Consider the following 72089-nt stretch of genomic DNA (forward strand, 5'->3'; position numbering starts at 1 on the left):
CTATGAAATATTGATGATTTAAAAAAGTGTCTGTCAATGCTGTCTTTACAAATACCTGTGTAAAGAACCAAGTTCATCTTTTATCTGACTACTAGGAAGAACTATATAATGGGAGTGTTATTAGCTATTTTTTGAAGAATGGATTCTTACAGAGCATGGCTGTCAAGAAACAGCTTCCTCCTGGGAGCCCACCCTGAAACTCTGAGTATGAGCTGGGTTTGTAGCCTTCCATTAGCTACTCCCTAAAATTTACCCACAGAAATTTTATTTTAAAGAGTTTGAGTTACAGCACCTCACATTCTAATGACATTTTAGTTTCTCTTCCCTGAATTTCTTCAATATATGATTGGTGTATTTTCACAAACAGACTTCCTTTTCAGATCGAGCTGGGAAGTGATGAATTGAAAACTGACAGGTCAGTCAAGATGGTTACATATGATATACATTGATGTGCCAGTCACTTGACAGGAAAGTCAGTCAATGAACAGAATATGTCAGAAAATTAATAAGGCCCATGCCATTGTATCTAGAGTTACATGATTAGGCAGAGCTCTTATAAAAAATTAAGTTCCTTTCTAAAATCATGAATGAAGATGGAATTCTAGAAAGAGAAAGAGGCATGAGAGATAGAAACAGAGACACAAAGACAGATAGATGGGGAGAGACAGAGAGATTTTAACAAATTTCCTGAAGAAGTTGACATTTAGGTTGCAACTTGTAGGAAGCCAGAAGATGGAAGTGAAAATGGGTAGTATTTCAAGCATGCAGGATGGACAGAGAAAAAGCTCAGAGACAAGAGGTAGAGTGTCTTGTTAATGAAACAACATTTGGAAATTGTTGAAACAGAAGAATTGAAGAAAATATGTAAATGAAAACTAAATACTTTAGCATTTGTTATCTAGCATCTAGTATTTAGTATTCAGGACTAAATGCTTTAGTTGTAAAGTCCTAAAGTAGGTCAAAGAACAGACGATAGAAATCATGACTAATTCAATGAAAATTAGAACGTGAAAATGAGAACAATGAGAAAATACATATAAATTTGGAGATATAGTCTCAAAAGCCCTTAGGGGAACTAACAGATCTTCTCACCTCAACTCATAATTTTAGGTGAGGAAACTGAGGCACAGAGAGTTTAAATGACTTGTCTATGGTCACTTAATGTCTGACCTAGGTCCTTCTAACTTCAAGTCTACCTATCTACTATATATATATATATATATATATATATATATATATATATCCTCTCTCATTTAACTTGGCCAGGTCTTCTCTATGTTCTAACTCTTTCAGTGTAGCTTTACTGCTTACTAAGTCAACTTCTAACTCTTTAGAGTGCTATTTAGGATGCTCCAAAAAGTAAAACAACTGTACCTTTACAATACCTTGTTACTCAATTCTGTGTAATCAAGGTTCTAGCATTGTTACTCATTAGCCTTCTTATATACTTCATTTTTTTTTCCTTCCCTTTGATTAAAGCTGTTCCTCTTGCCTACAATTTTATATTTCCTCTACTTTACCTATTGGATTTCTGCCAATATTTTAAAGTAAAATTCAAATGACATTTTTTTTTCAGGAAACACTCACATTTTCCCAGTTAATGATGTTTTTCCACTTTTACTAATCCTTCATATAGCACTTTGTTTATGCCTCTCATGTTTTCACCATGCATTATTTTCTACAACATTATTTTTTATCTATCATTAAAATATATGCCACCCACGATGGCAGGAGACCTCTTTATCGAAATTAAATATAAATCAATGTCTGGTTCAGATTTTTTCATGTCGATCAAATTCTAGTAAATGTTTGTTAAATTAAATGCAATAGGAAAATCAAATCTCTTTATCAAGAAAGATTTGATTTAAAAAACTATCTTGTCAGTTTTTCCAGATATTGTTATCTTGTTTCTTACACTAAATATAATTCTGAAACATATTTTTTCATATGAAAATACCCTTATATATACCCTTTTCTATCCTCTGGCATTGCCATCATTTTGGCATAGACACTAGTGCCCTAAATACCTGTAGTATTACAGTAGCCTGATGGTAAGTTTGCCTGCTACAAGTCTCTCACAATGCTAGTCTATTCAGTACTCAACTTGCAAAATAAACATACAAAAAAGCACAAGTGCGGTGGCAGAGTAAAATAGCAGACACAAGGCAAGACCTGGGTGAGTTCTCCCAAATTCCCTTCCAAACAACTTTGAATATTGCCTCAAAATGAATTTTGGAGAAACAGAATCAAGAAAATGATAGAGTTAAATAATTTTCCAGCCCAAGACAACCAGGAAGCCTGGCAGGAAAAATCTGTCACACAAATGTGAGAGTGCAGCAAAGTCCAGCACAGGTCGTGAGAGTGTAGGATGTGCTCAAACTATCAACCTCCTCATGTCATTGGACTTCTTTAAGAATGAATGACAACCTATAAAATATGCCAGCAAAATTGAGCATAAAATCTTCTAAGAAGCAATGGATATTCAAAATAGTAGGGAATTTGCAAGCTTTCCTGATGGAAATAAAAAACATAGCTGAATGGAAAATTTGATCTTCAAATACAAGACATAAAAAAAGCATAAAGGTGTAAACAGGAAAGGAATAAAATCAATATGATTAAATTATTTTCATTCCTATACAGGAAGATGATATTGGGAACTCCTGAGAACTGCCTTCTTCTTATGATATCTAGGAGGAATATACTTAGACAAAGGATGTCGTTATAAGTTGACTTTGGTATAATGATAAAAACATAACTAAAAGGTTTAAAAAATGATTGTACTGGGAGAAGACAAAAGGGGTAGTCAGAAAGTGCTAAACTACATTACATGAAGAAGTGTGAAGAAGTATTATAGTAGAGAGAAAAAAGGGAGGGAGAAAAGCACTGTTTAAACTATACTCTCATTAGATTTTGCCCAAATAGGGAATAACACACACATGCACACACACACACACACACACACACACACACACACACACACACACACACACACACACACACACACATAGAAATCTGTCTTACCAAATTGGAAGTATGAATGGAAAGGGGAAAATAAAGGAATGAGGCTGCATAGAAGAGAGAGCACATTGAGGGAGGAAATGGTCAGAAAGGAAACACTAGTGAGGAGGAAAAGGGAGAAAGGAGAGATAAAAGCATAAATGGTGTATAATGGAGAATAAAATGGAAAAATAAAGTTAGTGATAACAACTGTGAAAGCGAATAGGATGAACACTTCCATGAAACAGAAATAGATAGCATAGTAGATGACAAATCATAATCCTCCAATATATTGTTTACAAGAAACATATTTGAAGCAGAGAGCTACACACAAAGTAAAGGTATAAGGCTGGAGCAAAATATATTATGCATCAGCTAAATTGTAAAAAGGGAGGGTTAGCAATCCTAATGTCTCACAAAGCAAAAGCAAAATTAGATTTAATTAAAAGAGATAAGGAAGGAAATTACTTCTTTCTAAAACCTACCATAGAAGATAAAATAATGAAATATTACCCTAGCATCAATATTCTGAGAGAGAAGTTAAATGAGTTACAGAAAAAACAAATAGCCAACATAACTATACTAATGGGGTATCTAAACCTCCTCCTCTTGTAACTTCTCAAATCTAACCACAAAATGAATAAGAAAGAAATTAAGGAGGTGAATAAAATTTAGAAAAAATTAGATATGGTAGTCTTCTGGATAAAACTGAATGGATAAAGAAAGGAATATACTACTTTATGAATAATACATAGCACCTACAAAAAAATTAATCATGTACTAAAGCATAAAAACCTCACAATTCAATGCAGAAAGACAGAAATATTAAATACATCCTCTACAGATCATGATGCAATAAAAATTATATATAATAAATGGCCATGGAAAGATAGACTAAAAATTAATTGTGAACTGAATAATGTAATTCTAATGAATGAGTGGGTCAAACAACAAATTTTAGAAAAAAATTAATAGCTTCACCTAAGAGAATGATAATATGGGAAAATATAACAAATTCATGGAATGCAACCAAAGCAGAACTCAGGGGAAATTTTAGATGTCTAAATGCTTACAAAAATAAAATATAGAGGAGATAAATGAATTGAATGTGGACCTTAAAAAGCCAGGAAAAGAACAAATTAGGAATCTGCAATAATATACCAAATAAGAAATTCTGAAAATCAAAGGAGAGATTAATAAAACTGAAATTAAGAAACCTATTGAACTAATAGATGAAGTTAAGAGATGGCGTCATGAAAAATCCAATGAAATAGATATACTTTTGATTAATATGAAGAAAAAGTAGAAAGAAGAAAATCAAATTACCAGTATCAAAAATTAAAAGGGTGAATTTACCTCGAAGGAAGAGGAAATTAAAAGAAGAATTAGGAGCCATTTTGCTCAACTGTGTGCCAGTAACTTTGACAATCTAAGTAAGATTGTTGAACATTTTCAAAAGATACAAAGTACGCAGATTAAAAGAAGAAGAAATAAAATACCTAAATAACCCCACGTCACAAAAAAGAAATTGAACAATCCATCAATAAATTAGCTAAGAAAAAAAATCTCCAGGGCCAGATGGATTCACACATTAATACTACCAAACATTTAAGAACAATTAATTGCAGTACTATATAAAAAACTTGGGAAAAGAGGCAAAGAAGGGGTTCTACCAAATTCTATTAATAATACAAATAAGGTGCTGTTACCTAAACCAAGAAAAGCTAGAAGTGATAAAGAAAGTTACAGACCAAATTCTCTAACGAATATTGATGCAAAATTTTAAAATAAAATATTAGGAAATACATTAAATTAAATTATCATGAGAGCAATACACCATGATGATGTGGGATTTATACCAGGATCGCAGGTTTGGTTCAATATTAGAAAGAAACTATTCGCATTATCAATAACAAAATTAAGAGAAACACGATTATTTCAATTAATCGTGAAAAAACTTTTGAAAAAATGTGACACCCATTCCTATTAAAAACAATAGAGAGAATAGGAGAAAACAGTTTTCCTTAAATTGTAAGTAACATCTGTCTAAAACCATCAGCAAGCATTAAATGCAATGGAAGTAAGGTAGTAGGATTTCTAATAAGATCAGGGGTGAAGTAAGGATGTTCATTATCACCACTCTTATTCAATAATGCCATAGAAATATTAACTTCAGCAGTAAGAGAAGAAAACAAAATTGAAGGAATTAGAATAGGCAATGAATAAACAAAGCTCTCATGTTTGTAGATAATATGATGGTATACTAAGAGAATCCTAAAGAATACAGGAAAAACGGGGGGTATAGCCAAGATGGTGGAGTGGAAAGATGCACTTAATCTAGATCTTCTCCCATAGCCTTAAAATACCTGTAAAAAATGACTCTAAACAAATTCTGGAACAGCAGAAGCCAGAAAATGACAGAGCGAAATAAATTTCTAGCTCAAGGCAGCCTGCAAGGCCAACAAAAAATGTGTATCTCACAGGAAGTGGAGCTGAATGCAACCCAGCCTTGGCCACACAACACTGGGAAGAACAGAACTGAAACAGGCCTTGGGGGCATAATCCCCATCAGATACTATGGTTCTCAGATCCCTCAATTCACAAATGTCAAAGACAGCAGCAAAGGTCAATGAGAAAACTTTTTCTCCTGGGTGAGAAAGGAGCAGTGTTCTCCCCTAGACCTGTCCCAAATCAGCATTAGTGGCAGTTGCAGTGTCCATTTCTGGAGCTCTCATCCTAAACACCTTGGGGGAACTGAGTGGCCGATCGGGGTCTCAGCCCTGAGTGGTGGCCTTGGCTTGAGGAAGAGTCCTGGCTGGTGGGGTGAAGCTGGTGGAGGCTTGGGAAAGGAAATTCTACTTGCAGATCTTGGGCAGAAAAGCTTTGGCAACTCCCTGACCAGAGCACAGGCCAGGAGAGGAGCAAACTCTTCTTCCTTGATTGTGGCACCCTGGAAGAACTGAGAAATTACAGGTCCCCTGATTATAGCTCCCTCTTGAAAAAGAACTCAAAAGTCAAGTAAGTGGCTGGGAAAATTCCCAAAAAAGGGGAAAAAATGAGAATATAGAAGGTTACTTTCTTCGTGAGAAGGTATTGGCTTCTATCCTTTTGAATGAGGAAGAACAATGCATACCATCAAAGGAAGATATAAAAGTTAAGGTTACTGCATCCAAAACCTCGAAAATAAATATGTTATGGTCTCAGGCCATGGAAGAGCTCAAAAAGTATTCTGAAAATCAGGTTAGACAGGTGGAGGACAAATTGGAAAGAGGAATGAGAGCTTTGCAGGAAAATCAGGAAAAGCTAGTCAGCAGTTTGCAAAAGAAAACCGCAAAAGATGATGAAGAAAATAACACCTTTAAAAATAGGCTAACTCAATTGACAAAAGGGGTCCCAAAAGTCAATGAGGACAAGAATGCTTTAAAAAATAGAATTAGCCAAATGGAAAAGGAGGTTCAAAAGTTCAATGAAGAAAATAGTTCTTAAAAATTTAGAATGGAGCAGATGTCAACTAATGACATTATGAGAAACCAAGAAATTACAAAACAAATCCAAAAGAATGAAAAAAAGAAGATAATGTGAAATATCTCATTGGAAAAACAACTGAGCTGGAAAATAAATCCAAGGGAGACAGTTTAAAAATCATGGGACTACCTGAAAGCCATGATCAAAAAATGAACCTACACGTCATCCTTCAGGAAAGTATCAAGGGAAACTTACTTGATATTCTAGAACCAGAGGGCAAAATAAATATTGAAACAATCCACCAATCACCTCCTGAAAGTGATCCAAAAAGAACAACTCCAAGCAATACTGTAGTGAAATTCTGGAGTTCCCAAGGCAAGGAGAAAATTTTGCAAGCAGCTAAAAAGAAACAATTCCAGTATTGTGTAAATACAATCAGGATAACACATGATCTAGCAGCTTTTACCTTAAGGGACTGAAGAGCTTGGAATATGATATTCCAAAAGTCAGAGGATCTGGGATAAAAACCAAGAATCACCACTCAGAAAAACGAGTATAATATATCAAGGGAAAAATGGTCATTCAATGAAACTGAGGTTTTTCAAGCATTCTTCATGAAAAGACCAGAGCTGAATAGAAAATTTGACTTTCAAGCACAAAAATCAACACAAGCATGAAAAAGTAAACAGGAAACAGAAATCATAAGGGACTTACTAAATTTGAACTGTTTACATTCCTACATGGAAAGATAATATTTGTAACTCTTAAAACTTTTCTCCATATTTGGGTAGTTGGAGAAATTACACACACACACACACACACACATTCAGAGGGAGAAAGAGAGAGAGAAAGAGAGAGAGAGAGAGAGAGACAGACAGACAGAGACAGAGAGAGCAGAGGGTGAATTGAATAGGAAGAGATGATATCTAGAAAAACAAAATTAAGGGATGAGAAAGGAATATATTGGGAGGAGAAAAGGAGAAATGGAATGGGGCAAATTATCTCTCATAAAAGAGAAAAGAAAATACTTTTTCACTGGAGGGGAAAAGTGGAGAGCTGAGAAGAAAAAGGTGAAGGTTATTCTCATTCCATTTGGCTTAAAGAGGGAATAACATGCACACTCCATTTGTTATGATAATTTTTTTCTTACTACGGGAAAGTAGGGGAGAACGGGATAAGTGGGGTTTGAGGGGGATGACAGAAGGGAGGGCAAATGGGAGGAGAGAGTAATTAGAAGTAAACACTTTAGGGGAGGGACAAGGTAAAAAAAAGGAACAGAATAAATAGGGGCAGGATAGGATGGAGGGAAACATAGTCTTTCACAACATGACTATTATGGAAGTCTTTTGAAAAATTACACATATATAGCTTACATTGAAATGCTTGCCATCTCAGAGGGTCTAGGTGGGCATGGAGGAAGGGAGAGAAGTTGGAACTCAGTTTTAGGAACAAATGTTGAGAATTGTTTTTGCATGCAACTGGGAAATAAGAAATGCAGGTAATGGGGAACAGAAATCTATCTTCCCCTACAAGAAAAGAGAGAAGATGGGGATAAGAGAAGGGAGGGGAGTGATAGAAGGGAGGGCAGATTGGGGGAAGGAACAATCAGAATGCACAGAATTTTGGGGTGCTGGAGGCGAGAGATAGGGAGAAAATTTGGAATTCAAAATTTTGGGGAAATGAATGATGAAAACTAAAAATAAATTAATAAAATAAGAATTTATATAAAAAAAGAGAAGCAAGCCATTGTCAAGGTGAGACTAGGAGAAAGAGGACAAACAGGAGAAAAATAGGATAGATGAAAATGAACAGCAATCGTAACTGGAATGTGAATGCAATGAACTCTCTCATACAATGGAAGCAAACAGCAGAGTGGATCAAAACAGAATCCTACAATATGATGTTTTCAGGAAACAAAGTTGAAGCAGAGGGACACACACGCAGTAAAAGCAAAAGGCTGGAGCAGTATCTAGGGGCTTTATAATAACCTGCATATGTATAACATGCTTCAGCTGAATTAAAAAACCAAAAAGAGGTAGCGTTCCTGATCACAGATTGAGCAAAAGCAAAAAAAAAAAAAAATTGTAGACCTAATTGTGGATATAAACAAGGAAACTAAATATTGCTGAAAAGTATCATAGACAATGATGCAATATCATTAATAAACATATAAGCAACAAATTGTATGTAGCATCCAAATTATTAAAGGGGAAGTTAAATGAGTTACAGATCCATGACCAAATAAGCAATAAGGAGAGTTGTGAAATATAAAACAGATAATTTTATTATATTAAATTACAAATCTTTCACATAAAGAAAACCAGTACAACCAACATTAGAAGGACAGCAGAAAGCTTATATCCAAAAGAGATCATAAACAAGGAAAAGTACCTCCATATGCAAAAAATATATAGTGCTCTTTTTTATGGCAGCAAAGTATTGGAAATGGAGGGGATGGCCATCAACCAGGGAATGGCTGAATAATCTGTAGAATATGAATATAATGAAATTCTATGGAGCAATAATAGATGATGAGCAGGCAGATATCAGAAAAAACCTGGAAAAAAGTAATAGAAAGCGAAATGAGCAGAACCAAGAAAACATTGTACACATTATCAATGCCATTGCATGATACTCAAGTATGAAAGACTTAGCTGTTCTCAGCAACTCAATGATCTAAGAAAATAACAAAAAAGTCATGAAAAAGAAAAGCATAGAAAGGTAAACAGGAATGAGAAAACACACAGTAATTCATAATGTATAACTATTTATATTGCTACATGGGAAGGTGATACTTGCAGTTCTAAAGAGTTTGATCATTATTAGGCAGTTATAAGGAGTATGCATATTCCAAGGTCCCACATGTGTATTGACTAGAATGGGATAATATCTAAGAAAACAAATTTAAGGCGTGAGAAAGTGGGATATGCTGGGAGAAGAGGAAAGGGAAAGGTAGTGTGGGATAAGTTTTCTCACATAATTGAAGCCTGAAAGCAATTTGGAAACAGAGAGAAAGATTGGGTTTGTAGGGGAGTGGAAGCTCAAACCTTACTTTCATCAAAACGTTGGAATTCAGTCAAAAAGGGAATCAATTACACACACACGTACACACACACACACACACACACACACACACAGAGTGAGATTTAGCAATCTATCTTACCCTACAGGAAAGTAGATGGGGAAGGGAATAAGAAAAGGGAGGGAATGCTGATAGAAAGCAGGGTGGATTGAGAGAGGCAGTAATCAGAAGCAAAACTTTTTTATGAACAGGGTTAAAGTGAGAAAGAGTAGGATAAACGGGGGGGGGGGCAGGTAAAGGATAGAGGAAAATACACAATTAGTAATCACAAGTCTGAAAAAAATAGATCAAGTGTCTCTGATAAAGGCTTCATTTGTGAAATATATAGAAAACTAAGTCAAATTTATAAAAAATGTTGGCCATTTCTTAACCGATAAATGGTCAAAAGTTACAGACGGTCAATTTTCAGGCAAAGTATTCATATGTCTATAGTTATATGAAAAATAGTCTAAATCACTATTTATTCAGGATAGGCAAATTAAAACAACTGAACTATCAGTCCACATCTATCAGATTAGCTAACATGACAGAAAAGGAAAATGAAAAATGTTTTAGTGGACATGAGAAAATTAACACTAATTAACACTAGAAAATTAACACTAATGCTAGAGTTGTGAACTGATTCCATCATTTTGGAGAATAATTTGCAATGACAGCCAATGACTATAAAATCATACATATTCTTTGACCCATTAATACTTCTACTAGGCTTCAGTTTAAAGAGATAAAAGTTTAACTGGAAAAGGACTTATATATGCAATAATATTGAAAGTAGTTGCTTCTTGTTGTGGCAAAGAATTGGAAATTGAGGGTATGTCCATCAATTGACCAATGGCTGAAGAAGTTGTCGAATAAGATGGTGATGGAATACTATTGTATTATAAGGAATGACAAATACTATAGCTACACATGAGTAACCTATATCAAATTGCTTGCCATCTTAAAATTTATGTGGGGCAAAGGGAGAGAATTCAGAATTCAAATTTAAAAAAAAAATCTTTCTTAAAATGTTTTTCCTCTTTATTCATTTTTAGTTTTCAACGTTCATTTTCACATTTTTTTTATTCTAAATTTTCTCCCCATCTCTTCACTCTCGCACCCCAAAATCCCATGCATTCTTATTGCCCCTTGCCCCCATCTGCCCTCCCTTCTATCGCACCCCTCCCTTTCCTTATCCCCATCTTCTCTCTTTTCTTGTAGGGCAAGATAGATTTCCAGACTCCATTACCTGTATTTCTTAATTCCCAGTTGCATGCAAAAATAATTCTCAATATTCATTCCTTAAACTTCGAGCTCCAACTTCTCACCCTTCCTCCCTCTCCACCCATCCCCATTGAAAAGGCAAGCATTTTAATATAGGTTATATTTGTGTAGTTTTGCTACAGACTTCCATGACAGTCATGTTGTGAAAGACTATATTTCCCTCCATCCTTTCCTGTCCCCTATTTATTCTATTCTCTCTTTAGACCTTGTCTCTCCCCTAAAGTGTTTGCTTCTTTTAACTCCCTCCTCCCATTTGCCCTCCCTTCTATCATTCCCCTCAAACCCCACTTATTCCTTTCTCCGCTACTTTCCTGTAGTGCAAGAAAAGTTGTCATAATCAAATGAGTGTGCATGTTATTCCCTTCTTAACCAAATGTGATGAGAGTAACCTTGACTTTTTCCCTCTCATCTCCCCCCTTTCACCCTCCATTGAAAAAGCTTTCTTGCCTCTTTTATGAGATGATTTGCCACATTCTATTTTTCCCTTTCTCCTCCCAATATATTCCTCTCTCACACCTTAATTTTATTTTTTAGATATTATCCCTTCCTATTCAACTCACCCTGTGCCCTCTGTCTATATCTATATCTATATATCTGTGTGTATCTGTGTGTTATGTATGTATGCATGAATGCATGCATGTATATATGGACACACACATATGTATGTATGTATGTATTATATATAATCCCTACAACTACCCAAATAGTGAGAAAAGTTTCAAAAGTCACAAATATTATCTTTCCATATAGTAATGTAAACAGTTCAACTTCAGTAAGTCCCTTATGACTTCTCTTCCCTGTTTATTTTTTCATGCTTCACTTGATTCTTGTGTTTGAAAGTCAGATTTTCTATTCAGCTCTGGACTTTTCATCAAGAATCCTTGAAAGTTCTCTATTTCATTGAATGACCATGTTTTCTCCTGAAGTATTATACTCAGTTTTGCTGGGTAAGTGATTCTTGATTTTAGTCCTAATTCATTTGACTTCTGGAATATCACATTCCAAGCCCTTCAATCCCTTAATGTAGAAGCTGCTTGATCTTGTATTATCCTGATTGTATTTCCACAGTACTTGAATTGTTTCCTTCTAGCTACTTACAATATTTTCTCCCTAACCTGGAAACTCTGGAATTTGGCTACAATATTTCTCAGAGTTTCTCTTTTTGGATCTCTTTCATGAAGTAATTGGAAGATTCTTTCAGTATTTATTTTCCCAAATGTTTCTAAAATATCTGGGCACTTGTCCTTGATAATTTCATGAAAGACGATGTCTAGGCTCTTTTATGATCTTGGCTTTCAGGTACTCCCATAATTTTTAAATTGTCTCTCCTTTCCAGGTCAGTTGTTTTTCCAATGAGATATTTCACCTTGTCGTCTTTTTCTTTTCATTCCTTTGGTTTTGCTTTGTAATTTCTTGGTTTCTCATAAAGTCATTAGCTTCCATCTACTCTATTCTAATTTTTAAAGAGTTATTTTCTTCAGTGAGTTTTTGAACCTTCTTTTCCATTTGGGTAATTCTGCTTTTTTAAAGCATTGTGCTCTTCATTGGCTCTTTTACCAATTAAGTTAGCCTATTTTTAAAGGTGTGATTTTTTTCACCATTTTTGGGAGTCTCCTTTAGGAAGCTGTTGACTCATTTTTTCATTAACTTCTTGCTATGCTCTCATTTCTCTTCCTAAATTTTCCTCCACCTCTCTAACTTTATTTTCAAAATCCTTTTTCAGCTCTTCCATGGCCTGAGACCATTGCATATTCATTTTGGAAGTTTTGGATGCAGAAACCTTGACTTTTGGGTGGTCCTCTGATGGTAAGCATTATTTCTCCTCATCTGAAGGTATGGAAAATATATCTGTCCACCAAGAAATTGTCTGCTATAGTCTTATTTTTTTTTCCCTTTGGGGCTTTGTCCCAGCCAGTTACTTGACTCTTGAGTCCTTTGTCAAGAAGAGGGTATAATCTGGGGACCTACAAGTTCTCATTTCCTCCAATGTGGCACAATCAAGGGAGAGGAGTTTACTCCTCTCCCAGCCTGTTCTATGGTCTGGGAGCTACCAAAGTTTTCGGCCCAGGATCTACAAGTAAAATTCCCTTTCCAGAGCCTCCACCAGCTCCACCATGCCACCACTTTTCCTCACCCCAGGGCTACCACTCAGGCCTGAGATTTAGATCAGAGGCTCAATTCACCTATGGTCTTTAGGTCCAGGGCTCCAAAAATGGAAGCTGCTGCTGCTGCTACCATCTGGGCCCAGGGTTAGGGGAGTACCCTGCTCCTTCCTCACCCAGGTGAAAAACTTTCTAACTGACATTTGAAGTTGTCTTTGGTATTTGTGGGTTGAAGGATCTGAGAACTTCAGCTGCTGCTGGGGATTCTGCCTATGCAGCCTGTTCCAGTCCTGCTCCTGTTGGTGCTACATGACCAAGGCTGAGCTGGGCTCTGTTGCCTGGGCTCCACTCTGCTCCTCATGTGATAGACCTTCCCTGTCGACCTTCCAGGCTACCTTGGGCTGGAAATCTCTTTCACTCTGTCGTTTTGTGACTTCTGCTGCTCTAGAATTTGTTTAGAGTCATTTTCTACAGGTATTTAAGGGCTTTGAGGGAAGAGCTAGAGTAGGTACATCTTTCTACTCTGCCATCTTGGCTCCACCTAAAAAAATAAATCTTAAAAATTCTTTTTACATGAACATCAGGAAATATAAAATATTAAATTATAAAAAGCACAAGTCTGACCAGGTCTCTTCCACTTTTACTAAAACTCCTATAACTCCCTATGAATTGCAGGATAAAATATAAAATTCTTTTCTTTGTTTCATATTCCATGCAGTTTTCTTTCCAATTTTCTAACAACTTAATACTCCCTCACAAATATTCTTATCCCATGGTACTCTCCTTCTTGCTATTCCTCACCAGAGTCTCCATTTCAGTATTCTGTGCATTATACTTCACTGTCTCACATGCTTGCAATGCTCACCCTCCCCATCTTGTCTGCCTATTATCTTGCAAGGAACATTTGAAATCTCACCTTCTTCAAGAAGTCTTTCTAGATCCACCCCAATTCCAGTGTCTTCCCTCTGCTGACTGTTTCTAACTTATTATTTATATTATAGATTATATATAATATAGATATCTATCTATATCTATCATTCATCTTTTCATCTATATCTACCTATAGATAGAAATAGATAAAGATATAGTGCCCCCCATGAGAATATGAGATCCTAGAGAGCAGGGACTGTTTTCTGCCTTTCTATGTATCTTCAGACATAACCACAGAGCTTGGTATGTACTATGCAGTTTGTAAATGTTCGTCCACTGAAAATTTATCTATATAGCAGAAAAATAAGCATTTATGTGACTTTATAATACTTCTCTGTTTCTTTCACTTACTTAATGAGGAAAACAACAGTGGAAATTCAAAAGATAGGGTCTCAGAATGTTTTTGCTAAATAAAAATGTCCACAGTGTAAAGTTAATACTAATATTGTCCTTATTGTGCTTGAAGGCATGCAAAACTGTCATAAAATGGACGTTGCTGCTTTTGATTTTCCAATATCTAAGTAACTTTTAGATGTGGATTTATCTGTGCTTCTTATTCCTTCTTTCATTTCTTTCTTCCTACTTTCCTCCCTTCCTCCCTCCATTCCTTCGTTCTTGCTTTCCCTTCTCTTCCCTACCTTCCTTCCTGCCTTCCTTCTTCCCTTCCTTCCTCCCTTCTTTGTCTCCTGCCTTCCATTTTTCTTTAAAGATCTTTCTGTTTAAATCTCCTTTGTACAAATTTAATGTAAATTTTTCCCTTACCATATGCTTTCTCATCCACATCTATCATTCTTCCAACTGTTATCTTATATTCCCAAGTTAATGAAAATGTAAATCTAGACATAATAAGGGATTTTCTTTGATCCAAACTAAATACATAACAACATTGAAATCCTTTTGTTTGTTTTTATAAATACCTCACAGTGAATAAATTCTGCCCAATTTACTGATCAACAGATTGTAGATTGAGGTATTTTCAGTCCATGCTGGGAAGTCCACTGTATTTATTTTATAGGCAGGAAACTATGCCTTAGTCTTAAAATCAATAGTGAAGTGGCAGATGGAGGACATTTCCTTACTGTGTGGTTTTGGAGAAAGTATGATTGTGCACTGCAGAGACAGAAGGTGAAAACTGAACTGAATCCAATACTTTTTTCAAAAGAATTTTTTTCAGAGGTCATACCCTTAAACCTTATAGAGTGATAACCTGTCTTTCATTTTTACTAGAAGTGAAAGCTGGCCTTGCTATATAATAGCATTCTGCTATGTTCAGAAAATATTAATGCTATTTTTCAATAAAACCAGTTATTTTTTCATGAATAGGTACAATAAAAGGCCCAGAAAAAAGCTATTCAGTGAGAAAACAAGACCCCATTTGAATGTATTATTTCTTCAGTTATCTGCATTTTCTTATTTTGACTCTCCCTGGATTGTGTTTTTGGTATCTGGAGATTTTAGATCTGGAGATTTTGATCAGTAGTGAGTTCACTATTGTCTGCAAAAATAGAATTTTGACAATAGTGACATGCTCCATTTTCCCATTCTCCCCCATCAATCAGATCATTTCTTCTTAGTCTTCTTTATTGAATTATCTCCCTTGACTTGTCTCCCATAGACAGCAATATACTCACAGCACTGTCCAGAGACTTCTTTTCTATTTTTATATCTTCTTTCTCCACAGCTTCTCCAGGTGCAGTCATTGCTTCTATACAAATTTTTTTCCTTATCTAACTATCAAGAGCTCATCTCTCTTGAGCTCCAGTCAAAGCTCACCCTTTCCATCTGTACCTAGAATGTCCATAGGCATTAAGCTTATATTTACTTAATTCATTTTCTATATACTATCCCATTTTCTTTTCCTCAAAATTCACTTCTCTTCTCAACTTCCACATTTCTGTTGAGAACTGTATTCCTCATCATATCATCTAGTTTCACAAGCATGGACTGTTTAACTCTTTACTCTCACTCTCCTCCCATATTACATAGAAATTATCTTCTCCCTATACTAGTGGTGTCAAACTCAAATAAAAATGGGGACACTAAACTGTACATAAGGCTCTCTACCTGACACATCCTTACTTAGAGGACCACATATTAACATTTTTTTTATGTTTTATTATATCTTTATTATTTTCCAATTATATTATAAGCCATTTCAAGCCTCAAGTGGGAGTGCTGTAGCATTTGGGCCATGTGTTTATTATCTCTTACCTAAAATATCTGTCCCATCTGTCCTCTTCCCTTCATTCTTGCCATAATCATCTTAGTTCATACCTTCATCTTATCTTGCCTATTCTATTGCAATAACAACTTTCTGGTGGGTCACCATGAGTCAAGTTCTCCCCTTTCCAATTTATACTCTACATAGTTAAAAGACTGATGTCTCTGAAGTGCAGCTTTGACTATGCTGTTGAAACCCAAAAAGTTTCAATGCTTTTTTCTGCTACTTAAAAAAAAACACAATAGAAATTGTCTTGTGTAGCACTTAAAGCCATTAATAATGACTCATTCTTATCATTCCAAGTTTGTTTCTCTTTACTAATCCTCATATTTTGAAGTAACTATGGCCTAATATGAAATTTTTATCTCCTACCTGTGTTTGCCCATGGTTGGAATGTTTTCCCTCCTTAACTTCCTAGATTCAATATCACATCCTACAGGAGACCTTTCCCAATCATCTGCATTGTAAATCTCCCCTCTTCTATATGCTCTGTGCTAACTTTTTATATGTTTGCATTTAGTCATTTTGGTTTACACTATTCCTGCCCAGTAGGACTGAGTCTCCTTGAGAGTATGGTAAGTTTGCATTTATAGATCAAATACCTAGCATAGTGGTTGGCACAAAATAAATACTTGACAAATATATGTTTGCTGACTTCAATTTAATTTATTTATCTGATATTGAGAAGTTACCCTCTGCCCCCCCCACAGACACACCCATCTCCCCATTCACACAGCTGCTCCTTGATACAGCTTATCAAATTTTCCCTTGAGAACTGCAGTAGCCCTCTAATTATTATTCAAATCTCTTCCTGCTACAACTCATCCTCTATTTAGCTAAAAAAGCAATTTTCCTGAAAGACACATCTATATTGCCCAGCTGTTCAATGAACTCAAATGGTGCCCTATGACCAATAACATTCAGTGAAATTTTCTCTGCTTGGCATTTAAAGCCCATTATACACTGCCTTTTCCTACCTTTCTGGGCTTATTATACTTCACTTTCATTTCTTAAACTCATGTCCAAACCTACATTTTATAATCCTGCTATATTTGCTCGTTCTTTTCAATCAAGCAATTAATTGAAATTTATTAAGCATTTGCTATGTGTCAGGCAGGGATGGGCATACAAAGAGATAAAAGGCAGTGTCTACCTTCAAGGAGCTTAAAAGGAGCTAATGTGGGAGAGAATAAGCAAACAAATATATAAGGCAAACCAGACACAGGTTAAATAGGAAATGATTAAAAGATGAAAGGGACTAGGGAAGACTTCATATAAAAAGTGGGATTTTAGTTGATCCTTACAAGAAGCCAGAAAAGTTGGTAGTCAGAACAGATAAAGTAAAGCATTTCAGGCATAGAAAATAGCAAGAGAAAATTTCTGGAGCCCAAAGTTGGAGTGTCTTGTTGGTGGAACAAGTAAAGGCCAGTCTCACTGAATCCAAAAATACATGTTGGGGGATAAGGTGTAAGAAGAATGAAAAGGAAGGAAGGAGGTTGGCTCTGAAAGGCTTTGAACACCAAAAAGGGAATTTTGAGTGTGTTTCTGGTGGCAATAGGAAGCCACTTAGTTTATTGAGCTGTGTGTGTGTGTCTGTGTGTGTGTGTGATTTCAGAACTACATTTTAGGAAAATCATTTTAGTGGTTACATGGAGGAGGAAATAGAATGGGGAAATACTTCAGATGGACAGACTCACCAATAGAATATTATAATAATCCAGGCATGAGGTGATGAGGGACTGCACTAAACATCAGATTGGACAAGGGGGAGAAATTCAATAAATATTTCAAAGATGAAATTTACAAAGCTTGGCCACAGAGGTGACAGATAGCAATGACTCAAATGGCAAGCCTGAAGTATTAGGAGGATGAAATTATCCTCTCCAGTAATGGAAAAGGTAGGAACCAGAGGAGGGTGTGGGCAGGGAGTTAAGGGAAATAAGATGTTCATCCTTGGACATAATACTCCATCTCCTAATTGCCTTTGCAATGGTTACCCCCCTTGCCAAGAATGTTCATCTTGAACACTTCCAGTCCTTAGCTTCCTTGGCTTCCTTTTTAGAGTCAGCTCAAATCCCAGCTTCTTTACATAGTTCCACCAATCCCCTTCTACCTTCCCACCAACATATTTCTTTGTACTCTTTATATAAATTCTATTTACATAATTATTATTTGCTGTCCTCTCAATTAAAATGTAAGTTTCTTGAAGACAGGGATTATGTTTGGACTATTTTTTTTCTTGCATCCCAGTATATATCATAGTGTCTGGAATATAGTAGGTACTTAATAAATGTGTGGATTGGAATGAGTGAGAAAACCTCATTGACTTACAGAAAAAAATTCATGTTGTTCTTAGTACCCACTACAAAGAAACATTTTTGAGTGCTATGAATATTATCAGACTGCTGAATTAAATGTTTATTTTGGTCTATTCAAGCACTTCTTTAGAATTATGAAGACCAAGAAAGGTAATCCCTAAATCTCCCTGCTAAGCTGTGATGCACTACTTCAGCTTTCCAACTCTGCTTTCTTATTACCACCATAAAGAAATATCTAATAACCAGTTCTCTAATAGATTTTTACTACTTCTGATAAGCCAAGATACAAGTGACATTCTGACGTTCAGAAGATTCCCTAATAATACCAAATAAGTCATCTTTGGCATACTAGTCAAGTCGTGTTGGGTATATTCATCTTACATGTTCCCTGTATTATTCTCTACACATTTCCTCCCCCAAATCAATAGATAAAATGTATACACAGGTGGACAAAGTATAAATAATCATACTTTTTCACATTCTGAAGATTAAGATCAAAAATTAACTAGATGGGATTTCCAGAAATTCTACTATCATCAGTCCTATTAAAATACTTGAAAGAAAAGAATTATCTTCATATCCTATGAATTACTGCACTAACAAGCAAACACATATACAAAGTATATGTTTTCCATCTTCTAGATCAAGTGAGATTTTAATTGATATTATTGAAGATGTTGGGTGATTTAGCATACTTTTTTGGTGATTGATTACCAATAAACAACTGTGAGAATTTGAGAAGAGAAATTCCTTACTTGACTGACACAAAAATAAGCCTTTATGAAATCATTTGCAGAAAACATCTGTATTACTTTATATAAATTTGATTTAATATGCTTTTCTGAAGTTTTGCAAAGAATTTTTGCCACTTTCTTCTACAATGCCCTCTTGCAGACATATCTATGCTCACATCATCTTATACCTGACTGTGTTGCTATTATGACTTTTAATTGTTTTAACACTACCAATTTCAAGCCACTGAAAACTTAACCTAGAAGTTCTAGAGGTAATGTACTTCACAAGCATTTACAAAATAAGTGAAGCTCTTCTAAACCTGTTGAGCTTGAATACATCCAGCTGCAGAGGATTCATCCCTTGAAGAAGTAGCCCAATTTGAGTTTTTGATACTTCGTTGATAGGAAAGTCCAGAATGTTTTCAGCATAAATCTGTTTCACCGTGACCATTCATTGCTTCTTGCTTCTATGTGGACTCGTTTAAAATAAATCTAGCCCACTTTCTGCATAACCACCTTTCAAATCTGAAGGAAGTGATAATGTTTCCCACTAGGATTTGGCTTCTCTGGGCAAAATATTTATTTCCTGATGATACCTAAAATTGTATTGCATTGAGTTCTCTCACAGTATGTGTTTCTTTTATTTGGATTTCTTCCAGTTTGTTAATACCTCTTTTAAATTAGGATGCCATAATATGACAGTGCCTGACCAACACAGAGTATATTAGAATAAAAAGTTATCTTGTTCTGCAGCTTATAAATTTGTTTGCTTCTTTTTGTCCCCTAAAACTAACACATATTTAGGAACTCAGAATGTCTTTGCCTTTTTAAACAGAAGTCAATTGTTCTTTAACAAAAAAAAAAATTGATTATTTTTTGATTTGCAGCCATACAGCTGATTCATAAGCATTTATTAAGCTCTTAATATGTGCTAGGTTCTAGGGTTACAAAGACAGAAAACAGTTTTCCTGCCTTCAAGGACTTTTTATTCTATCAGAGGAAACAACACAGATATATTTACTTCTCTCTCTCTCTCTCTCTCTCTCTCTCTCTCTCTCTCTCTCTCTCTCTCTCTCTCTCTCTTTCTCTCTCTCTCTCTCTGTATATATGTATACATATATGTGTATGTGTCCAAGGTAATTTTCTTGGGAAAGCTTGGAAAATTGGGAAAGACTTCCTATAAAAGATGGCTTATCAATGATTCCAGACTGAATATTCAAGCAATACAAATAATAAATACTTATTATGTAAAAGATACTAGGATAGGATCTGCAAAATCAGAAATGGTTCCTATGCCCTTATACTCTACTAAGAGTCTTCAAGATGCACACATACAGATCTCTACATAGTAGTTTCTGGGGGGTGGGGATGGGGGAATCCTGAGCATCTATAGTAGAGAGGAATTGGTTAAGGCTCAATTACAAGGTGGCACCCGAACTGTGTTTTAAAGTAAGATGGGAAGCCAAAGAGGCAGAAGTGATGTAATATGTTCTTGGTGTCAGGGACAGCCTATGCAAAGGCACCAAAACAAAAAATAATAAGTTTTTCTGTAACATAGAATGAATAAATGTATTGCCCAGATAATATTCAGAGCACTGAGTATGGCTATGAATATGTTGATGTAGTTCTAAGTTGCAAAGTATGAAAAACTCTCTACATAGACAGCAGAAGAAAAATATTTATTTAAACAAAAGGAAGCCAAATCCCAGAACCAGAAAGCCAAATCTGTCATAGTAGCCAAGAAGTCAATACACATTATCACTGCTGGGGAGAAAGGCATTTCTAAGCCTTCTCCTCCACCCTCCCAGGGGCTTCCCACAAGCAAAGGCTCAAGAGCCTTGCTCTGCCTGCCAGCCTGTGTCCTCTCTCCTCCACTCCAATTTCTCTCACTAACTTCTTCCCACATGTGGCTTAGTCTTCTAGGTGATTTAAGCATCTCGCATGGGCCTATGAATTCCTGGGAAAACTCCTTTTAAATTTCCATTACAATGAAAGGGGACACACACACACACACACACACACACACATACACACATACATACACATTCATATAGACAAATATATACACATACACACACATATGGAAAGACTGACTAGAGAGATTGTTGGAAGTCAAGGTGAAGAAGAATTTAAATGCCAGAAAAAGGCATATTTATTTCATCTTAAAGGCACTAAGGCATTACTGTACTTAAGAATGATTTTGTTTTGTTTTCAGTTTATTTATCTATTTTTAATTTTCAAAATTAATTTCCACAAAATTTTGAGATTCAACTTTTCTTCCCATTTCTCCCCTCCCTCAGCCCCCAAACATCTTGCATTTTAATTACCCTCATCCCCAATCTACCCTCCCTTCTTCTACACCCTTCCCTTCCCTTATTCCCTTATCCCCATATTCTCTATTTTCTTGTACGGTAAGATAGATTTCAATACCTCATTACCTGTATTTCTTATTTCTCAGTTACATGCAAAAACAATTTTCAACATTACTTCCTAAAACTTTGAGTCCCAACTTATCTCCCTTCCACCCCACCAATCCTCACTGAGAAGGCAAGCAATTCAACATAGGCTATATATGTGTAGTTTTCTAAAGACTTCCATAATAGTCATGTTGTGAAAGATTAACTATATTTCCATTCATCTTATCCTGACTCATCATTTATTCTTTCTCTCCTTTGATCTTATTCCTCCCCAAAAGTGTTTACTTCTAATTACCCCCCTCCTCTTGTTAGCCCTCCTTTCTATTATCCACCCACACCCCACTTATCACCATCTCCCCTACTTTCCTGTAGTGTCACATGGATTTTCATACCAAATTGTGTGTACATGTTGTTCCCTCCTTAAACCAAATATGATGGGAGCAAGTTTCACTTTTTCTCTCTCACCTTCGCCTTTTCCCCTCCATTGAAAAAGGGGTTTTTTTGCCTTTTTTATGAGAGATAATTTGCCTCATTTCATTTCTCCCTTTCTCCGTCCAGTATATTCCTCTATCATCCCTTTATTTTAATTTGTTTTAGATATCATCCCTTCCTATTCAACACATTTTGTGCCCTCTGTCTATATGTATATAATCTCTTCAACTATACAAATACTAAGAAAAATCTCAAGAATTACAAATATTATCTTTCCATGTAGAAATGCAAACAGTTCAACTTTAGTAAATTCCTTATGATTTTTCTTTCCACTTTACCTTTTCATGCTTCTCTTGCTTCTTTTGTTTGAAAGTCAGATTTTCTATTCAGCTCTGGTCTTTTCATCAAGAATGCTTGAAAGTCCTGTATTTCATTAAATGACCATTTTTTCCATCTGAAGTGTTATACTCAGTTTTGCTGCGTAGATGATTCCTGGTTTTAATCCTAGTTGTTTTGTTTTCTGGAACATCATATTCCAAGTCCTTTGATCCCTTAATGTTGAAGTGCCCAGATCCTGTGTTATCCTGTTATTATTTCCACAATATTCAAATTGTTTCTTTCTGGCTGCATGCAATATTTTCTCCTTGCCCTGGGAACTCTGGAATTTGGCTACAATATTCCTAAAAGTTTTTCTTTTTAGATTTCTTTCAGGAGGTGATTGATGAATTCTTTCAATATTTATTTTCCCCTCTGGTTCCAGAACATCAGGGAAATTTTCCTTCACAATTTCATAAAAAAAGATGTCTAGGCTCTTTTTTTGATCATGGCTTTCAGGTAATCCCATAATTTTTAAATTGTCTCTGCTGGTTCTATTTTAAAGGTCAGTTGTTTTTCCAATGAGATATTTCACATTGTCTTCTATTTTTTTCATTCTTTGGTTTTGTTTCATAATTTCTTGGTTTCTCATAAAGTCATTAGCTTCCATCTGCTCCACTCTAATTTTTAAAGAACTATATGGTTTCCATTTGACTGATTCTGCTTTTTAATGCATTTTTCTCCTCATTGGCTTTTTGGACCTCTTTTGCCATTTGGGTTAGTCTACTTTTAAAGGTGTTAATATCTTCAGCATTTTTTGAGTGCCCTGTAGCAATTGTTGACTCACTTTTCATGATTTTCTTGCATCACTCTTATTTTTTTTCCTAATTTTTCCTCCACCTCTTTTGCTTGATTTTCAAAATCCTTTTTGAAGTCTTCCATGACCTTAGGACATTGAATATTTATTTTGCAAGTTTTTGATGCAGAAGCCTTGACTTTTATGTCTTCCTTTGATGGTATGCATTGTTCTTCCTTACCCCAAAGGAAGAAAGAAAATTCCTGCTCACCAAGAAAGCAACTTTCTATTGTCTTTTTCTTTTTCCTTTATTTTGGACATTTTCCCAGGCAGTTACTTGACTTTTGAATTCTTTGTCAAGAGAAGGGTATACTCTTGGGGCTTGTAACTTCTCAGTTCCTCCATGGTGACACAATCAAGGGAGAAGAGTTTACTCCTCTCCTGACCTGACTCTGGTCTGGGAGTAACTACAAGCACACTTTTCGTGGAGCAGAATTCCCTCTCCAAAGCCTCCACCAACTCCACCAGCCAATGCTCCTCCTCAACCCAGGGACAACACTCAGTGCTAAGATCTAAATAAGTTCCTCAAGTCTCCCAGAGTCTTTAGGCTATGGCTCCAATAATGGAAGCTGCCATGGCCTGGGGCGAGAACTAGACTGCTATGTACTCTTCTCATCCATGTGAAAGAGCTTTCTCACTGACCTTTGAAGCTGTCTTTGGCATTTGTGAGTTGAGGAATCTGGGACACATATCTGCTCTCAGTGGCACCTTGAAGCCCATGCCAGTCCTGTCCTTGCCACTGTGTGTCTAAGGCTGGGCTGCACTCCTCTCCATGCTCAGTATGGCAGACCTTTCCTCTCAGCCTTCCAGTCTGCCTTGGGCTGGAAATCTCTTTCATTCTGTCATTTTGTGGCTTATGGTGCTCTAGAATTTGTTTAGAATCATGTTTTACAGTTATTTTATAGGCTGTGGGAGGAGAGATTTTAGACTTGTGTCCTTCCACTCTGTCATATTAACTCCCCTACTTGAGAATGATTTAAGGATGGGAGGGTCATCATTGATCTTCTGTTTTTGGACTACTTGCTTGGCAGATAAGGTAAAATGGACCAGAGAAGGGAGGAAATTGAAGGAGGAAGACTAACCTGGAGACTCTCAGAGTTGCTGAAATGAGAAGTCAAAGTTTGCTGAACTGGTGTTCTACCTGTATGAGCAGGAAAATGCAGATTTGAGTGATTCCATTACTGACTTGCAGAAGTATGAATAAACCTTAATGTCATTTCTGGCAGAAGTGAAAAACCATGTGTACTCCAGCTATTTGAATAGGAAAGAATTTTCACAGCATAATTTCTATAATAGAACAGCAGTCATGTTAAAGAATTCACACTCTTTTCGGAAGAAAACAATAAAAAGTAATTGTTATTATTCTAGGAACTGATAGATAGTAAGCAAGGTGGTAGGTTTTAGAAGTGGGATAACAGCTATGGCAATACAGATATGATTTGGTACCTGCAGCTGATGTTTCTTTCCATTGAAGGCAGTCACCACAGCTTATTAATCCTATCAGCTGCAAATAACAATTGGCCCAGAGAGTTGACTGGTTCCCTACCCTACACTGAAACTTTCTTAAGCAAGTTTTAAAAATCAAACAGGAAATCTATGAGGAAAAACAAAAGAAAGAAAAGAATTAAAAATGACATCTTGACATATACTCATGCAAGACTGAATCTCATGGAGAAATGGTGCTTTTTCCTTGACCCTGCCTTCTACCTTCCATACCCCTATTCATATGCTGCTTAATAAAGCTGGTGACAGCAATATAGCCATGCTGACCCTGTACACTACAAATTTATGTTATCTAATTTGAGCTAGACCTTCACTGCAGCATGGCAATCTTTTTAATCTTCCTTGCTATATTTTGTATTGCATACCCAACAGCAGCTGTTCCAGACCTTTGTTTCTCTCTTCCAGTCACGCACAAAACTCTCTTCTCATTCCGTATCACCCAAGAATCTTAACTACTAAGATAAAAAAAAGTCTTTTGTCAAGAAATGGCTCGCAATTTGCATTCAGTTTTCATCTCTCTTCTGAGCTCTAGATCTATGATAATTACAAATAACTCCTTAAAATCTGCACCTTGTTGTACCAAATACCCATCAAAATTAACAAGAGGAAATTAGATGTTATATTTCCCCATTCTTGCTCCTAACTTTCTATTTCTGTTTAATTACTTGAGATTGAAACCTAAGAATCATCTTAGTCTGGATGACTTCACCAAGCTTCCCCATATCCAATCAGGCAACAAATTCTGGGAATTCTATTTTCTCAGCATCTGCTGCATCTGTTACCTTCTTTCCACTGACAATAAAATCACCATCTTCCAAGTCCCATTTTAATTGTTTTCTAATTGTTCCCTCCCATCAAGCCTCTCCACTTTCCAATCCATTTTCCACAGAGCTGCTAAAAATACATACACATATACACACATGTTTATGTGTATACAAAGTTAGAGATGTATGTGCTTATATGTATGTATGTACATACCAATGTACATATAATTATGGATATGTGTGTATAAGTATATATACATATATATATATATATGAATGCACTTCATTATTTACTCTTCCACTGACTTTCTGTACTTAATGCTCTCCAGAAACTCATCATTTTGTAATATGAAATCAACTTTGAAATTTACACCTCCTCAGATAATTTTCTACTCTGCTTGCAGGATTTCATTATGCCGGTCCTGCTCCTACAGTTTAGTTTCTTTTTATATGATGCCTTCCCCATTAGAGGAGCTCCTTGAGGGAAGGGATTGTTTAATATTTTTCTTTTTATCCCCACTGATTACAACAACAAGTAATAGACACTTAATAAATATTTATTGACTCTCTGATCCTCTCCATATGTCTTCCAGGCAAATGAAATTGTCAAAAGAGTGACTTTCAGGTAAGGAAAGATTTATCATTTAATTCATTCAAAATAATTTCTTAAAAGAAGAAATTGTAACATGACATTTTGAATTGACCTTAAAGTCTTTAAAGATTAATCAGTCAATCAACATGCCTTTATTAATCACTCACTAAGTACCAGGCAATTGTGATAAGCTCTGGGGAATCAAAGAAAGTAAAAAGCAAAAGTCCCCATCATCAAAAGATTACATTGTAATAAGGGAGACAAATGCAAGTAGATATGTATATAGAAGACCTTTACAGATTAGACAGAAAGTTAATTTTAAAAGGAAAGGTTTGACCAGCTGTGAACACTGTTAACACTGAGTAAATTTAGCTCTTAGTTAATAAGGGGAAAGATTTTGTTTTCTTTAAGTCCTAAAGAGCTAAAGCACCACAGTTTTGATTCAAATACTCCTGAGTATTTCCTTGTGGAAATAATTGCCTATATAATCTTAGACAACAAGTTACCCTTTGCTTCCTAGCAGTTTTTAACTAGTATCATGACTATTTTCTCACCACAACTCAGCCATGGCTTCTTACTTAGAAGAGATAGCTAATGCAAAAGTGGCTTTGGGGAAGTCATTAGTGGCAGTGAAAACAATAGCAGATGAATTCAGAAAGAGGAGTCTGGATAAGAGGTAGCTCAGACCCTCAGGTTAGCCCCAGAGCACATGGGATATTTGAAGCTGATGAAGCAACCAGAGTGATGCTTCATTACTGTACTTAAATGAAGCTTAAATAAAGTAGAAAAAAATTTGCATCTGTTTTCCTTCCAAGTCTCATAACTAATTATTTCTTTTTATAGATAGATGAAAATAAAGAAAATTGCCATAGTAAATTAGAGAAGAGAATTACAGAGTCAGAAAAGAATTCATTTCAACCTGCGTATTAGTATGAACTTGTCTTCTAAAATGAGACCACAAGTCTGAGAGCAGCATAGGACTTTAGAGCACATGTTGCCCAACCTACAAATTTAACAGATGAAAAACAAAAGTAGCCCCTTATATAATTTTGTGTACATAGATAGCAGACAGCAGAATATGAATCCAAACTCAAGACTTTTTTCACTACATCAAATGCTCTTTTATGTAACAAATTCTCTTCTTGTGTCAATTGACACTTTCTAGTAATGGGGATCATACTACCTATTTAATGGATCCAATGGTACTTTGTTAATTTTAATTGTTAGAAGGTCTTTCCTAATATCAATTTAGATCAGGTTATCTAGAACTGTTTGCCCATTGTTCCCATTTCTGTGGCCAAGCAATCAGTCTTCCACAGGACAGTCATCCCCCTTGTTGAAGACAGCTATAAAGCTCCCTCCTCCACCCATTTTCTCCTATAGTGAGACCTACTGGTCAAATTCTTTCCAGAAGTCTTTTGAGTAGCAGCAAGCCATAAGCACCAGAACACCACAGGTCAAAAAAGGACTAAAATCACTACCTGTACTAGGCCCAGTGGAAAATATGGTAATAGAAAAGAAGTTGTAGGTCAATAATGGATACACAAAAAATCTGAACACAGAACATATATTAATTAGATATTTATGTTACCAGCAGAGGGGGCAAAGGGAGAGGGCTCAAGCAGGTAAGGAGATTTTGCAGTCTAAGGAAACAGATGGGAGTTAAACGGTAGAAGTAGAAAGAGTACACAAATTTAGTAAGGTATTGGTATCCACCAAATGCTACCTGGGCAGCAGGGAACAATCAGAAAAGTAGTCTGAGTATAACCAATGGCATTTGTCATTAACGTCAATACTGGTGTCTAATGGCTTTATAGAAAAGCAGTTTGACATAGTTAATAGATGAACAGTATGAGAATCAGAAATATCTGTTTTTACCACATGTTAGCTATATGACTGGATAAGACCCAGTGTGTCAAAGCAGTAAGTTAATAAGTGAGAGGTGACTGGTCAGTCTACGTTGACATACTTTTCATATTGAAAACTCCAAATAAGATAAAAACCAGGAGGAAGAGTAGGGGATGAGGAAGGAGAAATTGAAGGAAAATGAGAACAAAAGGAAGAACAACAAGAACAAGAGAAAGAAGATGAAAAAGATAAAAAAAAGGAGGGGATTAATTTGTATGGAATAGTACAACCATTTTGCTAAACATTTATATGGCTTTAGTGGCAAAAAAATTATCAAAGGTTGATGTGTCAAATGATAAGTATTGGATGGCATAGCATCATTTATTGGTTCATCATTAACCTGTGTCTTTGTCATAAATTAACCAGTTATCTTAAGTTTAGAAACATTAAGTTTTGTTACCAATTGATGCATTGTTTTGACCAGGGTCACTCATGATATTCACGCTACCGAGATATTAATTGAGTATAACTTTGATCAATTGAGGAAATTTCAACATTAAGGCAATCACAGATCTTTTAAATGTATATGTGCCATTACTGTTAATTCTTTCACTCACCCACATTCCAATCAATTTCACTTTCGTAAACAGGAGGCATTTTGTAAATGTTCAAAACATTCTGTTGTAAAGGGGACAATCTTGTAATTTTTGACTGAGACAAATTCACACTCACCAGTTCACATATGTGTTCAAATAACCACTCTTTTAAATTCTCCATAAAAATGATGCATAATTTGTTAAGACAGAGGGAAATTCAACTTTCTCCAGCTTGCTTTAAAAAATAAAACTGAAGTAGGATCGGGCCGAGATCCGGGCTGTAGGCGATGGGGGTCAGGGAGACTGGGATCCTGGAGAGAGCTGAAGGTGTGAAGGTGCCGCCGCGGTAGACCCTACTCGGCTTGGCCAGGGCTACGGACTCTGGAACGTAGAGGGATGGAGTGGTTGAAGTCATCGAGCAGCACCATGCAGGTGAGCTTCGTGTGCCAGCGCTGCAGCCAGCCCCTAAAACTGGACACTTCCTTCAGTATCCTAGACCAAGTCACCATGTGGGAGCTCACAGTTCCACTACTTACCACAGTTCAGACAAAGCCTGGAGAGACTCAGGAGGAAAAGACTAACTCAGGAGAGGAGCCATTTGCTGAAACTCGGCAGGATGGTGTCTCCCACAGACACATTACCCCAGCCAGGATGATATCTACGGAAAATCCCAACAGCTTCGCTCTGACTGGGAAGGCATCCAATGGAATTACCATGGAGAATCTCAGCCAAAGACTGAAGGTCACTGGAGACCTTTTTGATAATCATATCAGGCCAGACAGATGTGAATCATCCTCTGTGTGATGCTCTGTTGGATCAGCTGGACACCCAGCTCAACATCACAGAAAATGAATGTCAAAACTACAAACACTGTTTGGATATCTTGGAGCAAATGAATGAAGATGATGAGGAGAAGTTGAAGATGGAGTTGAAGGAGCAGGCACTTGAGGAAGAGAGACTGATCCAGGAACTGGAAGATGTAGAAAGAACCACAAAATTGTGGCAGAAAATCTTGAGAAAGTTCAGGCAGAGACTGAGTGGCTACATCAAGAGGAAACTCAATACCAGAGAGAATTTAGTGAATTTAAATGACAACAGCTGGAGCTAGATGATGAGCTAAGGAGTGTGGATAACCAGGTGCATAATGCCCAGATTCAACTGGACAAGCTGAAGAAAACAAATGTTTTTAATGCAACATTCCACATCTGGCAGAGTGGACAGTTTGGCACAATTAGTAACTTCAGGCTGGGCCAGCTCCCTAGTGTCCCCGTGGAGTGGAATGAGATCAATGCTGCATGGGGGCAAACAGTGTTGTTGCTCCATGCCCTAGCCAATAACATGAGCCTGAAATTTCAAAGGTATCGCCTTGTTTCTTATGGAAATCATTTGTGTCTGGAATCTCTCACAGACAAATCCAAGGAGCTACCATTATACTAATTTGGAGGTCTGCTGTTTTTCTGGGACAACAAGTTTGATCATGCAATGGTGGCTTTCCTGGATTGTGTGCAACAGTTTAAAGAAGAGGTGGAGAAGGGAGAGGCATGCTTCTGTATACCTTACACGATGGATGTGGAGAAAGACTGAAGACACAGGAGGCAGTGGTGGCTCCTACTCCATCAAAAACCCAATTCAACTCTGAGGATCAGTGGACAAAGGCACTCAAATTTATGTTGACTAATCGTAAGTGGGATCTTGCTTGGGTTTCCTCAGAATTTTATAACAAATGACACTCCTTTTTTTTTTTCTCCATGAGGGTGAAGGAGTCTTCTGCCTTAATGACTTTAGAATATGTGTTTTTGGCAGATATATTGTAAATTAAGTTCATTTAATATTAAACAGTACAACATGTTTACATTATCAAAAAAGAAAATCCACAAGGCCACTTTATTTTAAAAGAATAACGTTCTATTGCAAGTTGTGTGCAGAGCAATAACATAATATATAGTTCTCCACCAGCCCATTTCATAACTTTATACTCCTTGAAAAACAGAAAATAAGGCTGCTTTTATAAAAAGTCTGAGTTAAGAGTGGTTATCAATGGATTTGCTCTCTCCTAATTTTATGCATACTCAACATAGTTTGTTTTTTTTTTTTTTAATGTAAACACCTCCTCTCTATTAAGAGGAGTGAAATGTGTGCAACATCATCAGGTAACATGGGAAAATGTCACAAGTTTGCCTGAAGGCCACATAATGTGATCAGAAGCTTGAATTTAACACTTTTCTTTCTCAAGTCTAGTGTTTATTGCCTATCTGCTCTGTGCCAACAGACACATGGCATAAAAAAGAGACAAGAAAACAGACTTTAATACTGTTTGGAGCATTATGAAGATAAATAATTATTTACAATAAAGGTTTGCTGCAGTCTGTTACTGTGCAGAGGTGTGCTGGTTGTAAAACAACAACAACAAAAATAAAGCTATAATAAAGCACTCTGTATTCTGGAAAAAAAATAAACAAAACTATGAATTGCAATAAAGAGTATTTAGCATTAATGACACATTTAGCATTTCAAATATGAGTAACTTATGTTAGCAGAGTCTGTTTCTGTCTTCACTGTTACTATTTGCTCTTATTTAACTCCATCATACATAGATTCACTTCATGTACTTGCCTATATATCTTTGATATCTTGGTCAGTTGTTTCACCAATGAACTAAGAACCAAAGAAGCTTAGAGTAACAAGGGACATGACAAATCATAGACTGAATTTACCTAACGATAGCTGGGAATTGCAACTTGGCAAAATATCCTAGGATTTGTAGTAGTATATAATAGGTTTGTTAAAGGAAGTACTTTATAAATCATAAAGCATTGTATTTGTTAAACTTCATAGTTCCTAAAGAAAAGTGTAATGTCAGTACTAATAGTAATAGTAATGTGTGTTCATCCTTTGTTCCTGAAGAAGATCATGCCATCAGAGAAATGAGACCATGACTTGCACTTGACTTTGTTTTGAGTGAAGGAGGGCTATGCAGGTTACCAACCTCACTTTTGTTCCAGAGTCATCTGAATCCACTGACCAGATATTCATCAGGATGACTGAAGATGAGCCAGGATGAGGCAATTGGGATTAAGTGACTTGCCCAAGGTCACACAGCTAGTGATTGTGAAATGTGTGAGGTGAGATTTGAACTCAGGTCCTCTTGACTCCTGCACTGGTGCTCTATCCACTGCATCACCTAGCTGTCCTAGTAGCAGTAGAAGAGGAGGAAGAAGAGCTGAATTTATTTTATTGCATCGATCTTAGAATGCAAATTGATTTAACATGGTGAGGAAAGACCATAACACAGTAGTTTTTTAATATATAATAGTGTTATAATATAATGGTGTTATAAATGGATTCAGTTGTCATTAATTTGAATTTACCTTTGTAGGATTTTGTTATGTCAGCATACAATTTGTTCACTTGTGTTTGGAGTTAAATTAATGTAGATTACAAAATGGAAGAAAATACTTGATGACAAAATCATGATCATTAAATTCAGTCATTGCTAAATATAGAACCAATCACTAAGTATAAAGTTAAATAAAGCTTTTGAAATATTTGAAATTTTAGATTTTGAAAGTGGAAAAAAAAGTTTTGATAAAGGCAGCGTTGTCCAGGAGCCAGGAAAATAGTAAAATTTTAAAAATTCTGAACATAGGATTAATTAGATATTGTTGTTACCAGCAGAGAGGAGGAAAGGAGAGGGCTCATAAGACCAAACTGTTAAATTTGGGTGTCAATATTTTTTTTAATTTTAATAATTATTTAGTGTCTTATTCTTCCCTAGTTACATGTGAAGACAACCTTCAACATTTGTCCTTTAAAACTGAGTATGAGGTTGTAACAATACAGTCCCTGCTGTGGCAGGGTGACCAGGAAGTCCAAAGGCAGTCTGAAGCTGTAGACACGCTACAGATGGGCAGGACAAGAGTCCAGTGGAACTCAGAGAAAGAGCAGCACAGAACACCAGGTAATTGCAGGAGCCACTCCTGAGATTATAAACCAGCAAATTAAATGTCTGTAAGTCACCTACTTGAATGTCCTGGAGCCAAGATGGTGGAGTGGTCAGTATTTGTTATCTCCCTCCCCTTACTGACCTTGAAGAGTCAAGAGAAAATTTCCCCAGATCCTGGGCAATATCTTCCAAGAATTCATCAAGGAAAATTGCAAAGAAATCCTAGATCCAGAGGGCAAAATAGCAATCAAAAGAATCCACCATTCACATGCAGAAAGGGATCCCTAAGCTAAAAGCACCAAGGAACATCATTGGCAAATTTCAGAACTGTCAAGTGAAGGAGAAAATACTGCAGGCAGTCAGAAAGAAAAAAATACCAATATCGAGGAGCTACATTCAGGACCACACAGGACCTTGCAGCTTCTACATTAAAAGACTGAGGGAATTGGAATATGATCTTTCCCAAGGCAAAGGAGCTGGGACTACAATCAAGGATCAATTACTCAGCAAAGTTGAGCATATTTCAGGCGAGGAGATGGACATTCAATGAAATAAGGGATTTCTAGACCTTCCTGATGAAAAGGTCAGAGCTCAATAGAAAATTCAGTCTTCAAATTCAGGTCTCAAGGGAGGTATCAAAAGTTAAACAGGGAGAAAGAAACTTGTTATTCAATATGGGCAAATTGAAGAACTATAACAATTATACTTGTTAATCTTGAGAATTGTATATTTATTATAATATATAAAAGGCATATGCATAAATAGAGGGAGCAGTATAAAGTAAATAAAGTCATGAGAAAAATATGATTTAAGAGTGTGAAGTGATTGTAACAGGAGATGTGAAAAGGAGGAGACAGAAAATGATAAATTATACCACAGGAAGAAGCACAAAAAATATATGACACTAGAGGGAAATAGGGAAGGGAGATGAGCATTGTTTGAGAATTACTTTCATCTGTTTGGATTCAAGGAGAGAGCAAAGCTTCAGTTAAGTATAGAAACATCAAGGAATCAATAGGCAGTAGGAGGGGAAGGGGGAAATAGGGAGAGGAGGCTAAAAGGGAGGGAAGAAGTAGTAAGGGAAAAGGTCAGTAAAAGCGAGGGGAGCTGAAAGAAGGGAGGGATGCCTGAGGGATGTGGTGGTCAAAAATTAAAACTCTATTGTGTAGAGGAAGGGAGAACGGAAAACTAAAAGCATAAATGAGGGGAAAGGGGATGGAAGGAAATACACAGATTTTAATCATAACTGTGAATGTGAATGGATGAACTCTCTCATAAAATGGAGATGGATAGCAGAATGGATTAAAAACCATAATTCAACAATATGTTGTTTACAAGAACACATATGACACAGTGGCATACACCAGGGTAAAGGTAAAAGGTTGCAGCAGAATATATTGTGCTTCAGGGTAGCAATCCTAATCTCAGAAAAAGCAAAAGAAAAAATAAATCTATTCAAAAGACATAAGAAAGAAAACTATAAAAGGCAACACAAACAACAAAGAAATTTCCTTGCTAAACATATATGCTCCAAGTGATATGGCATCGAAATTCTTAGAGGAGAAATTAAGGGAGTAATGGGAAGAAATAGACAGTAAAACTACACTAGTGGGGGACCTCAACCTCCCCCTCTCTGAATTTGATAAATCTAACCTCAAAATAAACAAGAAAGAAGGTGAATAAAACTCCGAATAAGTTAGATATGATAGATCTCTGGAGAAAACTGAACAGGAAATAAAGAGATGTAACTTTTTCTCAGGAGTACATGGCACATATACAAAAACTGACCATGTACTAGACCATAAAACATCAAAATCTAGTGCAGAAGGGTAGAGATAGTCAATGTATCCTTCACAGATCATAATGCAACAAAAGTTATAAGCATTCAAAGGTCATGGATATATATTTCAAAAATTAATTGGAAATTAAACAATCTAATCCTAAAGAATGACTGGGTTAAACAATGAATTATAGAAACAATCAACAACTTCATTCAAGAAAATGACAATAATGAGACAACCTACCAAGTCTTATGGGATACTGCAAGAGCAGTTCTTAGGGGAAGCTTTATATCTTTAAATGCCTACATGAATAAAATAGAGAAAGAAGAGATCACGACATTGGGCATACAGCTGGAAATGCTACAAAAATAACAAATTGAAAAGCCCCAAGTAAATACCAAATTAGAAATACTGAAAACCAAAAGAGAGATTAATATAATTGAAATTAATAAAACTTTTGAACTAATAAATAAAACTAACAGTTGGTTTTATGAAAAAACCAATAAACTAGATAAACCTTTGGCCAATCTGATTAAAAAGAAGAATGAAACCAAATTAACAATATCAAAAATGAAAAGGGAAAACTAATTTCCAATGAGGAGGAAATTAAAACAACAATTAGAAGTTACTTTGTCCAACTGTATGCCCATAAATTCAAAAATCTAAATGAGATGGATGACTATTAATATATATATATGTATATATATATATACATATGTATATATAAAGGAATTGCCCAGATAAATAGAAGAAGAAGCTGATTACTTAAATAACCTCCTCTCAGAAAAATAAATTGAACATGCCATCAAGGAATTCCCTAGGAATAAATCTCCAGGGATGGATGGATTTACAAGTGAATTCTATCAAACATTTAAAGAACAATTAATTCCAATACTATATAGCCTATTTGGGAAAACTGAGGAAGAAGGAATCCTCCCAAATTCTTTTTATGATTCAAATATGGTTTTGATACCTAAACCAGAAAGAGCCAAAACGGAAAAAGAAAATTATAGACCAATTTCTCTAATTACTATAGATGTAAACATTTTAAATAAGATTTAAGCAAAAAGCATACAAGAACCTATCACAGTAAAAATACATTATGATCAGGTAGGATTTATACCAGGAATGCTGCGCTGGTTCAATATTAGGAAAGCTATTAGGATTATTCATCATATCAACAACAAAACTAACAGAAATCATATGATTATCTCAATAGATGCAGAAAAAGCTTCTGACAAAATACAACACCCATTCCTATTGAAAACACTGTAACAAATGGAACTTTCCATAAAATGATAAGCAGTATCTACTTAAAACTGTCAGCTAGCATTATATACATTGGGGATAAGCCAGATGAATTTTCAATAAGATTAGGGACGAAACAGGCCATGTCCATTATCATCACTGCTATTCAATATGGTACTAGAAAAGTTAGCTGTAGCAATAAGAGAAGAAAAAGAAATTGAAGGAATTAGAATAGGCACAGAAGAAACTAAGTTATCACCCCTTGCAGATAACATGATGACATACTTAGAGAATCTCAGAGAATCAAGCAAAAAGCTACTTGAAATAATATATACCTTTTACAAACTTGCAGGTTACAAGATAAACCCACATAAATCATCTACATTTCTATATATTACTAAGAAACCTCAACAGAAAGAGATAGAAAGAGAAATCCCATTTAAATCTACCATACACACAATAAAATATTTGGCAGTCTACTCGCCGAAACAAACCCAGGGACTATATGAAGAGAATTACACTTACAATTACAATTATTCACACAAATAAAGTCAGATCCAAGTAAGTGGAAAAAAACATCACTTGTTTGTGGGTAGGCCAAGCTAATATAATAAAAATGACAATTCTACCTAAAATAATTTACTTATTCAGTGCCATACCAAAGAAACTACCAGGTAATTATCTTCTGGAAAAATTATATAAAAATTCATCTAGAAGAAGAAAAAGTCCAGAATATCAAGGGAAGTAAAAAAAAAAGAAATGCTAGGGTAGGTGGCCTAACCCTCCCAGATCTCAAATTGTATTATAAAGCAGCAATTATCAAAACCACATGGTACTGGCTAAGAAACCAAAGGGTATACCAGTGGAATAAGTAAGGTACTCAAGACACAGCAGTCAATGAATATAGCAGTCTACTGTTTGATAAACCCAAGGGGATAAGAACTAACTGTCCGACAAAAATTGCTCTGAAAACTGGATAAAAATGTGGCAGAAACTGGTCACAGACTAATGCTTGATACCACACAAAAGAATAAAGTCCAAATGGATACATGATGTAGGTATAAATATTGATGCTATAAACAAATTATGGGAGCAAGGCATTGTGCATTTCTCAGATTTGTGGAAAATGGAGAAATTTTTGACCAAACAAATGATAGAGAACAAAATGAAGTGCAAAATGGATATTTTTGATTATGTTGAATTGAAAGTTTTTGCCCAATCCAAGTCCAAGAAACCAAGATTAGGAGGGACGCAGAAAACTGGGAAAGAATTTTTGCAACTAATGTCTGTGATAAAGGTCTCATTTCTAAAACATATTGAGAACTGAGTCAAATTTGCAAGAATACAATTAATTCCCAAATTTACAAATGGTCAATGGATGAACAGGCAGTTTTCAAAAGAAACAATTAAAACTATCTATAGTCATATGAAAAATTGCTCTACATCATTATTCATTAGAAAGGAACAAATCAAAACCAATCAGAAGTACCACATCATACCTATCAGGTTGGCTAACATGACAAAACAGGATATGATCAATGTTGGAGAAGATGTGGGAGAGTTGGAGCACTAAGTCATTGTTGGTGAGCTGTGGGCTGATCTAAGCATTTTGGATAACAATTTGGAATTGTGCTCAAAGGGCTACAAAAATGTGCATACCTATTGACTTAGCAATATTGCTTCTGGGACTGTATCCCAATGAGATAATAGAAATGTGAAAGGGTCCCACATATACAAAAGTATTTATAACAGCTCTCTTTGTGATGGCCAAAAACTGGAAATCAAGGGGATGGCCATCAATTGGGGAATGGCTGAACAAGTTGTGGTATGTGTATGAAATGGATACTATTGTGCTGTAAGAAATGATGAACCAGAAGACTTCAGAGAAACCTGAAAAGACTCATATGAAATGATGGTGAGTGAAAGAAGTAGAACCAGGAGAACTTTGTATACAGCAGCAACCATAGTGTGAGAGGAATTTTTCTGGTGGGGTTAGTACTTCATTGCAATGCAAAGACTTAAAAAGTTGTCAATGGACTCTTGAGGCAAATTGCCTTCCACATCCTGAAAAAGAACAATGGCATTGGATCCCAGACAGAAGGAGACCATTTTGTATTATGTTTGGTTTTGTTTTGTGGTTTTTCCCATTAATTTTAAATCTTCTATGCAACATGAGGAAGATGAAAATGTATCTAATAGGAATATATATGTAGAAACCATTTAAGATTGTACTCCATCTCAGGGAGGGAGTGGGGAAGGAGGGGTGGAAGTAGGGGGAGAGAGGAAAAAAATCTAAGATATATGGAAGTGATTGAAGAACACTGAAAACAAATAAAATAATTTAAAAGAAATAAAAAAGAAAACTGAATTCCAAATAATCTCCCTCCTGACCCAGTCTCCTCACTGAGGAGACAAGCAATCTGATATAGGCTATACACATAAAATCATGCAAGTCATACCTACACATCTGTCATGATGTAAAAGAAAACACAGACCAAAAATATAACCCAAGAAAAATAAAGACAACAAAAACGTCAAATTTTCTTTTCAGTTATGATCTTTTCAGCAAGAATTCTTTAAAATTCTCTATTCCAATGAATATTAATTTTTCCCTGAATGTTTGTATTTGGTTTTGCAGGTTAGATAATTCTTGCTTGTAATCCTAGATCCTTTGCCTTCTAGAATATAATATTCCAATCCACTCCATTCTTGGCTAAACATTGTGTTATCCTTACTATGTGAATTATTTCATTCTGGCTGCTTGCAATATTTTCTACTTGATCTGGGAACTCTAGAATGTGACGTAACAGTCCTGGGAGTTTTTGCTTTGGGATCTGTAAGGAGGTGATCAATGGATTCTTCTAATTTCTATTTTACCTTCTGGTTTTGGGATATCAGGACAGTTTTCCTTGATAATTTCTTGAAAGATAATATCTAGGCTCTTTTAAATCATAAATTTCAGGAAATCCATATATTTAAAAAAATATCTCTGCTGGATCTACTTTTCCAGGTCAATTGCTTTTCCAATGAAATATTTCTCATTTTCTTCTTTTTCTTTTCCTTCCTTTAGTTTTGTTTTATTATTTCTTGGTGTCTCATGAAGTCATTAGCTTCCATTTGCTCAGTTTAATTTTTAAGGAACTATTTGCTTCAGTGAATCTTTGCACCTCTGTTTCCATTTGGAAAGTTCTGCATTTAAAGAGTTGTTTTTTTTAGTGAATTTTTGTACATATTTTTTTTTCCATTTGACCAATTCTGCTTTTCAAGGCAGTCTCTTCATTAGATTTTTGTACTGCTTTTACAATTTGTCCTAGTCTGTTTTTTTTCTGACTGACTCTCCCCCAATCTGCTCTCTCTTCTATCACCTCACACCTTTTCTTATCTCCTTGCCCTACTGCTTTCCTGTATGGTAAGATGGATTTCTATATCCAATTGACTATTTCAGTTACTCCCTCTTTGAGGCAATTCTGATGAAAGGAAAGTTCGCGCACTCTTATTCACTTTCTCCCTGTTCCCTTCCATTTTAAAACCTTTTCCTTGCCTCTTTTATGTGAGATAATTTATCCTACTCTACTTCTCCCCTTCTCTTTCTCCCTATGCATCCTTCTCTCACCTCTTAATTTTATTTTTTAAGATATCATTATGTCTATTTTACCCCTGACAGATTATGCTTTGTTTTGCTGGGTAGGTGATTCTTGGTTGTAATACTAACTCTGTTGCCCTTTTGAATATGGTATTCCAAGCTCTCCAGTTCTTTAATGTAGAAGCTGCCAATGTATTGGCTCCCAAAGCCTTGTCGTGGTTTGGTGGAGCTGTACTGGGGCAAGCTGCCCTGGACTGTGCTCCACTCTCAACCAGGTGTAGTAGACCTTTCCTACTCACCTAATTTGCCTTTGGCATCTGTGGGCTGAGGTCCGAAAAATGCCACTGTTGCCACTGAGTCAGTTGCACCAAGATCTGCTCTTGGTTTTCTGAGCCCAGTTCGCTGCTGGTGTAGCCTGAGATGGACTGAGCTCCTCTCTCACCATGATGAAACAGACTTTCCTGCTGTCCTTCTAAATTATCGTGGACTAGGAAATTGCTGCATTTTGTCTTTTTCTGTGTTCCGCCACTCTAGAATTTGTTTAGAGTCATTATTTAAAAGAATTTGGAGAAATTTGAGGGGGATTTCAGGCAAGTCCATGTCTGTACTGTGCTATATTGGCTCTGCCTCCCTTTTCTATTTTATTTTTTTTAGATTTTATTTTCTTTCATGTTTTTTGTACCTCCTTTACCAAGCTATTGACCTTTTTTTTTATGATTTTCTCATATTAGTCATTTATTTTCCCATTTTTTCCTCTACCTCTTTTACTTGATTTTAAAACTCCTTTTTGTGATCTTTGATTGTTTGAAACCTATTCAGGCTTTGGAGGCAGGAGTTTTGCCTTCTTCTGAGTGTGTGTTTCGATCTTCCTTGTCATTGTAGTAACTTTCTATGATCAGAATCGTTTTCTCATTTTTTCAGCATATTTTTTTAACTTCTCACTCTTTGCTAAAATGGCACTCTGCTTCCAGGGTAGAGGGCACATTGTTCAAAGCTTCAGAGGTTTTGTGTAGCTTTATTCAGTTACTTGTAAGGGCCTTTTTGTTTTCAGTTTTTGCAGGGTGGTATGATCTAAGGAGAGGTAGGTTTACTCCTTTCTTGACTTATACTCTGATATATAAGGAACCACAAGTGTTATTTTTTGCCCTGGAACTAAGACAAAGGTATCTGTTCCAGTGTGGTTGCAAGCTTAGGTGTGCTTGTGCTCCTGCTGGTCCTGTGACTACCAACCAGGATTGTGACCCAGATCTGAATATGGGTAAAGAAACAGATATATTTTTCCCCTAGTGAAAGCAGGAGGACATCTGTAATCTCTTTCTGACCAGTTGTTTGACTGCCTTATCATCTGTAGTCTCAGAGCTCCTGAAGCAGCCATTGTTGCTGTTGATTCAGTCACTTTCAAGGTCTGCTCTTGGGCTGCTGAGGCCTGGTCTAAGCTTGTGTGGCCTGCAGTGGACTATGCTCCACTCTCATTATGATTTGATAGACCTTTCTTGCTGACCTTTTAAGTTGTCTTCAACTGCAAATTACTTTCACTTCATCTTTTCGTGAGTTCTGGTACCCCAGAATTTATTTTAGAGAAATATTTAAAGGTGTTCACATGAGTTTTAGAGAGAGCTCATGGAAGTCCATGCCTTTTTCTCTGCCATCTCATCCTTCATGCCCCATATGAATATTTCTACTTTGGAAATTGGCAAATTCTACTAATAAGTAGTCAGTATGGCATTTTATAGATTTTTTAGACTAAAAAAAGTGATGGATACAATGGCAGTTATAGAGATTACACTTAAAAGTATATCATACATATTTTTTTTGGTGGGTGAGGAAATCTGGTGATTGAATTTTTATTATCACATTCTTTAAAATGTCATGAAGTTCAGTCTTGTAAAGTGTACAGAAAAGAATGATTGCCACTTCTTATAATAACATTTTGAATCCATTAGCATCCATAATATTTATTGGTCTGCACATTTTTTTTACCCATTATTATGTATCTGATGACCATGAGAATCAATGGCCTACCCTATATTCTAGAGATTTGGTTAGGTTCCATTTCAATGAAAATTCTCTCTTCTCTTCTACCTGACATGCAGGCAGCATGGTTTTGTGGGAAACCACTGAAACTGGAGTCAAAAGGTTAGGTTTGAATCCTTGCTTCTACTCACTACCTATTTTAGTGTTATTGACACTTAACACCTCTGGACCTTAGTTTTATAAATCTATCAAATGAGAAGGTTGATAACTTTGAATACATTCTCACTAAGCTCCCTTTCATTCTAAAACCTGTGTTTTCATAAGGTCCAACTAAATTTGTTAGAGAACCAGAGTTTTTCCATTCTAATTTCCAGTCATGTTCAGACATTTTAATTTTAATATTTAAAGATGGTATACAAGTCAAGTCATAAAATGTTCAGCTATGTTATCACCTTGTATTAATATGCCCACAGGTTTGAATATAACATTTCGTAGTAGGGTTGATATGCTTATCTAAATGAGGACTAAATGAATTTTTCCCTTCTGATTTTGTTCTTTAATTATCCTGGGATCATAAAGGAGAATTGAACTTATTAATAAACCAGCTAATTTCTATCAAGAAATGTCATGTCTCTAATCAGTGCCTAGAAGGTGAAGTGAGTGAAAATATCAGAGTGAAAAGAGCCAAGGTTTGACTTTTCCTCAAATTACCTTTATGGAAGGGTATGGGTACTTTGGGTATAGGTTTCCAAGAGTCTGTGACAGTGAATAGAGAGGTTAAGAGGAAACACTTCTGAAAATTGCATCTCAACAGTGTGGTTTTTCCTAATTTATTTATTCATCATTTTGTGTTTTATCTCTAATTTATAATCTTAGAAAATTTCCTAGAACACTGTGAGGTCAAACAACTTCTTAAGGACAAATTGCTAATATTATATAAGAGAAGCTAGATTTGAACCCAGGTCTTTCTGACTCAAATTTATGGTCTATTGAACACACTTTTCTACTTTTCCATCAATTCACAAAGAAATAAGTCAATAAATATTTATTAAGTGCTTATTATGTGCTAAGCTTAAGGATAAAAATAAAGTCAAATGACAGTCCTTGTTCTCAAAGAGTTTACAATCTAATGGTGAAAGACAACATATAGTAGAAAGAAAATAGAAAACATGAGGGAATGTGATGAAAAGCTAACTGACTCAGGGCAGAATTAGAAAAAGAATGCAAAGAAATGTAGCCTAGTAGGAAATGAAGAGATTAGTGGCATGAGTGGCCTCCTTAAATGGAGATTATAGGAGGCGATCTCTGTGATCAAGAGGTAGAGGGTACTTTCAAGATATGGTTTTGTAAGTTCCAAGGTTGAAGTCATCTTCCTGAATGAAGATATTTTTTGGGCTTGATAGAGAAGAGAAATACAACTGGGTGAGAAATGAAAGAACAGGACTCTCTTTAAGTGGAGTTTCTGAGAGAAGAGTTTTCTACCTTTTAATCTGAGGGAAGGAGGAAGCCCTGGGTAGAGGCTGCTAACCAGGTTTGAGTTCCAGTGCTGGTGTGATGCCATATAATAAACTTTTAATAAAAATGTAAAAATTAATTTAGAGATAAAAGAAGAAAGTTTTACAAAAGTGAATTAAGTATTAAGAACTAAAAGAAGACAGTAACTCAGAGGTGATCTAGTCTTACTTCCTTATTTTACAGGGAAGACATGTAGCTTAACTAATTTGCCCAAGTTCATACAATTGATGGGTTGCATAGTCAGAATTCACATCCAGTTCCACTGTCTCCAGAATACTTTTCCTACTGCATTTTTGTTTTTTAAGTACTCTGTCTATCATAGCATTATTTCTTATGGCCTAATGTCCACCTGTATTAAGCTGTACTAAATTTTCTACAATAACTTTACAAGAATTTTAGCTAGCTATATCTTCTTATTCTTACATAGCTCAATAATTTAGGGTTTTCATGAACTCATCAATCATTTAATAAAATGAGCAATCTTTTGACATTTAAAGAGTATATTTGTCCTTAAAAGTATTTGATAAGGGTGAGTTTTTGAAGAATTTGGGGCCTGACCTTGAGATAATGATGGTGATCATTAGTATTTAAAGGGAAATACTATGCTTCTATTGATGACATATTCCTATTAATGAAGTGGTAGTTGTTGAGTATATGAATGAAAGTCATAAGAATACAAAAAAGAAATGAAAAGGAATTAAAGATATTGGGAATTGGAAAAGATATTGAGAAATAAAGATACTGGGAAATTTTTTCAAGACAGAACAATGATAAATGGAGGCAGGCAGTGATCTGGATGATTCAAGTAAATGAAACATTTTAATCTCCATTATTTCAGCATTTAACCTGAGAAATTTTATGTGAACTAAATTTCCTGAATATATTGATTATGCCAGCCATTCTAACTCCATTTATACTTTTTATCATCTAACTTCTTTAGTGAAGAAAAATATGTGGAACAGCCACACTCTTCTATATATCATTTAGATTAGGGAGATCTACAACTTTTCAAAATCTTCAGAAAATGTGAAAATTATTTTTATATCTAAAAAACAGTGATAAATGAAAGGGGTGATAGGGTGAGAAGAAGAAGCTAATACCTTTTTAGTTTTTTTTTTCCTTAAGTAGTTGTCAGCTTCTGCCAACCTTGACTCGAAGAATTTTCTTTAACTTTCTTTAGGGACAATTTCATTCTTCAATGAGGAATCCTATTATGGATATAGTTCTCACAAGCAGAAAGAAACTGGTTTCTGGAGTTAAATGTTGGTAATCTGTGGGAGGAGTTACTACTCCATCCAGCTGGTGTGCTGGTAAAATTTTAACAACTTGCTCAGGAAAATAAATATGGGCCATGTATATCTCATTTTAATGTACATTTTAAAAAATTTGTCCATCACTTTATTCAGTCTTAACATTTAACAAAACACTAAATCTCAGAATAAAAACCCCAAGGAATATTATAGACAAATTTCATAAATATCAGTTCAAGGGAAAAATTAGTACAAGTGGCTGGAAAGATAGAAATAGAGATAATGTGTGTGTGTGTGTGTGTGTGTGTGTGTGTGTGTGTGTGTGTATCAGAGAATGACAATCAGGATCACACATGACTTGGTGGCTACAACATTGAAGGATCAGATTTCATGTAACATGATATTACAGAGGGCAAAAGAACTCGGAATGCAACCAAGAATATAGAATCTATCTATCTATCTATCTATCTATCTATCTGTCTGTCTGTCTGTCTGTCTGTCTGTCTGTCTGTCTGTCTGTGTCTGTCTGTCTGTTTAATCTATGTATCTATCTATGTATCTATCTATCTATCTATCTATCTATTTATCTATCTATCTATCTATCTGTCTATCTATCTATCTACCTATCTGTCTGCTGAAGAGAGTGAAGGATAGATTACTACATCCTTTTGCTTTTCTGAGAAGTATTGTAATACATTCTAATCAATCTTTTCCTAACAGTAGTGACCCAATAGGTACGTATGTACAACAAGACTCCTTCCTGATGTTTCTACATTTACTATATCTCCTTGGAAGAAATATTTAGTGATTGTGGGGAGTGGTGGTTAAAGTAATTTCCTTTTTCCACAATTTTCCTTGTACTCCTCCCATAGACCAAGAAGCTCAAATCCTCCTATCTGAGTGTTTCCATAACTAATATTTCTCTATAGGCTTTAATTTCAGTTTATTTATATACATTTTCACATAAGTGTCTCAATGAATGTATGTTTTACAAGCTCAATAAACAACCAACTAAGGAATGGATAATTTTATTGATATTATTACTTCAATAACCATTTTTATTCATGGTCTACTCATCTCAATCAAATGTTATTACACATTCAATTCCTTGATTAGGAAATTATCTGGTTGGAATAATTCTTCTTCCTATCCTCCTCACCCTGAAAACACACACACAATCACACATGACACTGCTGTCAGAGTTAAGAAAGATCAGTTTCCATAACTTTTGTTATTCTGAGTCATTATTATACAAATAAACCAGTTTTTAAAGCTATCAACCTCCATTTTCTTTGTTTTCTGCAATTTTATAACTCACTCTAATAAATTAGACTTAGAAACAAATTCTGCACAAAATACTTGAGCAAGCTGTTAATATTTTATCCCTGCAATAAATGAAATTTATTCATTCCATAAAGTGAGCTTTTAAATACATCTAGAAGTTTATTTGCTCATGCACTACAGTGTATGGTACAGTATATTGCCTCATAAACTCTAGGGTATGAGTAAACTAACAGACATAAAACAGTCACTTTTCCTCTCAATTTCTTTCAAACAATAGCACCATGAAGTTGCTTCTGAATGAGCACAATGCTTTTTTAAGTCTTTTAATTCAAATTAACTCTTATAGATCCATAGAAGTGGATAGTGATGACCCTAAATGGTGGGAAGTCCATACCATCCATCCATGTTTGTGATAGTCATTGAAATTTATGTATGTGATTAAGAAAAATAAATAAATTAACTTTTATTTCATAACCACAAACTGACCTTCAAGGAAAAGAGTATCTGGAAAATACCAGGATCCTTCACAGGGAATAAACTGCACATAATTCACATACTGGCAATTGAGAGTTTAAGGCATTTTACATCTCTCCTGGGAATATATGCATCTTAAGAATATTCTTTGGAATATAATAGAAAGTGATCATATGATAAATTAGATGCAGCTCCATAGTGATTTGAAATATTAACATTATTTTCTCTGTAAACTTATCTCTACCTCCAATGAACAAGGAAATGATGTTCCAACATAAGGTACAGAAGAGCAAGAATGACCTTGGAATATTCTTGTTTCTCAGGCTGGAATAAAATTAATAATAAGAAAGTTTCCTTTGAAAGTATGTTTTGTCATCTTTTATTTCCTCTGTTTTAATGGATCATTCTCAATCCAGAAAGCAGCAGTTTAATTGCATCACTGTACCTCATCATGAGTGCTATACTCTTGAATTAGAAAAAGTATGACTAGTAGTGACTCAGAATGAATATCAGTCGAAGTGGCTATTTAATCGTTTATCTAGCCTGTCAGCAAGGCTGCTGACTAGGATGTTGAAAAGGCATCTTGTTTAATTAAATATAAATCAAAAATTTGAATCTCAAAATTATTATTTGGTGCTAGGATGACAGTCTGAAACTTAGTCTTATATTCTAGAGATAAAAATGATAATACCAAATCTCTTTCGTATAATAGCCCATCAATTATTTGAAGAATCTGGAATTTCTCTTTTTCCGACTAGTAATCCCTAGTTCCTTCAAGTGCTTCTTGAATATTAGAGCCACTGACTCTGTCAAGAGCCATACCAGTCACTTTTAGACCTATTTGCATTTTTCTAATTATATTACTAAAATGTGTCTCCAAAATGAAGCAAAAAATAAAAGATTTAAGATGTAATCTTACAAGTAGAAAGGATTTGAACTGTCTTAGGAAGATTCTGAGGATCACCTGACAGGATAAGGTACCAGGCACTGAAGTCCTTGCTCAAGCTGAACTGCCAAGTATTCAAACTATGCTTCAGAGAGCGCAACTCTGATGGGCTGGCCACACTGTTTGAATGCAAAATGTACGCTTGCCAAAAAGACTATTTTATTGAGAACTTGCATTGGGCAGGCAATTCTATGGTGGCCAGAAGAAACGATTCAAGGACACTCTCAAGATCTCTCTCAAGAACTTTGGATTTGACTGCGCAACATGGGAGACACTGGCACAGGACCACTCAGCATGGTATGCCCACATAAGAAAAAGTGCTGTGCTCTTTGAGCAAAGCAGAATTGAGATAGCATGAAGTAAATACAGGATGCTCAAATTTGGGATATTCACCCCAAATATTCACATGGGTTATCTGTACCCAACCTGTGGTAGAGCATTCTGAGCTCATATTAGTCTGATCAGCCACAGTCAGACACACTGAAATTTCACTTTATGATGATGATTTCATTTTGGTCCTCTTAGAAGATGAAAGATAACAACCAAGAAATTTCTTACTTCCAATTTTAATTAATGAAAAATAAAATCATATTAGTTTTCTGAGTGCTTTTAAGCTATCATATTGAGTTTGTAGTCCACTAAAAAAGAAAGATGTTTTTACATGACCTACGGCCATAACACCACTCCCCTCAAGTCCCTTCAACCCTCTGAACCTCAGTGAAAAGCCAATGAAAAAAGTTGATTCAAAAGAATAGTTTTTATTCATCTTTTTATCATATCACTTCCTCCATATCTGCTGGATATTTTGTTGGTTTATACTCAGAAATGAACATTAAAAGAGGAAATATCTTTCTGTATTACAAAAATTTATCACTATTGATTCCCAAGGAACTCAATTGTAATCCATTTTTTTGTTCTTTCATGTATTTTTTAACCTTTTTATGAATTGTTTGTAGTTTCTCTTGTTATATGTAAAAATAATTTTTAACACTGATTTTTAAAACTTTAAAATTCTCTCCCTTTCTCTCTCTCCCAACCCATCCATGGGGAAGGCAAGTAGTTAGATAAAGGTTACATTGTTCGGTCATGCAAAACATTTTCATAGGAGTCATGTTGTGAAAGAAAGAGACAAAACAACCTCAAGAAAAAATAAAGTAAAGAAATATGTTTCAGCCTACAGACATCATCAGTTCTTTCTGTGGGGATGGATAGGAATTTTCATCATAAGTCCTTTGTAGTTCTCTTGGATTATCATTTTGCTGAGAATAACTAGGTCATTCACAGCTGATCATCTTACAACATTGAACTTACTTTCCAGGTTTATCTGAGAGCATCCTGCTCAACATTTCTTATCGTGCAATAGTATTCCACATAATCACATACCACAATTTGTTCAGTCATTCCCCTAATTGATGGGCATCCCCTAAATTTCCAATTATTTGCCAACACAAAAAGAGCTGCTATAAATATTTTTGTGCAGAGTGTTCCTTTTATTTCTCTCTCTCTCTTTTAGGATATTGATATAGTGATTTTATACTCCTTTGGGCATAGTTCAAAATTGTTCTACAGAATGGATGAATTAGTTTACAATTCCACCAAAATTACATAAATATCTCGTTATCCCAAATTCCTTCCAGCATTTGTCATTTTCCTTTTCTGCCATATTAGTGAACTTAATGTGTATGAGGTAGTACTTCAGAAGAGATTTAATTTGCATTTCTCTGATCAATAGTAAGTTAGAATATTTTTTAAATTTAATTAATTAATATTTAATTTAATTAAATAATTAATTATATAACTATAGATAGCTTTGATTATTTTATTGGCAAACTACTGATATCTTTTGATCATTTATAAATGGTGGATTGGCTCTTTTTTTTATATAAATTTGACTCAGTTTTCAATATGTCTGAGAAATGAGACCTGTATCAGAGAAACTTGCTTCAAAATTTTTTTATAGTTACTGTTGTTAAATGTATTTCCTTCCATGCCATTCCCCCACCCCACTTATACTATTCTCTCCCTCCTCAAAAGTGTTTTGATTAATACCTCCATCAATCTGCCCTCCTGTTACCCTCCCCCTTCCTTTATCAGCTTCCCTTCCTACTTTCCTGTAGGGCAAAGATAAATTTCTCTACCCCATTTTTTATACATTTCTGTATATCCCATTACCTCTTTGAACCACTTCTGAGGAGAGTAAAGTTCACCCACTCCCCATTGCATGCTCCCTCTTTTCCTCCATTGAAAAACTTTTTCTTACCTCTTTTATGAGAGATAATTCACCCCTTTCTATTTCTCTCTTTTCCTTTCTCAATATGCATTTCTCTCTCATTTCTTGATTTTATTTTTTAGATATCATGACTTCATATTCAACTCTCACCTGTGCACTCTGTCTATATATACACCTTTTAACTTCCTTAACAATGAAAAAGAAGTTCTTCTGAGGTATTGTCTACTCTTGTTGGAATGTAAACATTTTAACCTTATTAAGTTCCTTATAATTTATTTTTCCTGTTTACCTTTCTGTGCTTCTCTTGAGTCCAATCATTGAAAGTCAAATTTTCTCTTCAGCTCTGGACTTTTCATCAAGAATGCTAGAAAGTCTTCTATGTCATTGAATTTCCATTTTTCCTCCTGAAGGATTATACACAGTTTTGCTGGGTAGGTGATTCTGGGTTGTAATCCTACCTCCTTTGTCCTCTAGAATATTATATTCCAAGACTTCTTATCCTTTAATGCAGGTAATATATTTTCTCCTTGATATAGGAGCTCTATATTGACTATAATATTCCTGGCAGGTTTCATTTTATGATCTCTTTCAGATGATCAATGGATTTTTTTCAATTTCCATTTTAGTTTCTGGTTCAAGGATATTAGGCAGTTTCCCTTGATAATTTCATGAAAAATATTAGGCTCCTTTTTTCCTGTCTTGTCTTTTAGGTAGTCCAATAATTTTAAATTATCTCTCCTGAATATATTTTCTAAGTCACTTGTTTTTCCAATGAGATATTACATTGTCTTGTCTATTTTTTCATTCTTTTGGTTTTGTTTGATTGTTTCTTGATGTCTCATGAAATCATTAACTTCCATTTGCTCAGTTCTCTTTTTTTAAATATATGTTTGTGTGCGTATGAATGTATATACATATATATGCAAATTTTGATTCTCTTAAACAAATGAATGTAGCCATAGTTGACACAGCAAAGGAACTGGAAATAATATAGAGCACACATCCCAAATATAAACCCATCCCACTATCATGACAATGAGAGCAAAAATAAGGGAAAAATAATCTTCAGCAACATTATATTTTTCCATTATCCAAATTTCAGAAAGATTTCTATTCATGTAATTTTAGCAGTCAAGCTTCTTATTTAAATGGAACAAATGCTTTAACTAAACTATCTCTTCACTGAGGCAAGATTGTCTATTCATCTTTATTGAGCTAGATTTGGGGAAGATTAGCCATGTACTGTAGTAATGCGTATAGCATATAATCCACGCGTTTGCTGTAAACAGTTGGAGAAAACAGTCTGTAAGAACTTAGGATCAATGAAAATAGATATTACTTTAAGGCTTCCATGAAACAGAGACCCACAAGGTACCCAGTGTTAAAGTCCAATGACCTTTTTGTGCTTTATGTTGTGCAAGTTCCATCCCTATGAAACAATAACTGATTCAGAGTTCCCAGTTTTCTGGTTTCTCTGGTCAATTTCAACATCAGTACATATTTTTCATGCAAAGGCACTAGTTCCCCTGTAACTAATTGCTTCACACATTATCTCTAAGGTTGTGCTAAATACTGTCCTATAACCAAAGTAAAATTCAATAAGTAAAATATCTTGCAAAAAGAGTTACTTGCATATTATCTCCCCAATTAGGCCTGTAACTCCTTGAAGGCAGAGACTAGCTTTTATTTTATTTTGTTATTTGCCATTCTTCATATTCCAAACTTTTAACATAGTGCTTGATTCATATATACTAAGAATTTAAAATATGCTTATGGACTGATTGATGCAAGAAATAAGTGATTGTGTAATTATGACATCTGTCTATAGAAGAAATATCTTTCAATATTTCATAATTTGTACAGATGGAGAAATTGAGACTCACAGATGTTACCTGATTTACTCAAACTCAAAAATCAAGTTGAAGACTTAGGAATAGGAAATGTTTCTTCTTACTTCAAAGTGTTTTCTGCCATAATATATTTTGTGACATCAAAGTAGTTTTTTTTAACAATATGGTAGTTAAATTCTTATAGCTAAAATCAGTAAAACATAAATGTCAAAATAATATTAAATGCCAAGGCCAAACTATTTGAATAATGTATTTGTACCTAATTGGTTCCATCTGTTTAGGATTTTTTTTTTATCTCCCATACCTATGTATTATTAGATACAAGAGATGTAAACCCAAATGGTGATTGCATATAACAGTACTGTTTGATGTTTTTATAAAAGCTGGAATAATGATAAAATCATAAAACATAATCTGATATTTATTTTTAATTACATTTAAGACTAGGAACATTTTTCACCAAGGCAGTATAGAAAAGAACTGATTTGTGATAGATCGTCATGGGAAGATAAATTCAGAGAGAGTTACTATAAAGAGATATTTTTCTATATTTTCTGCATGTGACAGAGCAACAGTTCTCTCTGCAGTTCAACACTACTGATGTAAGACCTCAGCTCAGTCATACTGGACACTATCACTTTTAAAAACAAACCTATAAATTGTTTGAAGGAGAACAAGGAGTGGGGGTGAATAATGCACAACCAAGCATCTCACTTTGCTCCAACTAGTTCAGGAATTTTTCCAGATGAGAGACAGCTTCTGGAGAGACCTTTCTATAAAACTGGATCTCCTTGATACAAAATGGACTGCTTTCTAAGAAATGGACATCACATCGAGTGACCATTAGAACAGGCAGAGCTGAGAATGTAAAGTTCCTAAAATCACATTCCCTTGGGTAATGAGATGAAGACAAAATTTGCGATATGACTCAGAGAATGTGATGTGCTTTCAACTAATCAGTAGTAAGTGGGAGTTCAGAATCTAAGACTTCTGAAATTTTAACCATTACCTTATTTTCTTCTTTTAAAGCCAGTTGTTTCTGATCTTTTTTTCTTCTTCTTTTTCTTCTTCTTCTTCTTCTTCTTCTTCTTCTTCTTCTTCTTCTTCTTCTTCTTCTTCCTCTTCTTCCTCTTCTTCCTCTTTTTCTTCTTTTCTCTCTCTCTCTCTCTCTCTCTCTCTCTCTCTCTCTCTCTCTCTCTCTCTCTCTCTCTCTCTCTCTCCCTCTCTCTCTCTCTCTTTCTCTCTCTGTCAAACACACACACAGACACACACACACACAGACTTTCTTGTTCTGCCGCTCTTTTTTTCTCTCCTGCCAAATGAAAATAAAGCTTGTGGTTTCATATTTTCTTGAGGAGTTAAATTTAAAGTGATTGCTTCAATTTGAAACACCTCCATATTACCATTTAAAGTTAGCTACATTAAGTTATTATGACTGGAAATTAAATTCTTATTTTATAATAGTGCAAAAATAAGTTTCTCAACTGATATTATCTTTAACCCTTTCAAAATAACATGCTTAAAACAAATATGAATGCATTCAAACATGTATATTTTAAAACATGATTTAATCCTATCAAGCACATTCTTTCCAATGAAGATTCTTTCAAATACCTTAAGTAGGCTGTCAGTCATGATCTCATCTACTGACACATTATTTTCAGGAAGACTAACTCTTTTATGATACTATCTAATTTTTTTCTTGCAAACTTATTGAATGGACTACTCAGATTGAATCTTAAGCATGTATGTGTGATCCTCCATAAGGAGAAAAAAAAGAGGAAGATTTAATCTGTTAGGCATCATAATTACTTAGGTGGCTACTTCTGTAAACCTTTTAAAATAACTTGAAAACCTAGGTAGCATAATCTTACTCTATTTGTTCGTGGGTTGTTATAGTATTTCAACATTGTGTTCTCATTATTTTAAGAGTCTGAGGGTTTTACCAAAAAAAAAAAATGAACATGTCCTCTTTGAGCTAATTAACTTTATTATCCTATAGGGAAGAGAAAAAGACAGATCCATATACAAAATTTTAGGCCGTGTTGAAGATATTTCAAATTCATATGGTTATTCATAATTCATAAATTTTTTGTTAAAGGTATGTATTTTAGTACCACTGACATTGCTAGGAAAATGAACTTCTAACTGACACACACCACTCCCTGCCTTTTTTGATAGGCTACCAGAAAACACCAGTTACAGGCACATTAGGAACCACTCTGTTTGTCATTAGTAGGTTGAGTGAAAAGTAGTTCCTGGCTTTTCACTGGGATTTTGAATACCCAGTGATGTTTCTCTTCTTGTTTCCTGCTAAGGCACAGCAGTGCTGATTTTTAAAAACATAATAACTGAGAGAAGGGCATAAAACTTTAAGGACTAAGTCTGAGGAGATACCTAGAACTATCGCATTACTTACCTTCATCTTTAGACCTTTTCCCAATAACTGTTACTTTACCTGGATTGTGATTCAACAGTGGCTAGCATGATGCCACCCTATTCTTCTTACTCTTCCAATCCCAGAAATGTTAAACTTCTGCCTTTTGAAGAACAACTCCAAATCCCTGACTCTACCAGTTTTCTCACTTATTCTCATCCCCATCAAACCTAATCTCTCCCCTGATGACCTACTCCAGATTTACCCACCAATTCCATTGTAGTATCTGATGCTACCAAATCATTAAATTATAAGCTTCAACAATTTTTGATATTTTCTTTTATTGCTTCTTCTGTCCTCTGGCAGTTACACCTGGAGTGCCTTTCCCATCCTTTCCATTACTTGTTGTACTTTCTCATAACCCTTGACCCCCTGGTCCCAGTAGGGGAGATGAAATATTCCTTGATCCACCTTAACATTCAAAGACTCTAATTCTGTCATCATCATCAGGAGCCATTCTTCCTTTGAGAGTCATTCTATCTAAATGTATCTGTGATGGCAATCAAAATAGTATCTTTTTTGCTGATTTTGTTTTACTAAAAGTGCCTCTGATTGAATAATGTGATTAAACAAGATCTTTCCTACCATTGATGGGCCTGACCATTGTAGGAAGCTTGATTAGGGTAGTTGTTTTGCAGGAGAGTCCCAAGTAACTTTTGTTTTTCCTATTGAAGCGCTGAGTCAGACGGTTATGCCCTCTGTCTCAAAAAATGTATAATACTCTGAGGGTCAGGTTTCATTTTTGAGTTTAGCTTTTGTAAGAAGGTTTGAGTGCCAGATGAGTACTCAGGAAAGTTGCTTTAGGGAGGTCTCAGGCTTTGAAAATCCAGTTGTCAGTCATTTCCTGTCAGGTAACTGTGGTCAGACATTTGGAGTCCAGTTCTGTTGAATTCAGGCAGAAGAAGCCATATCTGATGATCTTTAATTTCTCTGTATTTTCTTTGAAGTTCAGGGAGGTGACTCCGCTGAATTGCGTGAATGGTATATGTGCTTGGTTAAAGCAATGGTACATGTGCTTGATTAAAGTGATTGCTAACCCCTCAGAAGCTGCTTCTCCTTTTATGAATACAGATCTAAGACTCTCTGATAGTAGGCTCCCCTGTGTATTTTGAAGTGCTTGTTGTTACAGTAACACACAATCTAGATTCCAGAGGCTCTTATGTAGAGAATTCCTAGAAATTTTGCCACTTTTCTCATTGATTTAAAAACCTAGATCACATTTTCTCTCCATCCCAATTACTATTTTCATCCTAGGAGACTTCAATGGTCATTGCTGCTCTCTCAAATACCCTAACTGCCCCAGATTCTTAACCTACTGTATTCCCATGACCTACTCTTCTGCTCTTCCTCAACTTCAGAAAGGGATGGACAGACACTTGATTTCAAAACCTACTATAAATATACTTTTATGCTAAGAAATGAAAAAATAGAAAAAAAGAGCAAAAAAATCCTTGAATTAATTTTATTTATCATATTGTTTAGCATGACATTTTCTCCATGTCTTACAATCCCTAACTATATACTTCCTCCTCCTCATGAGTTCTAATCTTTTGCTCCTTAGTGCTTTCCCAAACCATCATCCCTGCTCTGGCTAAACTATTATGCTTTCTCAATTTCTACCACTTCCTTCTGTTCTTGAAACCTTTGTCTTATGTCTGATCATATCTTGCCAAACTCAAGCTTGATTTTTCTCTCCATTTGTTTCATTTGCTCATGAGCTACAGAATAGATCTAGAGGAAGTTATTAAACCATGAAGACTAGGTGCAATCCAAATGTATATTACCTAATCTTATCTTGGTCCTCTCTTCTGCAAGGAAATTCTACTACCACAATCTATAACACAGCATTTAGCAACTTCTACCATAAGGGATAGAAGGGCTTGGAGTATGATATTCTGGAGGCAAAAGGAGCTAGTATTAAACTTCAGATTCACCTACCCAACAAAACTTAGTATAATCTTTCAGGGGAAAAAATGGAATTTCAATGAAATAGGTGATCTCCCAGCACTCTTGTTGAAAAAATAAAACAGATTGGAATAGAAAATTTTACTTTCAAATACAAGAATCAAGAGAAACATTAGAAGGTAAACCATAGAAACCATAAGGGACTCATTAAAGTTGAACTGTTTACATTCCTACGTGGGAAGATGATTTTTGTAACTCAAGAGATCCTTCTCAGTATTAGGGTAGTTGGAGAGAATATGTGTGTATGTGTATGTATGGATATATTACATATACATATGTATGCATATGAGTATGTATGTGTACACAGACAGTGGTCACAGGGTGAGCTGAATATGAAGTAAGGATACCTAAAAAATAAAAGCAGATATTGAGAGGAATGTATTGGTAGAAAGAGAAAGGGAGAGGTACAATGTAGCAATAATCTCACATACAAGAGACAAGAAAGAGCTTATACAATGGAGCGAAATGGGGGGAGGTGAGAGGGAATAAGTGGCCCTTATTCTCATTTGATTTGACTTAAGGAGGGAATAATACACATTCAATTGAGTATGGAAATCTATCTTACCCTGCATGAAGGTAGGGGAGAAGGGATAGGAGAAGAAGGATAATGGAAGGGATGGCAGATTGGGGAATGGGTTATCAGAAGCAAACATGATCGTAGGGGGACAGGTCAAGGAAGAGAATGGAATAAATGGAGGTTAGGACAGAATAGAAGAATGTGTGGTTAGTCTTTCACAACATGAGTGTTATAGAAGTATTTTTCAAGGCCACATATGCATGACCTATATTGAATTGCTTACCTTCTGAATGAGGGTGGGTAGGGGTGGAGAATGGGAGAGAATATGGAACTTAAAGCTTTAAAAAGAATGTTAAAAATTATTTTTGCATGCAACTGGGAAATAAGTCATATAGGCAATGAGGTATAGAAATCTATCTTGCCCTACAGGAAAATAAAGTGGAGGGAGATGGGAGAAGGGTGGGGTAACTGAAGGAAGGAGAGATTGAGAAAGAAGTGGTTGGGGTGCATGCTGTTTTGGCTTTGGGGGAGGGGAGAGATGGGGAGAAATTTTAGAATTCAGAATCTTATGGATGTGAATGTTGAAAACTGAAAATATATAAATTATATTAAAATTTTAAAAATAAATAAATTGATCAACAACTAAAAAAAATGATATTGACCGAAATTTCCTTATTTCTCCTGTCTCATCATATAGCATGTTTCTTACATTATCTCTTCCCTCATTCCAATCACCAATGAAAATATGGCCTTCTCTTGTTTCCTATGTCTTCCTAGAAACCACACCTTGAGGTCTAGCATGGAGAAGTGAATTAAAATCACTTAAATTGTATGCATGAGATTGGTGATTCAAACCCAGGTCATTTGACTCTAAATCTATTATTCATTCTGTTATATACTATTGGCTTATAGTCAGGCTCAATTAGAATAAATGTGAGTAGGTAATGATCAATAGAAGAATGATTCAGCATAAGAAGGGAGGGATTATGGAAGGCTTAATCATTAAAAGTCCATCCAATGGAAGCAATGAAGGAATAGAATGATTACATCCTAAATAAAAAAAAATAGCAACCTCAAGGTAAATTTTCTTAACCAAAACAATGCAATCATTCCCTCAAAATAAACATGAAAACAGAATCAAATCATAGTTTTTGAAAATTAATATATTTTCAAAAACAAAATATATTCTTTAAATAGTTTGTGGCCTACATTACCTGTTATTTTATTTAATGTGAAATGTACTTATTTTTGGCAGAATATGTCACATGTATATAGTTATTTTCATAATGAGCCAGAAATTTTTAAATTAGTAACTAGCATGACTCAAAGACTAAGTGCCCTTTAAAGACCACTATTTAGCTAGTTAGTGTTGGACAACTCAGTTTTTTCCTCTAAGTCTTAGTATCTTCATCTGCAAGAGAAGAGGATTAGACTTTGTATTGTCTTTAGTACCTTGCAACTCTACAACCCAAATTATTATGCCTTCATGTTGAACAATTAAAGTTGCATCAATATCTCATTGAATATCTTTAAACTGAGTTTTCAGCTAAAAAGTAGTATTGCTGTTTATTACATGCCAAACTGCCATTTTTTATGATTATGTATACCTGAATATTGGCTGACTTCTCTGCCAGCATATAGTAATCCGCTGGATAATCTTTTAATGCTCCTGACAAATAATTTATAGGATTGGGATTATGGCCATTAGGAATTAGTTCAAGTTGCATGGTTGTGCTGGCCAAAAAGATATATCCAGTTGTGAATTAGTTTGTGCTTCCAAAACAGGGAGTTCCTACAAAGTTAGAAGCCACCTGATGAGCAAGCAAAATTTTTCCAGGAACAATTCTAATTTCTTGTTTCCTTTTGTCAGCCATGGAAGGTGGGGTTATTTGGATTTTTTAAATCTAGTTTCCTTACAGGATACTTAATTTAAACTTCAGAAAACAGAGTGCTCTTCCCTTCACCTACCTCCAAGGTCAGGATGGGATTAAGAGATATTGGTTGTCAGAGTGATTCACAGACATGATCATGATGCTAGATCTTCTCTATACGTTGTGATGGATCTCCATGAGAGACATGAAGTAGTATGTGGGCTCAGACCAATTCAGGAACAAATGCCTTCTATATCTGGGAGTATAAATGGCAAGAACCACCTATGTGAGAGAAAAGAATAGCAGAAGCAGAAATTCTGAAATAAAATTGTATATGTGTTCATGTTCTATGTATATTCATACTGAATACCAAAAATGTATTTAGCATACCATGAGACCTCTCTCCTAACAAACAGTTAAGGAAAACCAACTCATGTAGTGACCGCATCTGATACTGTAATACAGCATTGTATACACAATCTTCTCTACATCACCAAAGAGAAGAAAAATAAGAAAACAAAAATGAGAAAATATTATTGACTGTTATATAAATAATATATTAAAATAAAAATAAAGGCATTTCTGAAAAAGAAATGCTTTAAATCACAGAGAACAGGGAGAGATTCAAGGTTTTCCCAGTTCAAACCTAAATTAAAGACCAGTAAATCAATAAATATTTATTAAATGCCTACTATGCATCACGTGCTGGAAATACAAAGAAATGTAAAAAGTTCTTGCTCTGAAGAAACTGCCAATCCTTTGTGAGTGTCAACATGTAAACAACGATGTAAAAATAGCCATGTACGAGATAAATCAGAAAAGGTTTCCTGTAGAAGGTGAAATTTTAACTTTGATTTGAAGGATACCAGGAGGAGGAGATAGAAAGTGGAAAAAATATTCCAGGTTTGTGGGAAAGCTAGTGAAAATACCTAGAGAGAGATGGAACATCTTGTTTAAGGACCAACAAGAAAGCTAGTATCCCTGAATCCCAGAATATTTTGAGGGCTGAAAGTGGAGGCTGATAGATGTATACCTTAATCCCAGGTTTTGGAAAGAATGACTCATCAAAAGACCCCATGAGAACTGTTAAAACTTTTCCATTTGAATCCAGGCTGTCACAGAATACAGTAACCAAAGTCAATAAACACATATCTTACATACAAAACACCTCCAGTTAAATAGCTGTGATTATTTCAAAAAATAGAATCATGTTTATTTTAAACAAAAGAAAATCAGCAAACCTTTAATATTGATTCTTTAATGAAAAAAGATAATTATCTGACTCATCACCAACAATCTTCATACTAAATCTAAATAAAAATATAAACTTACAAAAATTGCATGACTTGTACATATGATAAGATGGCCTGAAGTTCTTTTGAAGGCTATTTGAGCAAACTCCTTGGAAGCAAGGATAATTTCATTTCCTTTCTTTTGTATCCCCAAGGAGTGGTACAATTTATATCCTATCATTTGTACTCAAAAATTATGTATCGAATTATTTAACAATAAGACATTGGCCAAATAATTTTAAACAGAAATCACGTCTCAGGAACAAATATGGAAATTACTTTCTGTCCTTCTATTTTCTTTTCAGGGTGATACAGTGAAGACAATATTGTACCTGAAACCAGAGACCTATGTTCCAATCCTGCTTAGGACACTTTCCAACTGTATAGCTCTGGACATTGATTTGAACCAATTCAGTAGCCTAATACATAAAGATGAAGATATACACACTTAAAGAAATCATCTCACACCATGATTGTGTGGCTCAAAGGCAATAATGCATCAAACAACATTAATCAATCTTGATATATATCAGGGTCAACTATTACTCACTATTTAACAATTAAGTATTCTGTTACATTTCCAGACAGGTGTTTTGTTTTGTACAGGTTGAATATTGTTTTTTTTTTTTTTATTTAACTTTTAACATTTATTTTCACACAATTTTGGGTTACAAATTTTCTCCCCTTTTATCCCCTCTCCCCCCCCCAAACCCGAGCTTTCTAATTGGCCCTGTGACCTATCTGCTCTCTCCTCTATCCTCCCTCCCTGCCCTTGTCTCCGTCTTCTCTTTTGTCCTGTAGGGCCAGATAGATTTCTTGACCCCTTAACCTGTATGTCTTGTTACCCAGTGGTAAGAACATTACATTTGGTCCTAACACTTTGAGTTCCAACTTCTTTAGCTCCCTCCCTCTCCACCCCTTCCCCTTGGAAGACAGGCAATTCAATAAAGGCCATATCTGTTTAGTTTTGCAAATGATTTCCATACTGGATGTGTTGTATAGGACTAACTATATTTCCCTCCATCCTATCTTGTCCCCCTTTACTTCTATTTTCTTATGGTCCTTTCCCTCCCCATGAGTGTCGACCTCGGATTGCATTCTCCTCCCCATGCCCTCCCCTCCATCCTCCCCCCCACCCTGCTTGTGCCCCTGTCCCCCACTCTCCTGTATAATGAGATAGGTTTTCCTATCAAAATGAGTGTGCATTATATTCTTTCCTTTAGTGGAATGTGATGAGAGTAGACCTCATGTTTTTCTTTTGCCTCCCCTCTTTATCCCACCACTAATAAGTCTTTTGCTTGCCTCTTTTATGAGAGATAATGTGCCCCATATAACTTCTCCCTTTCTCCTCCCAATATTTCTCTCTCACTGCTTGATTTCATTTTTTTTTTCAGTATATGATCCCATCCATCCTCTTCAATTCACTCTGTGCACTCTGTCTCTATGTATATGTGCGTGTGTGCATGTGTGTGTGTGTACTCCCACCCAGTACCCAGATACTGAAATGTTTCAAGAGTTATAAATATTGTCTTTCCATGTAGGAATGTAAACAGTTCAACTTTAGTAAGTCCCTTATGACTTCTCTTTGCTGTTCACCTATTCATGGTTCTCTTCATTCTTGTGTTAGAAAGTCAAATTTTCGGGGGCGGAGCCAAGATGGCGGAGTGAAAGCAACAACTCACCTAAGCTCCTGGAAAAACTCCTCTGGATATATCTGGGGGGAGAGTCTGACCAGACTTTGGAGGTGTAGAATCCAGTGGGAGACGGACTTTGACAGATTCGGAGCCCAGGCTGGACTGGAAGGTCCACGGGAGGGATCTGTTCCGCGGGGGAAAGACCCCGGCGCACAGCACAGCGCGGTCGGCGCAGCAGGGCGGAGGTGACCCGAGGGGCCCGAGAGTGGCGGGCGAGACCAGCAGAGCAGGAGATAAGCCAGGCCGAGCCAACGATATCAGCACAACAGCCTTTGAAATCTTCAGCCTAAAGACGGGACTTCAGTGGGTCACTACTTGAACATCCAGAAGCTGGGATGCCGGAGTGATCAGTAAGTGCTCTCCCCTCCCCCCCGATGACCGTGAGGGAACCATAAAATACTTCCCCAGATTGATCCTGGATCAGTGGGAACAGCATAAGGGGGCGGGTGGTCTCATAACACCAGAGGCTGGAGAGGTGGCAAAGGGGGATTCTTCCTACCGTGGTGGAGGCGATCTGGAGGGACAGACGACCCAGGGCAGAGAAAAATTCTCACTGAGACCCAGGCAAGCCGCAGCCCGGGAGACGAGCCCCAGGAGGGGCGGGAACATGCATTAGCCTCTAGGCGTGCCCCAGCCCTCCAGGGGAAAGGGAAGACAATAGGGAAGCTGGGATCACCATCCCCGGACCTTGCCTTTGCCTCAGGCCAGCTGAGGAGATATCCTGAGACCAGACCACCCCTCCCACACACCTATCAATCTAAACCCAGGGTTGATCTGGGAAACAACAACAACAACAACAACAACAACAAAAAAAAAAAAGCCTGCTTTTAGCCTAGACAAACATCAACTCAACTTAAAAGATCTGTATCTTCTGACTGAAAGAATCAAAAGCTACAACACTCAGCCAACATCATGAATCGGAAAAAGCAGACGAAAAGTGAAAAAACCATAGAATCTTTCTATGGGGATAAGGACCAAAACACAAACACCAAAGAGGTCAGAGCTGAGACTGTACTTCCATCTGAAACCTCAGATGGGACTATGAATTTCTCGCAAGCACAACTAGATTACCTGGAACGTCTGAAGAAGGATATAAAAGAAAAACTGGCCAATGATTTTAAAACCATAAAAAAAGAATTCACTGATGAGAACATCAAACTGAAAAAGAAAATTGAAGAAATGGAAAAGGAAGTTCAAAAATTAACTGGAGAGAATAATTCCCTAAAAGGAAGAGTTAATCAAACGGAAAAGGAAACTCAAAACCTAATAGGGAAAATTGATCAGATGGAAAAGGAAACCCAAAACCTAACTGGGAAAATTGGTCGAATGGAAAAAGAAGTACAAAAATTAAATGGAGAAAATAGCTCCTTAAAGGGAAAAATTGGCCAGATGGAAAAGGAGATGCGAAAGCTAACTGAAGAAAACAATACGATCAAGATTAGAATTGGGCAAGTAGAAACTAATGACTCAATGAGGCAACAAGAATCAGTCAAACAAAATCTAAAGAATGAAAAGATAGAAGAAAATCTAAAATATTTAATTGGAAAAACAACTGACCTGGAAAATAGATCCAGGAGAGAAAATCTAAGAATTATTGGCCTGCCAGAAACCCATGATGAAGAAAAGAGTCTGGACAATATCTTCCAGGAAATCATCAAGTAAAACTGCCCAGAAGTACTAGACTCAGAGGGCAAAATAGTCATCGAAAGAATCCACCGTTCCCCACCGGAAAGGGATCCCAAACTCAAAACCCCAAGAAATATAGTTGCCAAATTCCAGAGCTATCAAGTGAAGGAGAAAATACTACAAGCAGCCAGAAAGAAACAATTTAAATATCAAGGTCACACAGTCAGGACCACACAGGACCTTGCAGCTTCTACATTAAAAGATCAAAAGAATTGGAACCCAATATTCCGTAAGGCAAAGGAGTTGGGACTCCAACCGAGGATAAACTACCCAGCAAAGTTCAGCATAACATTTCAGGCAAGGAGAAAGTCATTCAACGAAATAAGGGATTTCCAGAGCTTCCTGACCAAAACACCAGAACTCAATAGACAATTTGATCTTCAAATGCAGGTCTCCAGAGAATCATAAAAAGGTAAACAGAGGGGAAAAAACAAAAACAAAAACTTGCAACTCAATTAGGGCAATCTGTTTACCTCCCTGTAAAGGAAGATGATACCTGTTAATCTTGAGAACTGTGCAGCTATTATGATAAAAGGGATATATGTAGAGGGAACGGGCATAAAGTAAATGAAGTCATGGCAAAAATATGATTTAAGTATGAGAAGGGAATGTAATAGGAGGTGTGGAAAGGGGGAAGCAGAAAATGGCAAATTATATCACAGGAAGAAGTACAAAACTATAGTAGAGGGAAGGAGGGGAGGGAGATGAGCATTGTTTGAGAGGTACTCTCATCTGATTTGTTCAAAGGAGGGAACAATAACCTTAAGCAGATAATCCTAACTAGCTCTATAGGTAGTAGGAGGGGAAGGGGGAAGAAAGGGGAGGGTGGCTAAAAGGGAGGAAAGAAGCAATAAGAGTAAAGGGGACTAAAAGGGAGGGGGGCTAAAAGAAGGAGGGGAAGGCTGCAGGAGGAGGGGGAGAAAAGTGAATACTATTGAGGAGGGGAAGGGAGACAGGAGAGTTAAAAGCACAAATGGTGGGAAAGAGGGTGGAGGGAAATACACAGATTGTAATCATAACTGTGAATGTGAATGGGATGAACTCTCCCATAAAACGGAGAAGGATAGCAGAATGGATTAAAAGCCATAATCCAACAATATGCTGCTTACAAGAAACACATTTGAAACGGGGGGATACACATAGGATAAAGGTCAAAGGATGGAGCAGAATATATTGTGCTTCAGCTCATGTAAGAAAGGCAGGAGTAGCAATCCTAACCTCAGACAAAGCAAAAGCAGAAATAGATCTAATCAAAAGGGATAAGGATGGAAACTATATCCTACTAAAAGACACCATAGACAATGAAGCAATATCATTACTAAATATGTATGCTCCAAGTGGTATAGCATCCAGATTCTTAGAGGAGAGGTTGGGGGAGTTGAAGGAAGAAATTGATAGCAAAACTATACTAGTGGGGGACCTCAACCTCCCCCTCTCTGAACTAGATAAATCCAACCTTAAAATAAACAAGAAAGAGGTTAAGGAGGTAAATAAAACTCTGGATAAGGTAGATATGATAGATCTTTGGAGAAAATTAAATGGGAATAGAAAGGAATATACCTTTTTCTCAGCGGTACATGGAACATTTACAAAAATTGACCATGTACTAGGACATAAAAATCTCACAATCCAGTGCAGAAAGGTAGAGATAATCAATGCATCCTTTTCAGATCATAATGCATTAAAAATTACATGTAATAAAAGGCCATGGAAAGAGAAACCAAAAATCAATTGGAAACTAAATAATCTAATTCTAAAGAAGGATTGGGTTAAAGAAGAAATCATAGAAACAATCAACAACTTCATTCAAGACAATGACAATAGTGAGACAACGTACCAAAACTTATGGGACACTGCAAAAGCAGTTATTAGGGGAAGTTTTATATCTCTGAATGCTTACATAAATAAAATAGAGAAAGAGGAGATCAATGACTTAGGCTTGCAGTTGAAAAAGCTAGAAAAAGAACAAATTGAAAATCCCCAAGTAAATACCAAATTAGAAATACTGAAAACCAAAGGAGAGATTAATAAAATTGAAATAAAGAAAACTATTGAATTAATAAATAAAACCAATAGTTGGTTTTATGAAAAAACTAATAAAATTGATAAACCTTTGGTTAATCTGATCAAAAAAAAGAAAGAAGAAAACCAAATTACTAACATTAAAAATGAAAGGGGTGAACTCACCTCCAATGAGGAGGAAATTAAAACAATAATTAGAAACTACTTTGCCCAACTTTATGCCCACAAATTCGATAATCTAAACGAGATGGATGAATATTTTAAAAAATACAAATTGCCCAGATTAACAGAAGAGGAAGTTGAATACTTAAACAACCCCATCTCAGAAAAAGAAATTGAACAAGCCATCAATGAACTCCCTAGGAAAAAATCTCCAGGGCCAGATGGATTCACAAGTGAATTCTATCAAACATTTAAAGAACAGTTAATTCCAATACTACATACACTATTCTTGAAAATTGGGGAAGAAGGAGTCCTCCCAAATTCTTTCTATGATACAAATATGGTTTTGATACCGAAACCAGGAAGAGACAAAACAGAGAAAGAAAATTATAGACCAATTTCCCTAATGAATATAGATGCAAAAATTTTAAATAAGATTTTAGCAAAAAGAATACAGAATCTTATCACGAGATTAATACATTATGATCAGGTAGGATTCATACCAGGACTACAGGGCTGGTTCAATATTAGGAAAACTATTAGCATTATCGATCACATCAACAACAAAGCTAACAAAAACCACATGATTATCTCAATAGATGCAGAAAAAGCTTTTGACAAAATACAACATCCATTCCTACTAAAAACATTGGAGAACGTAGGAAGAAAGGGAACTTTCCATAAAATAATAAGCAGTATCTATCTAAAACCTTCAGCAAGCATTATATGCAATGGGGATAAGCTAGATGCATTCCCAATAAGATCAGGGGTGAAACAAGGTTGTCCATTATCACCACTATTATTCAATATGGTACTAGAAATGTTAGCTGTAGCAATTAGACAAGATAAAGATATTCAAGGAATTAGAATAGCCAAAGAAGAAACTAAGTTATCACTCTTTGCAGATGATATGATGATTTACCTAGAGAATCCCAGAGATTCAAGTAAAAAATTACTTAAATTAATAAACAACTTTGGCAAAGTTGCAGGGTACAAAATAAACCCACACAAATCCTCTGCATTCCTATATATTAGCAACAAAGTTCAACAGCAAGAGATAGAAAGAGAAATCCCATTTAAACTTAGGGTAGACAGTATAAAATACTAAGGAGTCTACCTGCCAAAACAAACCCAGGGATTATATGAACACAATTACAAGACACTTTTTGCACAAATAAAGTCAGATTTAAGTAAGTGGAAAAACATTAGTTGCTCATGGGTAGGCCGTGCTAATATAATAAAAATGACAATTCTACCCAAATTAATATACTTATTTAGTGCCATACCAATTAAACTATCAGACAATTACTTTCTAGAGCTGGATAAAATAATATCAAAATTCATTTGGAAAAACAAAAGGTCCAGAATATCAAAGGGACTAATGAAAAGAAATGCTTGGGAAGGTGGCCTAGCGCTACCAGACCTTAAACTGTACTATAAAGCAGCAATTATCAAAACCACTTGGTATTGGCTAAGAAACAGAGAGGTAGACAAGTGGAATAGACTTGGCACTCAAGATGCAGTAGGCAAGGAATATAGCAACCTTCTGTTTGATAAACCCAAGGACCCCAGCTTCTGGGATAAGAACTCATTGTTTGACAAAAATTGCTGGGAAAACTGGATAACAGTGTGGCGGAAATTAGGCATAGACCCATACCTGACACCGTACACAAGAATAAAGTCCAAATGGGTACATGATTTAGGCATAAAGATTGATACCATGAATAAACTGGAGAAGCAAGGAATAGTGTATTTATCAGATCTATGGAGCAGGGAAGAATTCTTTACTAAAGGAGAGATAGAATGCATTATGAAATGCAAAATGGATAATTTTGAGTACATTAAACTGAGAAGTTTTTGCACAACCAAACCCAATGCAACCAAAATCCGGAGGGATGTAGTAAATTGGGAAAAAATTTTTACAGCTAAGCTCGGGGATAAAGGCCTCATTTCTAGAATATATAGAGAACTGACCCAAATGTATAATCATACAAGTCATTCCCCAATTGATAAATGGTCAAAGGATATGAACAGGCAATTTTCAGAGGAAGAAATTAAAGCTATCTATAATCATATGAAAAAATGCTCTAAATCACTATTGGTTAGAGAGATGCAAATCAAAACAACTCTGAGGTACCACATCACACCTATAAGATTGGCAAACATGACAGAACAAGAAAATGATAAATGCTGGAGAGGATGTGGGAGAGTTGGAACACTAATTCATTGTTGGTGGAGCTGTGAGTGCATCCAACCATTCTGGAGAGCAATTTGGAACTATGCCCAAAGGACTACAAAAATGTGCATACCCTTTGACCCAGCAATATCGCTACTAGGACTATATCCCCAAGAGATCACAAAAATGGGAAAGGGTCCCACATGTACAAAAATATTTATAGCAGCACTCTATGTAGTTGCCAAAAACTAGAAGTCAAGGGGATGTCCATCAATTGGGGAATGGCTGAATAAATTATGGTATATGAATGTAATGGAGTACTATTGTGCCATAAGAAATGATGAACAAGAAGACTTCAGAGAGGCCTGGAAGGACTTATATGACCTGATGCTGAGTGAAGGGAGCAGAACCAGGAGAACTTTATGCACAGCAACAACCACAGTGTGTGAGAGTTTTTTCTGGTAGACTTAGATTTTTGTAATAACACAAGAACTTCTGAAACAAAAAAAATCCCAATGGTGGACCTCAAGGCAAAATGCCTTCCACACTCAGAGAGAGAAATATGGAAGTCACTCACATAATGTAGCAGATCATGTTTGTGTATGTGTATCTGTTTGTGTATCATGTTCTGATTTGTTATACGGATTCTTTCATTTATCTTAGTCTGACTACATAGCATGACTATAGTGAAAATATACTCAATAGGAAAGTATATGTAGAATCTATACAGAATTGTATGCAGTCGTGGGGAGGGAGGGAGGTAGTGGGGGGTGGGTGGGGAGGGATAAAATCGCAATTGTATGGCAGTGATTGTTAAACATTAAAAAAATAAAAAAATTAAAAAAAAAAAAAAAAAAAAGAAAGTCAAATTTTCTTTCCAGCTCTGGTCTTTTCATCAGGAAAATTTGAAAGTCCTCTATTTCATTGAAAGACCATTTTTTCTCCTGAAGTATTATACTCAGTTTTGCTGGGTAGGTGATTCTTGACTTCAGTCCTAGTTCCTTTGACTTATGGAATATCCTATTCCATTCCCTTCTATCCCTCAATGTAGAGGGTGCCAGATCTTGTGCTATCCTGATTGTATTTCCACAATACTTGAATTGTTTCTTTCTAGCTGCTTGCAATATTTTCTCTTTCACCTGGGAATTCTGGACTTTGGCCACAATGCTCCTAGGAGTTTCTCTTTTTGGATCTCTTTCATGCGGTGTTCTGCGGATTCCTTGAATATTTATTTTGCCCTCTGGTTCTAGAATCTCAGGGCAGTTTTCCTTGATAATTTCATGGAAGATGATGTCTAGGCTCTTCTTTTGATCATGGTTTTCAGGTAGTCCCAGAATTTTTACATTGTCTCTCCTGATTCTATTTTCCAGGTCAGTTGTTTTTCCAATAAGATATTTCACATTATCTTCCATTTTTCGAATCTGCGCGGTATGTTCTGAGATATCTGTCTTTCTCATAAAGTCCTTAGAGTCCATCCGTACCATTCCAGTTTTGAAAGATCTATTTTCTTCAGTGAGCTTTTGAATCTCCTTTTCCATTTGGTTAATTCTGCTTTTGACAGCATTCTTCTCCTCATTGGCCCCTTGCACCTCCCTTGCCAGCTGAGTTAGGCTAGTTCTCAAGGTGCCAATTTCTTCAAGATTTTTTTGGTTCTCCTTTAGCAGGGAGCTGATCTGCTTTTCATGCTTCTCCCTCATCCCTCTCATTTCCCTTCCCAGTCTTTCCTCCACCTCTCTAACTTGATTTTCAAAATTCCTCTTGAGCTCTTCCATGGCCCGAGCCCATTGGGTGGGCTGGGACACAGAATCCTCAATTTCTGTGTCTTTGCCTGATGGCAAGCATTGTTCCTCCCCATCAGAAAGGAAGGGAGGAAGTGTCTTTTCTCCGATAAAGTACCCTTCAATAGTTTTATTTCCTTTCCCTTTTCTTGGCATTCTCTCCAACCAGTGGCCTGACCTCTGAATGTTCTCCTCACACCCACCTTGCCTCCTGGTCCTCCCAGCCAGCATTTCGGGACTGAGATTCAAATGCTGCTTCCCGCCTTAGGGTTTTTGGCAGGGGCAGGGCTGCTATTCAGTGTTAAATTAAGTTCAGGTGCTGAGGTCAGGGGCAGGGCAGCCTCTCTGGCTCAGTACCCTCAGGGGGTTTATGCACAGACCTTCCACAATGGATCCAGGCTCCCCCTCGTTTGGGGAGCCCCTGTCTGCAGCCGCCTCTCAGCTTCTATCTCCTGGGGGCCCCGAGCCATGGGGGCACCCCACTCCCCTCTCAACCCGCCAAAGAGACTCTTTCACCTACCCCCGTCAGTCACCTGTTGGTGGGGGGGCTTGTGCCGCCGCTGAAGATTCTGTCTCTGGAGCCTTCTCAGATCTGTGCCTCTCGGAGGCGTGGCCACCGCCGCCGCCACAGGTCCGGTCTGGGCTCCGCATCTACAGCGTGGCAGACCTTTTGCGAGAGGTTTGCAGGTCCCTCTGTGGGTGGGGGGACCCGCGTGGCCGCTGGAGATCCCGTCCCCATAGCCCTCTCGGATCTTTTCCTCTTGGTGTCGTGGCCACGGCAGGGCTGCACTCTGCTCCCTGTCCCGGCGCCCAGTCCACGGCGCCAAGGACCCCCTGCGAGAGGTTTGCAGGTCTCTCTGGAGCAGAAATCTCCCTTGCTCCAATATTCCGTGGTCTCTGGGTGCAGAATTCGCCCTGGCTTGGTCCCCTCTAGCCGTTCTGTGGTTTGTGGGTTCAGAGCTATGTGTATGTGTGTCTTTCTACTTCGCCATCTTGGCTCCGCCCCTCTTGAATATTGTTTTTAATTTGAAATTAATTAATTGTATTTTATTCACCTAAAAACTAAAAAATAGCATTGTGTATTTATTTGGTGCACTACTGATGTGAATGCTTTGTACATTTGTGTGTTATCCACTAATTATTGTAGGAAAGTAGTATATCAATATTTTTTTCTTGGAAGATACACTCACAAAAATTTTAACTGTTCAGGTATTTTTTTTTAATTTAAAAATACAAAGATCAAATAACTAAGAATAAAGGTATGATCAAGATAGTGTAAAACAATTTAAATCTTTAAGTTTTCTGTCCCTTTGTTCATTATGGTTGCTGTTGCTGCTGTTCAGTCATTTCACACATGCCCTACACTTTGTGCCTCCATTTGGGATTTTCTTGGCAAAAATACTAGAGTGAGGAAACTGAAGATAACAAGATGAAGTGACTAGTTCAGGATCACACATCTAGTTCATTGTCATGTTTTTCTAATAATAATACAAAAACAAATTTTACAACTGTCTGCATCTGAATGTTATGACACATTTTCTAAAACAGGAAGACTTCTTATATTGATACAGTTATAAGGAATTTCCTAATAAAAACTCAACAATTTTAAAGTTTCAGAAGAAATCAGTATCTGGTCTAAATTTTTATGACTGAAAGGGCAGAGTATTTGTTGAACGTCATTGAGAGAGTTTTTTCACTGAGTCAGTATATTAAAGATATCAAAGTTCTGGCTCAAAATATGAAAGACATACTGATATCATTCATTTCAACACATGTTGATGATAATGTAACCACTATATGCATATATATACTGGGTGCTATGGATAAATTTATATCTTTCTGTATGTCTACAATTATCTATCTCCTAAACGTCTTAATGCATTTGTAAGTTTATGTTGTGTGGTTTGTCCTTTGTTCTTGAAGAGGACTGTGATATGAGGAAGATGATGACATGACTTGCCAGACAATTGGATTTGAGTGAGGGAAAGCTGTGAAAAGTCACCAGGCTCATTTTCTCCTCCAGGGCTATCTAGGTTCAGTGACCAGATATAGATCAGGATGACTGGAGATGGCTCAGAATGCAATAGGAGACTTTGGCTTTTTAAGTTAAAGTCTTTTGGAATTCTCACTTTGAGTGAGGTGATATCCATTCAGCTACTCTAAGAAATGAGTCAAGGGATGGTCCCTTTATTTGAAAAATGTTTTTAAAAAGGCAACTGGGAGGATAAACCCTTAGGGTGGCTGACCAAAGAGAAACAATTACCATTTACATTCACTCTGTGCCAGGAGGGATCAAATTAACCTTTAATAGGTTAATGGGCAGGGACCTATTGTCCAATCAACAAGATCCAAAGTGAATTGGGTATAAGGCATGGTCTGTGATAATGAAATCTAGCCAGTAAACCCCAAGTGAACCATATAGGTTTCTGCCTTCAAAATTAATCTTCCTTTGGGCAGAACAACTACACAAGAATATCTATGTAGTTGAACACTAGGTCAGAATTCATCAAGATTAAATTTTCTTTCTCCTTTAATGAGAATTCAGTTTTCCCATTTGGGTCCCACCTAAGTTTGAGGATAATGTTAACTCAATTTCATCATTAGCCCTGTCCTTCACAAGGAAGTAAAAAGAAAAAAAAACATCTTTGGGTCCCATATATGAAAATGACTGTTAATATAATAAGAAAATCTTTGCTTTTCTCAAGAAAAATCAATAGGAAAAACGTTAACAACAGAATGAAAAAAGACTTCAAAGTCCAATAAATGAATTCAGGTATCTATAAATAAATACTGACAAAGGAAAATAGCTCAACAAGTGATAAGACAGAGGACTCTATGGAAACTGAGAATGTGGAACCACACCAATTTGCTCCCAAGCATTTTAAAAGAAAAATGAAAATTCTCTGTTCTGCAGAGGAAAAAAAAACAGAATAAAAGCCGTGAACCTGCAATGGTGTCACCAAAGAAACAAGAAACAACAGTAGTTTGGGAAAGCAAATGCACAAAAAGTAAAGTACAAACAAGAAAACGGAAGAGCAAAAGCAGCAACAATAATAGAAAATATGCTTACTATATAAACAAAGTATAAGTTTCTTGAAGGCAATTTGTATAGAAACAAATTAAGGATTACCAGTCTCTCAGAAGGTTATTATGGGGCAAAAAATCCTAAACAAGAAAATGAGAGAACTTCCCACTATATCTGAACATAGAAAATGAAATTGAAATTGACAGAATTCACTGATGATCTCTAGATAAAAACAGGAACAAACAAACAAACTAAAACAGGGCTACAAAGTCCAAGACACATAGTACCTAAACTTAACCATTCAGCTCAAGAGCAAGTTCTAAAACCATCAGGAGAAATACCATCAAATAGAAAGCATATTTGAATAAGGCAATATGGTTCTACACTCAATAGAAAAAGATGGGGATGGAATTTGTTCTGATAATGAAAATTTGAGTTTAATGATAAAGAGAGAAAGATAGATGTTCAATAATGAAGAACTGGAAACATTTTTAGAAAGAAAATCAGAGCTAAAGTGATCATTTGCTTCTGGAATACCTAAAACAATAAAAATGCAAAGAGGGGTGAATAAATTCAACAGGCAGGGACAGCAACAGAGACAACAGAAAGAACAGTAAGAGACTTCTTTTTACATGTGCGCAAGAAGATATTTGATGCCAAAATGGCATAGTAAGGAATGATCTCCCAGGAATGCTCAGGAATTTCCCTTCAAACAATCTTAAGAAATACCTCAGAACAGATTTGGAAATGGGGAAGCAGTTTATCAGTATAGTAGTCTGCCTTTTAGGGATAAGATGGAAGCAGCATCAAGCAGTAGCGGCAGGAGAACTAACGCAGGGTTCCAGGCCCCAAAGCAAGACACTAGTAAGCCCTGACTTCATGCAAGCCAACAAACACAAGAGAAGCCCGCAGACTCAGACTAGCTACACAATGAAGCCCCACTCCCAGTGC

At 36.0% G+C, this 72089-nt stretch overlaps 1 pseudogene; it reads left to right on the plus strand.

Annotated features, from left to right (window-relative positions):
- Nucleotides 1-20633: 20633 nt before the first annotated feature.
- LOC140498546 (beclin-1 pseudogene) lies at nucleotides 20634-30162 on the plus strand (annotated as a pseudogene).
- Nucleotides 30163-72089: the final 41927 nt, after the last annotated feature.

Source organism: Notamacropus eugenii, chromosome 4 (assembly GCF_028372415.1).
Source record: "Notamacropus eugenii isolate mMacEug1 chromosome 4, mMacEug1.pri_v2, whole genome shotgun sequence".
Lineage (NCBI taxonomy): Eukaryota > Metazoa > Chordata > Mammalia > Diprotodontia > Macropodidae > Notamacropus > Notamacropus eugenii.